This window comes from Passer montanus, unplaced genomic scaffold (assembly GCF_014805655.1).
Source record: "Passer montanus isolate IOZ18808 unplaced genomic scaffold, ASM1480565v1 scaffold8, whole genome shotgun sequence".
Classification (NCBI taxonomy): domain Eukaryota; kingdom Metazoa; phylum Chordata; class Aves; order Passeriformes; family Passeridae; genus Passer; species Passer montanus.
In genome coordinates, this window is record NW_024373256.1 from 8,908,059 (window position 1) to 8,969,440 (window position 61,382).

Genomic DNA, 61,382 nt, shown 5'->3' on the forward strand with positions numbered 1-61,382 from the left:
GGGAGCTGTCTCTAATCTGTGCAGGCTCTGGGCTGCAGTGAGGTTCCAAAGTCATCTTAGACCATAATGAGATTGGCTTTTTTGGTGGGTTTTCTTTATCAGTGAGAAAACAATTTATTTCAGTAGCATCTCAAACTTACCCCTCAGCATTACTCCTTTTGTGCAGAATAGCAACCTTATTCTTTTTGAGAAGTGTAGCAGCACAGGAACTGCATCCCATTCCACTCCACAACCAACTTTCCCCTCAGTAACAGGAAGAAACAAAGGCTTAGTATAACACAGCAGCTTAGTTTATTTGGAGACATGTTTAACTTGGAAGAGATTCAGTAGGTCTGGGGGAAGGTACAAGAGAACCATTTGCTGGTGGAATTGGTGATTGGTACAAATAGCACTTCAGCACTTTTGCTTTTCTCAGTAGACCAAGATCCTTTCCTGAACACAGTCATGTTTACCAGTGTGTCAAATCCACCTTACACGTTCTTCCACACACGATTCCTTTTCCAATGCCTTGCCTTCTTTCTGAAGTGATAAATAGCCAGGATTTCCAGAAGAGATACCGGGTGCTTCCATCAATGTCCCTCTCTGCTGACAGTGACTGATAGCTGAAAATCAACTCTGAAATGATGCCAGTTACTCCATATAGTCACCTAAAGATACTTGTCTGATGCTCTGCTGATTTTATATATGGGGATTGTATCATGTGTTGTGCACAGGATCATGGCAGTTAAAAAGCCCCTAGTTGTTCCTGGGATATTCAGTGATTTAGTCTGGTTTTTAAAAATAAGGGTCAAGATTTTTACACTTAATTCCTTCCTAAGTTTAATTTAATTGCAGCCATTAACTTTGACATCAGCCGTAAGGGCTCTGCTGTGTTCTAGATAGGCAACACTAAACCAGTGTTGAACACAGTTGAGAATCTGACCTTACAGTCTAAAAAATCCAGGACTTTATTGCTAAGCAGCATCACTGACCCACTTCAGAAGGAACCAATTGTGCACTGCAGGCAAGCTCTTCAAACCCACCCAAATAAACACAGAAATTTGCTAATTAAAAACAAAAACTGGCATACAGAAAACCTTCCAGCTGAGCCAAGCTAGAACTTCTGAAAACGAAGTTCACTCTCATTAACACTGCTGGAGTTCAAGTCCTTTTGGGGCACTGGCTGCCAGTGCTCAACTGCAAGAATATTGCACATTCCCACTTGCTGTTTTTCTTCTTGGTTTAATTAAAGGAGATTGCTTTGTAGCCTGGTCATGAATGTTGCTTCCCAGGATTGTCTAACTCTGCTTCTTGCTAATGAAATTTGTTCATGGAAACCTACACTGCACTCACTTGGCTTTATTGCCAGGTGGATTCTGCAGGGATCACCCCTCTCATCAGCACAGCCTGGGTTAAACACTCCTGTGCAGAAGTTACCTCAGGAATTAAATGTGCAAAGTCCTTCAGGACCCTTTATTAGTGGCATTCACAGCTGATCCTCCTAAGGTTTGAAGTTTGGTGCTCCACTACAGCTTTTTCCCTGACTCCCATTTGCCTTCATTAATGACACTGAATATCTGCCCCTTGCCTTTAGATACTGACAATTCCTGATGTCTTAACTGGTACCAGCAAGAGCCTGTGGAATTTTACAGGAGCCAGTGGGTGTTTCTTTCCCTCCAGTGTGCATTTCTCCCCTAAAAGCAGTTTCCCCACAACTGTAAATGTACACAGGTGCCCTGCAGAGTCCAACCCACACCAGGTACAGATTGTGACAGCTCCAGAGCTCAATGTGGTGTTGTATGTCTCAAAGGATACAATAATCATACATGAGAGTCAGCCTTTGTTCTCTTTCCTGCATCTTTGGTCAAAGTGATTAAAGTGCTTCATGTCTCAGTGGAAACCTTTTGTGTTTTTTCCTCTTTGATCCTTAAAACTTAAGGTACTTAGTGACGTCGGTTCTTTTTCTCAAGTGAGTCTGCAATACTGAAATTATTCTGGAAATGCAAGTGTTTTTCATCAAATCAGTCAGTGCTAGGGATTAGGTTTTATGTGTATAAGGATAGTCTGAGTTACTTTAGATGGTGTCTATTGCCTTCAACCTTAATAAGATACTTTTTCTCTCTAAAAAAATAACTGTTTATCCTTTTGGGGTAACTGCTGTTAATTTTTTCTCCTTTCCTATACTGTAGTTCCTTGGTATATAAGCACACACTTCACTTAGCTGGCTTCACAAAATGGAAGTTCCTTTTGCAAAAGGTTATTTTAGGAACTTTTTGCTATCTTTTGTTATTTCTAAGCCTGAGATTGTCACACTAGATCCAGGTACGTTTATTTTACTATTTACACCTATCACAGTACATTTATATGGAATACCATCACACAGACAAACCAGCTACTGACAGCTAATATAAAGATATTAGATTCCACAAGCTTAATCTGCATAGAGACCAGAAACACACTTAATGGTGAAACACAGACAAGTATTTCTGCATTTCCCTTAATTTTAAACCCACTTTATATAGAATGTGATCTTCCTGCCACAAATACCTACTTCTGTATTTGTATATTTGTCTTGTGGCCAATTTGTCTTGGGTGCCTTGTGTCTTCCTATGCTTTTTTATGGATAGTTTCTATTTCTTGTGGTCACAAAATATACAATTAATACCTGTTTTAAGCATGGTTTCAATTAGTTAAATTTTGTATTGTGTTCTTCTCCCAGCAATCTGTCAGTGCTGTGTAATTTCCTGCTGCATGTAGCTTGTAAAAATGGAGAAAACCCTGGGTGAATATTTCTCTTACTTCATGGGAGCTGGAGATCTAAAACAGAAGTGACACAACCTTGGACTGCATCATCAACTTGCAGATTACTGTAGCTGTGCTTTGCTAAAGCTTTGCCAGGGATTTATTTCCCCTGGTGCAAGCAATATTAATTTGACTTGAGTAACTCAGATATCATATGGGATATAAAAACTTGTAGCTACTTGCAGCATTCTTGTCACTGATCTCATTCTTTAGAAAGAATTTGAAATGAAACTCCACAGCAAAGTAGTTGAACATCACACAAGTTTGGTGTTTTGTATGCAACATCAGTTATCCTACAGTTGCTTCCTCTGTCAGTTGTGCCATATATAGCATTGCTACTTGTGGCTTTTGTTCTGAAAAGTAGCCAAAATTGGAGAATTTGGCGAATTTTGAGTGCAGTTTGTCACAGGGGGGGAAGTGTACAACATATTCTTCTGAAGTTATCACCTATTAAAATTGCTGGTTTACACCATACTGGATTAAATATAGCCCCTTTTCATTCACCTGTATCACGGGGGTGCTTTTTGTTGACTCTACTGCTGATCTCCTCTGGTCCCTGGACAGCCACTAAATAGATTTCTTTTGTTTTTAGGCATGCGTGTAGAGTGATCCATGCAACAGTGAAGAACCTGCCATTGTCCAGTCCATAGATTACACTTTGCAGCTGCTCTTGCCTCCCTCAGCAGGATGCTGCTGGTTCCCCTCACCATCCAGTTCCACTCAATGGAAACACTGAAAAGACAAGCAGGGTGGGAAGCCCAGGGCTCTCTCTACATGATGTTGCACTGTGTGGCCCCACAACAATCTTTAATAATTGCCAACCCTGCCTTGGCAATGGTGGGCTTGCTTGGAGGAGGTTCTGCCTTCTTTTCTGCTGGGCTGCCTGCAATGTTCAAAACAGGACACCATTAGAACCAAGAGCTGCTCAAACTCTTCCTTCCTACTCCTGCCTTAAAGGGTGCAAACCTTTCCTGCCCTCTCTCCACCACCCTGAATTTTTTAGCTCCTGTTTGAACAATACATTTTGGTGGTGACTGAGCTGATGCCTGGTTTGAAACTGCTCAGAAAGTCTTATCTCTGCAGGGAAGGGTGTTAAGAGGAGCTAAAGAATCCATACATCTCAAAGGGAGGGGAAACTTGCATCTGGTTCAAGGCAGGTGTCCCTTTTCACAGCCATGGGTCCTTTCACAAAGTCGTTTTAACTCCCAACAAGGAAAGGAGCTCTGAAGAACAAAAGTATTGCTAGAATTTATTCCCTCATTGGCTTGGATGTTGTAATTAAGGGAACAAGATAAAGGTAGGTTTTCATTTTTCAGGGTGAAAAGAATATTTTTATCTTTAAAACTGCATTTAAAAGCAATGAGAAAGTAAACAAACAAGGAAGATGAGTCATGCTCCCTGTGACTAAGGGGGTATAAATAATTAGTGATGCATCTTAAAATGTCTCTTCTCAACCTTGTACTTGAACTTCAAGGTCATTCCAGTCCCTCTGGGAACTCTTGAACAAGATCTTGGTCTGTGCAAAAGGGCAGAATGTTTGGTACAAACCTCTTCAGCTGGTGGACCTTTCTAAGAAGGGCACTGCTCTCACTTGGCTCTGCCTGAGAGCTCATCTTGAGACAGGGCAAAATCAATCTGTGAACTCCTAGAGCTCCTGCTGTGGCTGTGACTGTTCTGTTTGAAAGGTGCAGCTAAAAGCTTCCGAGGCATCAGGAAATCCACTTTGTCTCTCAGAAACCAGTGTGTTTCCATCCTGCCTACAAGTGATCTGGGTTGGGGTGGTTCAAAAGCCTATTTCTGATGGTAATATGTAAGAAATGTGGGTCAGCTGTGGAAGTTTGCAGTTTTTTCCTCTAGTTTCCATCTTGACTGCAATAAAACAGGTGAACTTTGTTTCAGATATTCCAGCATAGACCTGGAGAGGTTTTTTTCCATTATTTTTGCAGAAACAGATAGAAAAATTATTAATAGAAATCTCCCTGCTTAGAAAGCAGCTTGTGGCACTGTGTATACAAATATACTTTGCGTATTTAAAACATACAGAGCATTTCTGAAGTGACCATAGGTGACTGAAATTCAGTTTTAAGGGGTAATTTGGTACCTGAAGTCTAAGTGGCCAGCAGTTGCTGACACCCTGAGCTGTTTCTAGGTGATCTAGTTGTTTCTAGCTAGCTTCACCTAGCTTTTGCCAGAGGCTGCCCTGTGAAAATGCTCTTATAATCAGTTGTCTTTGGAGTTTTTCCTTTTGCTCTTGCTTTTTTTCTTAATGATTAGGAACTCACTGGTAGGAGACTGTGTGGCTTTGTCGATGGGTTTTAACTTGGTGCGAAGGAACTCAGCCATCTCTCTGTCTTCTTCTTTTTCCCTGGTGGAAGGAAGCAAAATAGATGTTAGAGGAATGACAATTTTATCTGTAAATGGGACAGCAGAAGATAGAGCAGCCAGGATCAAATCACTAGTAAACAATTAATTTCTTTGCTATTTTCGGAAACATTTAATTTTGCCACTTATTAAAAAGCAAAATATTTGCCTAAATGAAAGCTGCTGCTGAGGCTTTTGTGATTTGCACAGGGGGCTCAGTGAGAGCTCTGGGTTCAGTTCTAGCTCAGGTTCCCTGTCAGCTGCTGCCTCTGCCCAGCTCTCTTTGATCAGCTGCAGGACTGGCAAGAGCTTTGCCAAATCCTCTCCCTGCTTGCCCAGAATTTCAATGTGTTGGAGGAGATATTGTCATTTTGGATAAATGGATTGAGTCTTTACTGCTGAAAGAGGGGGAAGTAAGAGCAAAACTGACTCTGTGGAGTGTTGATCTCAAACAAAAGATTGGATTTGGGTGCTGGAAGTGAACTCTGGAGGAAGCCTACAACTTTCTTGGCAACTTTGGGCTAAGGCATGGAGGAGAAACCCTTCAGAACCTGCCCATGGCTTTGGTAGGGCTGTGCTGCTGACTGCTTTTTAGCTGGGGTTTGGGGTTTTTTTGTTGTTTGAGTTGTTTTGCTATGACAAGATGGGAATAGTAGTAATCAACCTGACAACATGAATAATTTAAAAAGGAGGATTTTAGATGTCTACAAATATGCCCCTTGTAGAATTCCATTTCATGTCTACTTTTTATCCCAAGAGAATTCTCTGGTAGCAGCATAAATCCTTTTCTTTTAAATGGTAAATGCCCAGACTGTTTCTGGTAGGAAAATAAGAGACCAAAGCTCACTGTTATTCATGAGATGACTGAATCATTAATGGGATAAAGAGCCACAGAATTAGAGTAATCTAATTTTAATGGTTTTCCTATGGAAAGGAGAGGAGGCTTTTAACTTGGTAAGTTGTTTTGAAGGACCAATTCTCTCCAATTAATGTTGATTTAAATTTTGTCACTTAATCTATTGTATTATTAGGCTTGTGGAATGCCACTAAGTAAGTCCAGTTGCTCTTGGCTCTCACCGTAATCTCTCCACCTCTGCATCATCTACAAGAAAATCTCTTTTTTGTACCAGTCGATGAATCTTCTGAATCAGTTCATCCTCTCTTTGCTTCTCCATCTTTGTTTTTTCTTTTTCTGGTCAAAAAGAGAGAAAAGAGTGTGTTACTTTGGACTCTGGGGAGGTGAGGGGGTGGTGTAGGACATTGCAGATGTCTGAGGATCAGCTGCTGATTGAAGTCAATGGTTTTCCAGGCTGAGTCACCAAAACCCCAGCAAGCTGGGTCACTGCCTCTTTGCTCTCCTCACTTGCTGCTGTTGACTCTGATCAGCTTTTAATGGTCTGAAGGCTCTGTGGGGTTTGCTAAGCCTGCTTTTAATCCTCAATGACTCTGCAAGACATTGCTTGGAATTATTTTCAGAGCTTTGGCAAGAAAATAGTTCCAGATGCTTTGTTAAAATCCAACGTACAAACTCCATTTGACCTCAGGGGAAAGGAGATCACACCAAAAGGAACTATTTCTCTGTGTTTCAAGACAGCTTTGGCTGTTGAAAACAGCACTGTTTTTTCTACTCTGACAAGGCAGGTGGGCTGCAAATCCCCACCAAAAGCATAAATTGTAAAACATGGAAAAATAAATCCAAGTTTATTTTCCCCGAACTTCAAAAATCTGAGTAATTCATATATGTCCTTGTTAATTGGCCAGTCTGGAATGGCTAGGTTGTCTGTAAACAACAATTTTTGTGGCATGAAAGAAATCTGTCACAAACTAAAAGTCATAAATGTTAGGGATTACAGAGCTGTCCTTTCAGGCTATAAAGCAAATGTATTTCACAGAATATTTAAGACAGAACTCTTCAAATCTCGCAAGTGCAGCAGAGATGAGAAAGCCAGAGGCAAATACAAGCTCATGTATTTCTCTGAGAAGCTGAAAATTTTGAGCAGCTCTGAAGACACTTTGTATTAAATCAAGATTTTGGGCTTTGGGCAGCAGAACTGTGTTCAGAGACCTGCACAGCTCAGTGCAGTGAGAGCTGGGGGAGGGAGCTGCAGTCTGATGCATCTGAGCTGTGTTATGTCTGCTGATTCAAGTTACAAGACACTTTTAATAGCTAAATTAATCAGACACTTGAAAACAATTGTTTTTAGTACAGATTAAAAAAAAAGAATGCTTAGAGGTGGCTGCTTTTTCCTGCTTTGTCTGTTATGGCTAAGGAGCAAGGACTCTCCTCACTTCTGAAGATAGAAGCTACTTTCTACTTCCTTTCATTCTATCCTTTTCCTAAATTGAGATGTGCTCCCCCATTATATCCTTCAGGAAACTTTCAACTAAAAATATTAATATATGTGGCAAAATACTGCATATTCTGTGTACTAAAAGACTGATTCCACATCTACTGAAATTGGCTAAACTGTGAAACCAAAGAGCAGCTCTCTATGCAAACCTGTGTTCTTACAGGAAAATGATGGTGGAGATCCTGTAATTAATTAATCCTGTAATTAATTAATCCTGTAATTAATCCATTTCTGGAAAGTGTTTTTCTAGGTTAGGCACAGCTCTTGTGACCCTGCCTGGAGCTGCTGCTGCTGGAACTTCACCTCTTGGATTCTTAAGTTTGCTGAGATTTGTGAAGTTCCAAGGAGAAACTGCTGTCTGTGGGTCTCTGCTTGAGGCCTTGAGACAGGAAAATCACTTCTAAAAGATAAAAAAACCCCAAACAGCAGAAACACCAAAAGAATGAAAGCTGATTAACCCTATCTGTTAGTTCAAAGGACAGGAAAGCTTGCAGATCAGAAATGTGAGGCAAGGGGCATCATTCACAGATACTTTCAAGGATTTGTAATCATTTCCATTTGATGAATAATGAACCAACAGTGTTATTATTAAAAAATTTAAATGTGACCTCTATAAGAAGTATAAGGAAAGTAAGAAATATTATTAATCTCTTTCTGTTAGGTGCAAAATGTGGCAAAGTTCTTCGACAGCTAAAAGTGGGTGGTTTCAGAGTAGATCTCTTTCCTATGTCACAAATGCCCTTCTCTCTCCTTTCTGAGGACAAAATTGTCCTTCAAAGTTGCACAAAAAAATGTGAGGAGGAAAAATGAGGATAACCAAAGGATAGTCAAAACTTGGACTTAATAGTTAAGCAGGAGCAGTTAAGCAAATTATTTCTGCAGGGTGCTGGAGGCAGTGCAGGAATGTGTGCTGTGAATGGCTGCTGCAGTTACTGTTTTGCAGGATCTGTCTCTTTTCCCCTTAAACAGAGTAGGGCTGTTGTGGATCATCTAAAATGGCAAGGCTGTAGGATCACTTATGGCAGCTGGAATTCTGAGCCAAGGACTGCAGAGCTGCCCACAGCTCTGTCCCTCCTTCAAACACTGAATTTGCAGAGATTTATGCACATTTAAAACACAAAACAGAGTTTTGGGCCTTGCTCTTTGTGGAAACCTGTTCTTCTTGATCCTAGAAGGTAGATTTAACTACAGGTATGATAATGGATTGGTGTAGCAAGGAAAAAATCAATCACATTCACAGTGATGGTTATAAATCCTCTCCCTCTTTTATCTCTGGTATCTCAGCACTTGTCTTTTCTACCTGACAATCTCTGTGCCACTTGGTTCCCTTGAGATTGCCAAGGGAGTGCAAGAAATAAGGAATGTGCTCCTTGTTTGAGTGATATCTGCAGGGTTGCTGCCATGGGAGCAGTGAAATACAGCATGAAAAGAAATTCAGGGACAGAGATTAGAGATGGGCAGGAAAATGGGAATTAAAAATGAGGAGTAGAGAAAAGAGATATGAAACTCCACCTTGTGGGGAGGAGATTCTGATTGTTGGGTGGGTGATGCATGGGTGGGGATGGTGTCAGCACAGGTTTTATCCTAAAACTGGGTGGAGAGAGCCATTACCTGGGATTGCTACCAAACTCTGCAGCTCCTGCTTAAGGTTCATAATGTCTTTGCACAGCTGGATGTCATCCATCCTGCAGAAAGAGAAAAAGCATGGTCAGACATGCAAACCCCACTCTGTGTTGATGGACTGGACAGATCTCAGCTGAGTTCATGGCCCTGGCCTTGCCTGGGACCTGTCAGCCTGAAAGGGGATCCTGACACCCTTGGCTCAGCAAGTTGAACAGAAAGCAAAGGGTATTTAACCCTAAATGCCCACTGAGCCCTTGGTTACTTGTCTTACTGGCTCTAATTTGTGCCTAGGTTCATACCTGTCACTGTGGATAATTTCAGATTTTATTTTCTTGAACATCAGAGAACTTTCTGGAGTGGGCACCTGTCTCCATAATGGTCCTGGGAAAAGACAGGAGGGGCACATTGCACTCACTGCAGCAAGAGTTTTCACTGGGGAGAGAGGAAGAGCAGCAGAGAGCCTGGGAAGGGACAGCAGAGGGTGACAGATTATTTGGCAAAGCCAGGGCAAGGTTCATATTTTACCACCAGCTTTCTTTGTGACTCTACTAATAATTCACTCTAACACCAGAGATCTGGAAACTGACATAATCTGGCATTTATCTGTTTCTGATGTTTTTTGTCTTGGGTGAATGTCCTCCATGGTTGATGTTAAATGCTTCAAATCCTTGATATGTACAGAAGTCCATTAATGTTAAGACACAGAAGACAGCTTAAATAAAGAAAAGTAACATTAGCAGAAACTGCACCTTCAGTTCTCATTGAAACTGCTGCTTCTCCTGAGAGCTGCCACTGAATCATTCCCTGGAAGGCAGCAGCCTCCAGCATTACCTTCCTGGCACAGCTTTATCCAGTGCCTCAGCCACGGGGGCAGCCAAGGCTCAGGGGCTGGCTCCAAGGGCAGCATCTGGGGCTTTCATTTTGAGATCACCCCCCGAAGAGCACAAAACCCAGCCTGTGTGATTAATTGCACATTCTCAGCTTGGATCTCAGCAACACTCTCCTTGCCCAGGGATCTCTGAGCTCTGTTTGTCACAGTCCTGGGCCTGAGGGGTGGATTGGCTGCTGCCTGAGCACCTGGAGCAGCCCAAGTGCCATCAGAGCAGGGCTGTCACCCTGTGGCATTTCAGGAGAGCAGGGCTGAGGGATTGAGTGTGTGTGAGGGGAGCCCCCAAAGGACAATGCAGCCAAATTATTGCATTAAGTGAGAAGTGGAAAAAGTAGGTGTTTCTGGCACAAAAAAGACTTTAATCACAACCCAAGAGCTTTTATTCTCCTCTCTGCCTCTGCCAGGCATGCAGGTCTCTGCAGGGAGCTGTCCTTCAGCTGCTTTGCTCTTGTTAGTAAAACAAGTTGATCCTTCTGTTATTTGCTGCTTGGGTTAACTCCATCTTGCCTGTTCTGCTACTTTCACTGTGCTATGACAGCTATTCCTGATGCCTTTTTACCCCTCTCCTCCCAAAATACAACTATGAAATACCTCTCCTAATAATCTTTATTGCTGACCTCTTTTCCTTCTTGTGTACCCCTGCCACTTCCACTGGGATCTGCTCTTTCACTGCCCATCTGTCTTGTAAGACTTGGTTTTATTGGGAAGATCAGCATGTTTGCCCTAGGATAGAGCATGGCCCTTTGCTCTGTGTTTAGGACACTTGGAGGCAGAGATGTTTTTACTGATGAATGTTCTTACTTAGGCTCCTCATATTATTCACTCTCCTCACAAGCAAAGCCTGCTTTACTCTTGAGATCCATCACACTAAATGGCACTGGAATTACTTTTATCAATTAATCTTAAATGCTGTCCTCCCAGGAGAGTATTCAAAACGTGCTGTGATGTGAGCAAGCCTCACAGCTCCTTATCCATTCCATGTTCATGCACTTTGGGTGTCATGTTGGTACATTTGCCTGAGATGACCATGCCTAACAGAGATGACAGTTTCTTGGCAAGAAATGTTCAATATTGAACTGCTCTAATCAAGTGATATCAGGCCACACTCTCAACTAGTAAAGAGAACAGTGAGTTTCTACAAAAGAGATCTCTGATAGACAGAGAGGATTTTTTTTTCCTGATTCAGAAGATTTGGCTTCATTCTGAGAAGCTCTGAAATACACTAATTAAAATACTTCACTATATCAGTTTGGCTCCCTGCCCTCACTGAGGAAATCCAAAAAGCTAATGGCAGTGCTCTTCTCTGAGGATTTTCAGCAATTTAAAATACCATCAGCAGTATATTCCAAGTGAGCAAGATCATTCATGTTCAGTAGTCCCTACAGTCCTTGTGCCTAACTTGTGGCTGAGTTGGTACTGGCCACATGTTGCAACTTTAGTTGCACTTTCTCCCCATTATTTTGGCTGGTTTTCAGTCTGACTGCAGAGCATGTAGCTGGTACTCCATGTATATTTTTATTGTCTCTTTTTCCTGAGACCTAAACTTTGCTCCTGCCTTGTAACACACAGCAGAGAAGTAAATCTGTGGCCAAAGCACTTTAGGTCTGTAACAGCTCTGTGACCACATGAATTCCAAAAATCATAAGTCAGATGACCTCTCCAGAGCCCCAGTTCTGCAGGCTGGTGCATTGTGCTGATGGACAAAAACTGAACCTACCATCTGCACCAATCCCCTTAAGCACATGGAACATCTTTCCTCCCATCTGTGCCAAACAGCCTCTGTGTTCCATCCACTCCACAGTGCTGATTAGGAAAAAAGTAATAAAAAAAGAGGTTAAATGATGAAAGGGAGGGCTGAAGGACATATGGGACCATGCCAAAGCTTCATCTATCTGACTTAATGAAAGCAGGATCTATGGTTCCTGGTAACTATAAAGCACATCCCACATCTGCTAGCAAATAATACTGAAGGCAGGGCAACAGGAGCTGCCCTGGGCAAGAGTTGTCTTGCTACCCTTGAAGGAAAGGGAAGAAGAGGAACTCCTGGAAAGGAAATCTCTTGGAAGGCCATTCAGTCTGCACTGGCACTATGAACCTTCCTTTCTTTTCCCCCTTATGCTGTGGATGTTGGAAGTGAGTAGTTACAGGAGTCCCAGAAGAAGTTAATGCTGCTTCTGAAAAAAAACCAAAAAATCCCAGTGTGTTTCTCATTTGGAAGCTGGATGGTCAGCAGGGTTTGACTGAGAGCATCTTGGTATTACTGTCAGACCTCTTTAGGAAGTAAAAAGTACTTCTGGAAGTCTTAAGGAAAACAGCAATCTGCAGAGTAGGAAGAAAAAATTCCTTTGGGTCCCCTAACCTACAGAGGTTCTCTCTCTTCTCTGGAAGAATTGGTACATTCCAGTCCCTGTGAAAACACTTTTCACATTGTACAAAAAACACCAGTGAAGCAAACAGCAGTTACAACATGGCAGTGTTTCCTCCAGGGCTGAGCTTTAAATGTCTGCCCAGGTACCCTAAGCATATGAGTTATGAGTATGATAAAACATTTCTCTGGTTAGGAGCCCAAATCCATTCCTGAAGTAATTGCAATAGGATTGAACTGGGGATGGATCCTCAGTGTGCACTTCAGTATGTGCAAAAAAGTAATTGCAATAATTCAATTGCAATTGAACTGGGGATGGATCCTCAGTGTGCTTTTGTGCATTTCTGACATGCTGGCTGCACTTCTGCTTTTCTCTTTCTTGCTGGCTTATTGCAGAACCCCCTCTGCATGCTTGGAGATATCACACAAGCACAAATCAGTCTTTTCTCTCATGGTATTTCAAGCTATATCATCACAACCTACAAGAAACAACAGAAAGAAACAACAAAAAACCAAACCTCATCATGAATAAACAGCGGGAGCAGAAGATTTTCTAAACATGGCACAAAATGACAGGAAAATAAGTGGGTCAGGGAGCCTGCAGTGCCCTGGCACAGTGACTCAGCCCCATTCCATGTTCCTGTGGTCCAGCTACCAGGGGAGAGTGCCCTGAGCACTGTCATTGCCATGCCATGCTCCAGTGGGTGACAGCATGAGTCACCTCTGCTGTCACCATCTGCACTGAGGGGAGCAGGGCAGGCAGAGCCCTCCCAGTCAGAGGCTCTGCAAGAAAATGGCAGGCAGGGCTTCTAAAAAAGAGACATTCTGTACCAGACACAAAAGAATTGTTTTGTTTTGTTTCAGTAGAAATTATTCTTCAGCAGCTGGTTTTTTCTCTCTTCTTCTCAGCCAAGGAAGAAATCTGAATTCCCCAGGGTAAGACCTAGGTGCCACCTAGAGACATGCATAGGAAAAAAGGAAAAATTCTAGTGGGAGCTCATAGAAAAATCACTTAACACCCCCCTTAATGGCCAACCCAAAAAAAGAGATGGCCAACAAGACTGACAAATACTTCATATTTGAGTGTAAGAACTATTAGTAATACCAACATAAGCATCAAATATCATTTTCATTGATTTCAGGATGAGCAGAGCAGTTCAGTGGGTCCAGAGAGATTCTGCCTTTGCTGAATGACTTTCAAAGCTAGAAATAGATCTGTGCTCCCTCTAGCATGTCTATAAGAGGAGGTCTGAGATTTTCTTTGTTTTCTGTTATTGGATTAAAGTGCTTGAAGTTAAAAAAGGAAAGTAGACCAGGTTTGCTGGTTTCCTCCCCTCTCTTCCAGGAGGGTTTGCAGGCACTTGGATTATTTTTAGTTCTATTTTAATACATTCCTGCCCCAGGAGTAAAGTGCTTGTAATTGTTGGAGTTTCTGAAGACTTTGGTAGTGCCAGTGTAGGAGCTGCCCTGAGAATCAGGTGTCATGCTAAGTCACAAGCTGACATCATTATGAGGTCTCCATGTAGGGATAAAAAGATCATCTCCTTGGTGGTGTCTCCAGTGAGCAGCCTGAATCCAGCCAAGAGCAACCAGCAGTGATGGAGAAATCTGGGGGATTGAAGGAAAGAGAGGTGTAGAAATAAAGAGAATTGGTACAGAGATGGGGATGGTGTCAAGCTGCAGACTCGAGGGACTTGAGGGGAGGCTGCCTTTGGGTACTGCAGGTGTTCATGGCTTTGCCAAAGCTGTGGGGAATCTGCAATGGTGAAAGGGTTCTTGGGACTGCAAGAGCACTATAAATTCATAGAATCACTGAACTGTTAAGATTAATGTCTTTAAGATAATGGAGTTCAACAGTTACCTGCACCATGTCCCCAGGTGCCACATGCACATGGCTTTTGAACACTTCCAGGATGGTGACTCCACCACTGCCCTGGGCAGCCTGTTCCAATGCCTGATCACCCTTTCAGTCAAAACATTTTTCCTTATATCCAATCTAATCCTTCCCTGTGCAATTGGAGTTCATTTCCTCTTGCCTTGTTGCTTGTTATGTGGGAGAAGAGACCGACCTCCACCTGATGCTCCTCTTCTCCATTTGACTCCTTTTTGTCCCTGTCAGCTTGGCTTGGTTACTTAAATCTTCTAATTATAAATCTGTGAGATCACAGGCACCATTTAATGAATGCAGAACACGTTGTTTGAGTCATTGTGGTGTGTGCTTGTCACGGTGTTATTTAGCTGAGCACCTGGTGCTGCTGGGGCTGCAGGACACAGAGCTGGCAATTGAGGGAGCAGATTGCTGACCAGCCTGCTTGGCAGGACAGCTCCCAAATCCCAGCTCCTGGCATTAACTTGCACTGCTAAAGAAGGGTGGCTTTCCTTGTTGAAAGAGCTCTCTGCTGGAGGAACAGTGCACAGAAGCTGCTGAACCACAAGTTGCACAGTAATGTAATTCAGCTATTGTTTCAGAGAATTGAAGATGGCATTTGAAATTCTCAGTCCCAGAAGGGTCATATTTAAGGTATATTTCACATAAATTCAGAACAGTGTCTGGAGAGGCTGGCTGTTTTTCATTTTCACTGACATTGCCCAATTCTCTTGAGCTTGGCCATCTCCTCTGCAGTTACAAAGTTCTACTATGAATCAATAGTAACAAGAGGAGTTTTCCTGAAATTGCCCCACTGGAGGAGAATATTTCTCCATGTGGCTAAAATTGACTAAGTTAACTTGTCTAAATATGTAGAGACAGCAGAGAAGTCAGATTTCAATTCACAAGTATCAACCCTTTGCATACAGAAGATTCTAACAAAAGCACAGAGCCTGGTTCATTTGAACTGCTCTGGTAGCTCTATTTTTGGATATTAGGCACAGGAAGCAGGAGACTCTAGGTCTGGCTGTGCATTGTCTCCAGCAGAATCAATGATACATTTCCTTCTTCATTTGCCTTCATGTTTGACCTTTTCTTATTTTTAAAAACAGAAAAGCAACTATTTGTTATCACAGCTGAAAAGAATATAAAGGTTTCTGGTATAAAATTAAACACTGACAGTCCCTTCCAGGGCTTTTCAATTCACTGGTCACTCTGCTATTTATAGCAGCAGTGAGAAGGACCAGTGAAATAGCACAGGGCAAGAGGGACACTTTATTGCAGAGCATCCTTGCCTGGAGGAAGCTCAGGTCCAAAAGGAGGGCCAGGATCTGTGAGTGCCTCGTGTGCCTGATGGGCTGGGGGGGTCTCAGGGGACAACCCCCTGTGCCTTCCCCTCATGCAAACCAGAGCACAGGTAGCCAAGAGCTGGGAAGTGTTTTTATCCCAAAGAACAGTTTGGGATAAAAGGTTAATCTGGAAACACAGTGCTAAATTTCTGCATTAAAAATTACAAGGTCAACGTTCAAAGCTGCTTCCTCTTCTAATAACAGCATTTTGTGACAAACACAGCACATATTCAATGTAGAAAATGCTGTTCAAAGAAAATTCTCTATTAAAGAACTGTTTTTCTAGCTATCCAACAGAGAAAATAATGAAAATTATTTCTAAGACAAAAACACCTCAATTACCAAGTTTGCAATTGATTAAATACTTTAATAGGTTTATCATTATACACCACAAAAATATTGCTTTTCCTTTCAGAGTATTTTAATGTACCATTTTTACATCCACACATTGAAAGGATAATGTGTTTTCCTCTGGGACTGATGGTTTGGTGCCCAACAGGGCAAAGGAGATGAGTCTGCAGAGAGACCAAACTGAACTAAGGCATTTTCCTTCCTCTGGGAGAGCTGATCTCTGCACTTTCAGCTTAAAGTGCACAGTGCAGAACTTTGCAGTTCTGTCCTGAACTCACATTCTTGAGGCTTCCAGGCTTGCATGCTAAGCTGGGAGGCTTGGCAGAGCTGGACCTTAGCAGGCACCTGACATCCTTGGGGCTCCCAGACCCTTGGCAGTCCCCTAGAAATGCTGTCCCCAATCTCAGAGACCCCGAGCTTTGACCATCTGACAGCTTTCATTACAAGAGCACCCTGTGCCATTTCCCAGCTTGCAGCTTCCTGGGTATTTCCTCAAGAACTCTGGTTATTTGCAATGTGCTTGGGAGGCAAAGCTCAGAGTGACACAGCCACAGCTTCACCCTGCCATGCAGAAGAGCCTGTGCCACACCAGGCTGTACCAGTGGCACAGCATTGGTGTCCCTCTTACAGCTGGGTTTGGTGCTTTTCCTACTGGTGCCTGATCTTCTGAAGCTGCCAGCCTGACATTTATATTCATTGAATAATGTGTATCATCACACAACTGCCTTCTCCTCCTCTACAGCCTCCCCAAGCCCATCCTATGTTCCAAGAGCAAGATACAATCAGGAAGAAAAAAAAATTGAAGGAAATCACAATAAGTGAAACTGTATTGTTAAGATTTCAGAACTCTGAAGGAGAAAAGATTTATTGCTCTTTTCCATGAAAAGACTGATCTTATCAGAAAACATTGACAACAACAACAGCTCTATTCATGAGCAAAAATCTGGGTTTGTGGTGTTACTTATTTACACTGCAGTAACAGCAAGGTGCAAAACTCAGAGAAAAGTACCAGATGCTGAACACATAAGAAAACAGTCCTAAGGGAATTCCTGCTTAGCCTGAGATGACAGAAAACAGATAACATCCAGTACAAAGGAAAAAAGGAGCAGCAAAAGAATCAAAAGTACCCAAGAAAGCAAAAGACAGAACGCCTGCTTAGCAATAATATAAGCAGTGAGTTACCACTGCTGTTCACACCTCTGACAGCCTGGTTTATCTCCTTCCACTCACTCTCCCTCCCTCTCACCCTTCCCCAGGGTGATGCTCAGTGTGAGGCTCTGTTGCCACACAAGGCATGAAGCCACTGAGAAATCAGAGTTGGTGTCACATTAATGACAAGAATTAATTCCTACATAACACTTTTAAGAGTGTTAAAGTATTTAGTTCAAAAAAGAATTAAAATTGTGAGACACTTTTAAGAGTGTTAAAGTATTTAGTTCAAAAAAGAATTAAAATTTAAAATGAACTCTGTTCATACAAAGATAGCAATTATTGCTGCCTTTTCTCACCTGAGGAAAGGAACACCATGAACACATTTTTCTGTTGCTTTGCAGCATTACTTTCTGAGTTCACCCCTGCTGCCTTTTCTCACCTGAGGAATAGAACACTCCATGAACACATTTTTCTGTTGCTTTGCAGCATTACTTTCTGAGTTCACCCAGTTATAAGACTGTTTGTTTCATATTCCCACTTTGTGTCTACTAGATTTACTGCACTCTTTTTAAATTAAAACATGGGATTTTTAAGCTGGGTTATTTAAGGTTCTCATCACCAAGGGAATTAAGCTCTCACTTCAGCAGTTCTTGTGTACTTTGGTGCTGTTTCCCTTTGCAGGGGTTGCATTAAGGCAGGCAATCAGCAGAGAGACCTCTCTGTATTTCAGCAGTTCTTGTGTCCTTTGGTGTTGTTTCCCTTTGCAGGCAATCAGCAGAGAGACCTCTCTGTATTTAAAATACCAATGTGCTGTGCATACTGCAGCTGGCACAAAGGTGAGACTCCTACCTGACCTCTGTGATGTCCTGCTGCTTTTGGAAGGAATATGGACTTTACATTTTCCCCATGAATTTGCCCTGAGTTTGAGATTCTACCACTACACCAACACCCTCCAGAAGGATCACTACTGCCTGTCCCACCCCAGCTGCTCCCAGCAAGGAATACATCAATAGCACAGCAGGACAACAGAGATCCATGGGGGTTTGCAAACCAGGAGAAGAATAAAGGTTAAAAAAGACAAGTAAAGAAAAAGTAAGCCTGATTGAAAGGAAAAAAAACCAAAAAGTAAACTAAGGATAAATTATGTACTCTGATCAGCTAATGAAGCAGTGGGACTGCAAAGTCAAGTTGCAGCAAACTTTTCTACACAAAAGGTCTGGATTTCAACCAAGCAAAAAAATAGTGTAAAATGGTCTAAAATCCTGAACAGAACTGTGAAGAATTTGGATGATTATGAGATGTTATGAGTACTCTGGAGAAGAGGGAGTCATCTACTAATGAGTAGTGAGAGTGTACAATGACCAATTTTAGTTCTGAGCCAGTGTGGAGGTGAATTTGGCCTCTTCACAGTACTAGTTTAGTGATGTAATAACCACACAGACATTAAGCAAATACACCATTGTATTTATAGCATTTTTACAGATTTAAAAAAAAAGTTTAATGAGTTTAATGAGTAAAATGTTTTCAGTAATTGCCTAAAGCAACCTAATAGGGCTTTATGTTTAATATCTTCTATTCCCTACACATTAAAAAACTGCCATTCAATATCACCTACATGGCAGAAATAACCATCCCAAAACAGCTATCACAGGTGGAAGCAACTTCCACAGTTTTAGTTCAAGGTCATCCAATAAAGTTGGCTTCAAGCTTTGCTTTCCATCTGGAAAAGCAGCAGTATCAGGCACAGGCAGATTTCCCACAGACTGTTTCATGATGACAGTGGATGCTGTTTTATAAGAATTCCATGCCTTTCCACAGGAACAGGCAGCAACTGTTGGTGAGATGATCTCACCTTTACTAATAATAATTACTGGGTCCTAACATGTTAATGTGTTTTAAAATGCATGAATTTTGCACTACAAATTATTCTGAGTTCAGTTTTTATCTGCTCTGTATCACCTAGAGGTCTGAGGGTTTGCTGCCTGTCCCTGTCAGTTAAACATCCATCATCCATTTTTACAACCATGTCTTTCAGCACAGTAGATTTCCATGCCCCCAGCAATCCTAAACTGCCTCTGAAGGCAGACACATCCACAGCAGCAACACATTAAATGTGTGTCACACAGGATGCTGCCCGAGCAGCTCCCTCAGCTTCTGGGTCTGTTATCTCACCAGGAAAGAAAAAATAAAGGAAGTAGGACAGGAGGATTAGAAAGGAAGAGAGAGTGTGCCTGTTCTGATGTGGTGTATTTGCTTTCCTCAACAGCACAGACAGATTGAACATGCACAGCTTGACCCAAAACTCTTTTTATACAGAATGTTTTCAGGAAGGAGCTGAGAGAAGCCTGAGAAGCGAAGGAGGGGGATGCTGGCAGGCTGTAAACTGATGCTTTTCTGTACATATTGTCTCCTTCAGATCTATATATGCTGAGCTCTCAGCTATTCCAAAAACAAACCAAGAAGAGCTGGAGATAGCATATGATGGCTTCAAGGTATATTTTCATTTCCTGGGCTGGCTGGAGACAGTCACAACAGCTCCTGGCATAATTTTATGAAATTTCATAGTATCAGTATCATTGAAGGAGAGATGCTACAAACAGCCACAATTCCTACATAACCTGGACATATCCTGAGGATTTCCATCCTGGGCACCAAGCAGGGCAGGGTCCTGAGACAAAAACAGGATTTGATAATGCAATTACAGACCAAATCACAATGCATCTCCTCTGCTGTGGCTGAGGTTGCCTGAGCTAAAATATGATTGTACAATATAAATTGTGGCATTACCTAATTGAGGAAGGCTTGATTTTATAATCTGAAAATTGTCTCCTTATAAACTTCAGGTCATTCGTCATAGCAAGCAGGTATTCAGCTAGAAGTGATGTGGATTTCCTGGGTATGAAGAGCACAGCTGCTTTCAGCTGCCCTCTTTGTTCTCAAGGAGGAAACAAAAATAAGGAGGAAAGCAAAGGACACATTTACAAAGGTTAATCAAATCAAATTTACCTGACTTGCAATTGGCACAATGGTTTGGGAAACATCATGACCTGTTAGTCCATTGCTTCAGCTCATTTTGCTTTCTTTATTTCTTTGTAGTGATAAAAAGAAAAACAATAATTATCAGAAAACTGGCCACTTATAAAGTATACACTACAGGATGGACTATTTCACTGTAGTATATAGCAAACAGACAAGAGTTCATCTGCTTTCCTTGCTTTTCAAAACAAAAAATTTCAGGGGACAGGCTAAGAATAAGCTGTCACACATCTAATTTTACTGAGTTTTATGCAGCAGAATTTAAAAAGCTATGTTTTGCAACAAAAATTATTACAAATTTGAAAATCAGAGATGTCAGTTAAGAGTTTCTGTAGTGTATATTTTTGCTTCACTTCAGAGTTCCAGAAAGTTTAAATGTACCTTTGTGTGACAACACTTCATCTTTAAATGCTTTAGGTTTTAATTACTGAAATGAGGCCTTACATTATATTTAGTGCACCAGTAAGGAATTTCCACTTCTCTCTGCAAGGCAGAGAAAAAGAATGTACAAAGGACTGCAAAGTAGTACAAAAGAGTGGAAAATCACATGTATTGAAACTGTACAGATATTTTCTTTACTTAATTTTTTTTTTTTTTGCTGTTTCATTTTTAAACAAGGCAAAACCTGTTTCCACTGCTCTCACAGATGGTTTTTTTCTCTATTTTGGAGAAGTTGTTGTTTTGGTTTTTTTTTTAATATAGTGATAGGCAGGCTACAGCAATATCTGTGCTTGTCTGAGAGTGAATCCCTGGTCTGTCACTAAAATCCAGCATGTGCTGCTCTGTGGGACTGGGGACAGCACATCATTGGTGGGCCTGGTACAGAGAGGCAGAGAAATTGCAGCAAGTTCATAAAGATATCATCTGAATTTTAAAGTAATTAAAGTAATTTTGGTGGGTGCCAGTACACCAGTCTGCGGGTCCCCTCCAAGCCAAACTGTTCTGTGATTCCAGGCACTGCAGAGTTTGTGCTCTGCAAACCAGGGCTGCCAGAAACAGCCTCACCCTCCTGAGAGCTCACACAAGGAAGAGTTTCCCTTGGTCACACACAGAAGTGTGAAAAATGCAAAATCCACGTCCACTGAGCAGCTGGACCTTGCTAGGCTTCTTTTTCAGTTGGGTTTGTTGGGGGTTTTTAATGGCTGATAAACTAACCCAGAGCAGTTCTCTGCCTGATGTCCTTATTTCATGGCTACATTTGCATCCTCTTCAAGGAAAGCAGCAAATTCAATTAGCAGCCTGAGAGCATATTCCCTCCATGGGTTAGACCTGGCAGAGGAAGAGCTTGCTGTGCTTTCCATCAGCAGCAGGCCTAGCTTGCAGTGTGTTGTTTTCTTGTTCTTGAGTGAGTATTTTTAAATGCAGGGAAGAGCTGTGGCACCTGCTGGTGTGTGCAAGCAGAGCTGACAGGCTGAGTGTGCCTGTGACAGAGGGAGCACCCTGAGGGCTGGGGACACTGGGCACAGCTTCAGAGCCCTGCTTTCTTTAAGCACAGCTACAGTGTACTTTTCCTGCTTTAGGATCTGGCTACAAGGGAATAAAAAGATCAGACAGACAGACAGCAACAAGAAAGAACCATTACTTTAAAAAATGTAGTTGGAAATGTGAGCTGTGCCTGGATGTGCAAGTGATACAGAATCCTTTCACTGTGTTCATGCTTTCACAAGAACTATTAAAAAAATACCAATTTAACCCAAGAGAATTTATATTCTGTTGCTAACAGCATGAAAGGCAAAGAAAGGAATACAAACATACCACACAGTTTCTCTAATACTACGTGTGTGTTTTATCCTTTTGCCCTAATTAAAGGAAAGGCTAGAGCAGATGCAAGAGCTAAAGAGAAGTGGCTCTCATTAAGGCTGGTCTGGCACTCTGTGGTCTGAGTGTGGGTGTAGAGCTGCTCGTTAGCAGTGTTCAAAGCTGAGTCTGCCTAAACCTGGCTGAGGAGGCTCAGCTTCATGTGGTTGGTTGTATAGGTCATTCCCAGGAGAATCTAGCCCTGTCAGAAGAAATCAGTTACTAAAATTCATGACCTACATACAGACTTCTGGTCTTTGGATATGGGCTATTCATTATTTCAGAAATGGAATGAAAAGAAAATATATATGGCTATACATATAGTCTTCCACAATATGTCTATGAATTAGAGTCCATGTAATTTGCTAAGTGAAACAGATACAAAACTTGGACCACTGAGATAGCTATGACTTGTACTGTTAATCTCAGCAACAGGTCATTAAAATACATTTGTCATTAAAAGATGTTTGTCATTGAAGACAAATGCAGCCAAGCCCTTCTGTCAGTGTACACTACCCAGCATGAGAGGCAGTAAAGAGCAGGTGCTGCTGTGTTACTTGGGTTTCACCACCAACAAGCTTCTCTCTGGCCATGTCATTCAGTGGCATTCACAAACTGAATTTAACTGCCTCAAGGATTAATGAGCAGAGTCAGAATATTCTGCCACACAGCAGGGAGCAGCTGGGCTGGAAAGCTGTGTGAATATCCCTGGAAAAGTGGTCATTAGGTCTGCTGCAGCTGGAAGAATGAGAGGGTCTGTGACTGTGGCTCTCCATGGCTTAGAAAAGACAGAAACTGGGGATATTGTCACCTGCCAGCTCTGCCAGGACCTTGCCAACCTCCTGGAGGCTGTGCAGGGAGAGGCTGGGAGAGCTCCTGGGCAGCTCCAGGCAGGGTGTGAGCATGAGATCTAGCCCAGGAGGAGAGCAGTGCACAGTGTGAGCACCAGGTCTGTTCATTTTCAACAAGCAAGCTCTCCTGTGTTAAATCCCTTCCTCAAACACCTGCCAGGCAATACAGAGTAAAGAGTGTGAGCATGGGGGGAAATTAAAAGAACAGACTGGATACCAGAGCAAACAGAACAATCGCTCTCATTCACTGGGCAGTTATTTCAGTGCTTTGTTTGATATAGAAAATGTCAGGAGAAGTGCAGGGTTCGATGATGAGGCTTCTTCCAGATTAAATTTATGTACAAACCAATAACCAGGGAGTGACTTGACTACCAGGAGCAGGAGTGACAAAACCTTTCCTGTTCACTTTATTTGTACCACAAAGGCATTACTAAAGGTCAGTGCCACTATAACCAGTCCTCATTCCAAAGGTGTCTAAGCAGTGATTCTGGGCAGAAGTCTTCTGGGATAACACTCAAAGGCAGATATCTGTGGTGTTTGCAGAGGGGTGAGGCCTCCAGCCTCTGGCAATGCCAGTCAGGGCACTAAAATTAACCTGCAGTGTAAGGGTCCAAGCACCAGTCCCCTGTAGTTGAACAGGAGCAGAAAGCCAGTGAGTTTTTCAGCCTACTGAAGCTTCACTAATGCCAAGGGTCTGAGCTCAGCAGGTTTCAGAGCTACTGAAGTTCTTGGCCTGTCAGCAAAGCATTTGTTTCTGACATCAGATACTCACAGACTGAGGACACTTCAAAATAATTCACTTCTTAGGAATAAGTTCTGATCTTCTAAATTTGATGATTTAGGAATATTAACCCCATTGCCTTCACCATCAGAATTGGGTTAATATTCACAAACCTTCAGTGAGGCTCCTATGCCTGACCTTTTTGGCAATTTTGAAAATCCCTCTTGGAATATTGCTATTTAATTTGATATATCAGAAAGTGTTTTGTGTTCATAACTTAATGGCTTCCATTCAACAAATGTCAAATCTTGGCTGCTATTAGTGCAGAACACAGTGTGCTCTCTTGTGACATGAGCTGTCTAAGACCACTGATGAAGTAGGAATAGAGCCTGAACTAGGTTAGACTGTGGAAGCTTCAAATCCCCTACCTGTTGATATTTTGTTCAGAAAAATATCCTTCCCACAAAGGACTGAAATCAGGTAGGAAAAGATGCTGCACAGACAAGTACTTTGCTAAAGTTTCCTTTTGTACGTAAGAGATCCATTTTATGTATTCTGCAAATTGTGCTGAATAAAAAAAGGTGCTGAATAAAAAAGCAGTAATTTCCTTTGCAACTACAAAAATCATTTCCCAGCGGCATTTTGTAAGTGCTCACCTAACTGGGATGCTCTTTATCTTTCTCCCTTTTAAAATGTCAAGCAGATAAAAGTCTTCTAAATACCATTCTTTCCTATTTTGATTAATTTTGCATAGTGTTTTCCCAGAAGGATTGGTACTTACATAAACCTGAGTTCTGATTCTCTTCTGACTAAGACTTCCCGAAGTCTCTGGATCTTTGCCATCTCAAGCTCAATTTCCTCAGGCATCATTGTTGTTTCAGCCATTGAAATGATGTCAAGTTGATCTGTGTGTGGAAGCAGAGAAAATGAATTAAGCCAGTCAGACTGTCTTAATGGTGTTTTTCAGGAATGTAAATTAAATCACAGAGCTACCTAACTATGGAGTAATTAATTCAAGCAGTAAAAAATACTCTACTGAATGCTGCGCTGACTGGTTTCTCTATTGTTTTGCTTATTACTTGCAATGTAACAGTTTAGAAGTGAAATACTCCCTAAGCCAAAGTGACAATATTTTGTTAGTCAGGCTCAATCATCCCTCTGAGGAATCCCAACCCCATCCACAGCCACAGCCACCATTCCTGAACTGATATCACCACAATCTGACTGCTACAAAACCCTCTCAGAGCAATTCTTGCAGCTCTGGAGAGTCCTACCCATAACAAAAACCCATGAACGTTCCCCACCTCCAACCCCTCTAACTATCCTTGCTGCTCCACCCTGGGAGCCAAAGCCCAGCCCCACCAAGAGGAGCCAAGGATGGGCTCAGGAATGATGCAGGACCTCGTCCTGCACGGGGCTGAGTGGCTCTCACAAGGGCACAGAAATGGGTTCAGGAGGCAAAAAGCACTTTGCAGTAATAACTTGGCAGCTGGTAAGGCCAGGGTGCTCCTGTGATTATTTCTCCATAATTGATGTATTACCTCTGTAACCCAGAGAGAAACAGGGCTATGGACTGTACTCCCTGAACGCAGAGCAACCAATTTATATGAGATGGGTTTGGGAAAAAAGCTGCTTGGCCTCTGGAAAACCCCATTCCAAGGGTTCATCATACTTGGCCTTCATGTTAAACAAGAATTTGGACACTGAAAAATAGGTTGGCTGCGTATCTTGGTACCTAAATGGAGATATATTCCTGAAAAAAGGCCTGTTTCAGCTGTATTGATTTGAAAAGGGGAAAATAGAGATGTCAAAACGTACTCAGGATAATTGTGCAGAAAAGAGCAGACAAAAAGCATCAGAAAAGAAACTTCAATTAAAATAAGAGGAGACAAATTCTGAAGTCCCTCATGACAGACTAAGCACAGCTGAGAAGAATTTCTGACAAAATGTTGGAGTAGGAATGAAACTACAAAATCTCAGCAAACAGCCTCTGTGTGAACTTAGTTCACAGTTCTCCCAAAATTGAGGCAAAGGAAAAACATTCTGTACTATATAAACAAAATATATGTCCCTTGTATTTAAAAATAGATAAAATATTTTTAAAGTTATCCCACTAGTATTATCTGCAAGTTTTTACTTCCTTTCTTAATGAAGAAAGTGGGGAGACAAATATAAAACATCACTTTTTTTTCAAGATAACAGAATCTTGAGGGAAAAAAAAGTGAGACAGATTTTGAAATGTCTGTCATGAGAGAACAGCCATGTTTCAGTAGCTGTTTTTAAACTCAAATTGCAAAACTGGTCTGTAAAGTAAGGCTGTCTTGTGTGTCTGAACACACAAATGCTGCCTGTACAAGATGGATTTCCCTATCAGAAATCATTGTGTTTGTTGGAGTATATTTAGTTGATGTGTAGCCTAAATGTCATGAGGTTCTCACAGGCCCACCTCTCATTTTCACTGCTTGCCAGAAACATAAGCAGGAGATGGGAAGTTATTCTGATGCTACCACGAATTAAAGCCAATAATACTGATAAATCAGAACATAAACCATAAATAAACTACACATACATATTATAAAAATAGCTCTCAAGAGCTCAGAAAACAGGAAAAAAAAAAAAAAAGTAACTCATTTACTTGCACTCTGCAGCTGTAGCTGTAAGTGCCCTGGTGTCACTCCCTGTGTGAGGTCAGCCTCCACCCTGTGATTTCAACAATTCAGGAACAAACAAGCTTTATGCCCCAGTGATGTGCTTAACCCAGCACAGGAATCAGCGTGACAGGCAGAAGTCTGCTCTGACCCCTCGCAGAACAGTCAGAGATTCTCCTTCACATCCCACTCAACGTGTCCTTGAACCAGAGAAAACATTTTTGAAAGCGACCCAAAATTATGCAGTGTTTCCAAAAGACTCAAACACGCAAGCAAGGCAGCAGAAGTTTGAAAGTGGAGGGAAATAAACACAGAAACCACCAGATATCAGTTCACAGCTTGTCTGCAAGCTGGGAGCTGTGGCTGGAACCCTGGAATGGAGCAGAGGTGTGACCTGGAGGGCCAGGGCAGGATTGCCACCCCAGCCCCCAGTGCTCCCCACAGACACCAACCCCTGGCTCAGCTCCTCTTCTAACACCATGGATATATTATCCATGGATAACTGGCCCACCTGGCAGCAGCTGTGCTGAAGGAGAATTAATTATTTTTCATGAAATGGTTTGAGCTCCTGGGATGTGAACCACTGGGGAAGATTATGTTAACATTATTGAGCCTTTAAGTAAAGCTCTGTCCCAGTGAACAATGACACCTCTAGTGCTCTGGAACATGATTCAAAACAGCTTCACACAGAAGTCTCTTACATTTTCAAAAAAGAAAGAGTGAACATTTTATTTTATTTAAAGCAGGTATGTAGTAGTCAACTATTTTTTATCATATATTGAGCTTTTTCTTGGTAATGAAGCAAAATTCATAAAGCAAAAGTGGAGACAACACTGAGACTAGTCACAGCCAGTGACAGGATTAAACTATTTTGTCTGTTCTGCAATCTGCAGGATAATTTTCAGTGACAAAGAAACAAGTAAAATGATATTACTATATGCACAAAAAGATAGCATGAAAATAATTACTATAGGAAAATAAAATTATCAAGCTAATGCACATAGTGAGAGGGACTGAAGAGGTAAACCTGAAGTTATTAATGCATAACTTTGCTTCAATTTAAACACAGACTGGTATAGTTAAACTGGGTATTAACTTAATGATCACACTTCATCCTCAGTGTGCCAGCCAGAAATAGAACAGTAGCCAGCTGTGTTTAAAAGCAACAAAAACCCAAATTGCCTATTAAGTCAATAAGTGCAAAGAAAACGTTAAAAGAAGCCTGAATTCACAAAGAGAAATGGGAGAACACCTCACACCTGGTGTCAATAGTTTCAGAGCAACGGGGAAGGGATGCTGTGATTAATTACCAGGGAAGGTCCTGCTGCTGTCACTGGTGCCACGCTGGTGGTGGCCCCGAGGGACAGGCTCCTGAGCTCTGCAGCCATCAGTGCTTTAATTGTCACTTGGTGTCAGAACCCAGGAAGCTCCTCTGACTGTCCTGGAGGACTGAGACCCTGGCAGGGGGCTCAGAGACCGTGGCACAGAGTCAAAAACACCTGTGCCTTTGGTTTTAACCCATGGAAAAAATGACCAGCTTTGTATGAAGATGTACAAACCACGAGAGTTTAAGCAGAATGATAGTTAATTTGTCACAGGGTGAAAAATGTAGAATTTTGGGGTCTTTAGAATGGGGGTTCAGGAGGCAAGATGGAGGGATTTGGGCATGACCTGTCCTCCTTCTCCTTCTCCTTCTCCTTCTTAGCCTCCATCTTCTGTGTGATGGTGGCACCTTTAGATTGGTTTAGAGTAGAGACAGACTGTCTAATGTAGGTGATAGGTACTGGAAAATTATTGTAATGTAGTTTTTAGTATAAAAAGATAACACAGCCCCAAGGGCAGGCAGTGTGCCATGAACCGACCTGCCAGACAGACCTCAGCAGGTCAGAAAAAGAATGTTATAGAAAAGAGAAAATAAACAACCTTGAAAAGCAGAACTGACGGATCTCGGCTTCTTCTTTGGTCATGGGGCTGGGAAAAAGACTCTTTAATACCTCAGGAGCCATTTCAGCAACATTAAACCTGAGAATTTGGAGTTGTTATCGTCACTGTAAACCGGAGAAGGTGAGGCCTGGCAGTGACACACGGGGTCCCAAATCTCTGCTGTGGAAACAAAGGATGCCACTGTCACTGCTGAGCCAGGAACAGCTCAGGACCTGCAGCCGGGCAGGAAGGCGCAGGGAGGAGCTGCAAGTGTGGGATCCACAGGGCCTGCTCCACCAGGGCCTTCTGGATCCTCTTCTTCATGGCTCTGCTGCTGCTGGAACCCTGCCACGCCTTCCAGAGCCACCTCAGTCCCTCAGCAGGAGGAGAGCTCAGCACGGGGCAATGGCCCAGCTCTCCACCACTGCTCTTCTTCACCCTTGCCATGGGTGAGCCATCCCAAATGAGACTGCTCAACCATGGCTGCTGGAGCTCCTCAGGGTGGTGGCACAGAGCAGCTGTGAGACTTCTCTGATGTGGGAACCACCCACAGCAAACCGAATCTTCAGCCCACCCGATAATGGTGCTCCTGTTAAAAATTATTTTAAGTCATTATTTTAAGTCATTATTTTAAGTCATTGCTCTGGACTGGACTTAAATTGAGCAGTTTGAGGCCTACTTCTACTCCCTTAAATTGTCCAATAATAAGCTAATCCTCAGTAAGAAAATGTTAATGGATAAGTTTTGCTCCAAATCTGGATCAGAACTTTTGGGGCTTTTTCAAAGAATTCAGTGAAATTCTCAAGCTAATCCTGTTTCACTGAAGTATATTAAGTGCTAATAGAGCAGTGTGCAGCAAGTAAACTCTTAATGCTACTTCATATACAAAAATCAAGACTCTCAAGACCACTATTAGTTGACGAGACAAAGCAGAAGTAAGCAGGAGGCACAGGTCAGAAATGGATGAACAGAGAACCAGCTATTGCCACTTAAAAACAGCATGCTTGGTGGAAATTGAAATAGTTGCAAAATGCAGAAAAATTAATTTGTTATATTTCAAAATATTCCAGATAAAAATATGCTCATGTGAAAAGAATCAGATTATTCCTGTAGTTGGTCACTAATATGTCATGAATGGAGGCTAGCCTTGCAGACAGCCTTTTTACAGCCCTTCTTTTGTTGGCTCAGAGTTGATTTTTTTTTCCTGTTTGATTTAATCCTTCTGGTGCAGGATGCAGTGGCCAATAACTAACCTGTACAGGAAAAACTACATTTAATTCCTTATTTGTAATCTAGCCTGCTGCAGCATTCTATTACTGTGAATCCTAACAATTACAAAATTTGGCATATGCGTGGCACATTGTATTTATTCAATCTTTTATGATGGAATTACCATATAAATACAATACAAACAGCTGCAATGTGTTTTGTTCCCAGATTGCCTGAGAGGCAATTGCAGTCTTGTGCAATTTCAAATGGGGGAAAGGGAGAAAAGAGGCAGTACCAGTGTGGCAGTGAGCAGGCTGCAGTGGCAGTGGGCACATCCCACACTCCTGCTGCTTTCACTGCCTGACTCTGAAAGGGAGAAAAAAGGGGCAGTACCAGTGTGACAGTGGCAGTGGGCACATCCCACACTCCTGCTGCTTTCACTGCCTGACTCTCTTGCTTTGGACACCAGCAGCAGTCTGGCTTTGGGAAACATCCCAGGAATGTCCCCATCCTGCTGCAGAATACAGCTCACAGGCCATTCCAGGGGTCCTTTCTGAAATGCTGTAACCTCCTCTTTTCCCTCAAGACAATCTCTTCCCTCTGCTTGTCAATTTGTTCTCCTATTTCTTCTCTAACACCAAGAACAGGTTGGTGATGGCACCAAGTTCAGTAAATTTGGGATGCTGCTGCTGGTTCATCAGGCTCAGTGAGCAGCTAATAGGCTGCTATTGTCTTTACAGACAACAGGAGTGTGCAGAGGCTGAGGAGCAAAAAGCTGATGTGCTGCTCCAGTCACAGTCAGATGGCAAAAGTTCTCAGAATCACTTTGCTTCCACTGCTGTCAATGCCACTGAATGCTGGAGACAACACACCTGAGTTTTGCTTCTAGCAGGAAGCTGATTTTTTCATTATTATTATTGTGCCTATTATAATTTTTGAATCCTTACTGATACTTCTCCATGAATGAGCAACACATTTAAATTTAACACATTTAAATTTTGTGTCTCTGGCACATAGAGCCATGAACAGCACTTTGGGCTGGCACAGGGAGCACAGCTCCTTCACAGGTGGCCAGGTGTGCTTTGTCCCTGCAAGCAGTGGTAGCCAAAACTTTCTGACAAAGCTGTGTCTGCTGTAAAATGCCAGAGAAGTGGCATTCAGAGTATTTGGGGCATAACACATTTGATTTGGTACATTTACTATAAAGTCAGAAAGAATTCTGTGCAAAGACCTCTGTTTCCTTTCAGTGCATGAGGATCCAGAACAGCCTTGCACTTCTGAAAATGTTAAATTTCTAAAAAAAATCAGAAGTTTCAACTGCAATGCAGCTCCCAGATGCACAGGGGGTAACTTTAGAGCCCTGAGATGTTGGCTTAAACCAGGCATCAAGGCTTCAAATATTTTTGCCAGACAGCAGGGCACCCAGAAATCCCAAAGGTGTTTTTTTCATATGCTCCATGTCTCAGCATGAACCTCTGGGCTGGCTGAGTCCCCTTACAGCTTGGCTTTGCAACAGGCAGCTGTGAAAGCTGGCAGCTCTAGGGATCCCCTTTGGCAGGAAGGATCCAGAGATGCCTCCTGAAAGCTGATCAAACACCAGGACCTCTGGGAGTGTCATGCCATCCGATATCCCTGCTTCACAACTGCCTTTTGGAGAAGGAGAAAAAGAAGTGGGGGATTTATCTGATTTGTGGGGAGTTGTGGTGCATCTTTGCTTCCAGCAGAGCTGAAGCATAGAGCACTGGCCACCTCAGCCCTGTGCTGTGTAAAGATCATTTATGTTCTGGGACAAACTGCTGGACTTGATCAGTTCCTTGCACCTGGTGCATTCTGCAGCTCCTCAGAGAGCAGGCAGAGATCAGAATTTCATGTCTGCAGAGAGACACGCAAGAGATCAGAATTTCATGTCTGCAGAGAGACACATATGACTGATTTTTTTCTCTATTCATCCAACTCTGCTCATTCAAAACCCACCACAGATCATTCTGTTTGCCATATAATTTCCTCCCCAAGAACTATCAAATCATCTGCTGTGACTGGTGATGGCTCTGTCCATCAGCCAGCTGTGGTCTGCATGTGATAGCACAATTATAACATTGGGATTTATTTTGTCCAGGTCATGAATACTTTTTTTGTTCTTTAATTACCACATATTTACAGCCTAGACATCTTCAAACATAAGTTTCTACTTCCAAGTATTTCACTCACACTCTACCATATGACCCCATTATAAAATTAGGTGAGCAGAGAATATAAAAAGCACTGTGTGTGCAATTGCCCACTGCACTTGCAGAATCACTGCCCTTTCTGCTCCACATCTAAGAGCCTCTGGTTAAAAAGATTCTTTTAGTTGCTTATCCTGTATGCTCTTGTTCTTATCTCCAACTTTGACCTTTTATTTTTTTATTATTTACCTTTGCAAGAAAGCCTGTTGGCAGCAGTCTATTCTTTCCCATTCCAGCCTTTTGTATACTTGGTCTCACTGAGATTTCTCTTGAAATACAAATGCCAGATTCACAGTGTTGAATGTTAACTCCTTCCTGTAACTCTGAAAGCCCTTTTGCTTCCTGTGGTGTTACACTCAAAGAACTGAACACAGTGCCTCCTGTCACATCTGATGGAAGTGCCTGCAGTTCCCACTGCCCAGAGAAGATTCTCAGCTGCTTTCCATCTTTTAGGCTGTACTTCTGTGGAAAAAGTTGCATTGCACTGAATACAGCTGGTTTAAAAAGTGAACCTGAAAGAGATCCTGCTTTGAGTTTTCTCACTGAACTACATATCCCCCAGCAGAAATAGACAGTCAGTGGTAAAAGTGTTTGCTAATTAAGAATGGTCTTCTTGACTAGTGTTTCCTGCCTAGAAGTTTTACAGTTAAATGATGGTTCTAACTTTCTAATTTAGGGGCAATTTTCTGCCCTTGCTCCCTATTTAAATATACATATCAGCACAAATCCATAATGATAAGATCTATAAAGATCTTGCCTCTTAAAAAAAGCATCAATTAAAGTCTTGTTTGTTATCCTGTAAAATTTATGAGCAGTAATTATTCTTGGCTTTGTTTTTTGTCAGTTTATGACAGTTTCAGATTCCCAAGTGGGAAATTATGCAACCCTTTAATCTTACACTTCCCCCAGGAAAAAAATGTCTCTAGTCTTAAGAAACTACTCTGTGCATAGAAAGCCTCATCTTGGTTGTAATGATATCCTGAAAAAAACAGCTCATTTGGCAATAGCTGTTCATCCTGCCCTGACAATAGGATCCTGTGAATCATCACCAGGCTGGAGTTCTTGTAGAAATTTTTAAAGTCATGCATAGGTCTCGATGTGATTTTCAGACTTAATGAACCTCAAAACCTATACTGCTATCCTATATTTGGATGATAAATTCCATTTGTTCTATCTTGCACTCCAGCTTTCAGCTCTCAGCACTCTCCTGACCTCTGGTGCTGTCAGCTTGTGGTGCTCACCTGCTCGTGGTGATGGGGACAGGTCCTGGGAACAGGCTCAGGTATCTGCAGGCACAGCAGGGCAGATTCAGGAAGCAGAGAAGATTAATTTTGTAGTTAAGGAGTAATCCTACTCATTAAGGTAGGATTTAGCTGTTTGAGGTCCAGTGTCCTCTGTAGCCAGACACTGCCCCTACACAGATTGCAGACTCCATGCAGGAAGTCACAAGGATCCATCCCATCAAATTAAACCATCCCTTCACCAGAGTGCCCCATCTCTGCTTTTATGTTCTTCCCTCTGGATCTGAGGGTGCCTGTGTGTGCAAGGAACTGACTCAGTACACTGGGACAATTTGCTCCTTAATTATCTGCAACTAGAGTCAGTTCTAGCTGTAAATCTGTGTTTGATTTGCTGGTTTGTAGCAATATCAGTATGATTTTCATGGCGGTGTTTTCTACTCCTGGGAGTTCTGCTAGCCTTCTCTATTTTTATAGTCTTTGATTTGTGACTCACAGTACTCTGGATACTCTGGGAGGACTTTTCCTCAGTAGTACCCTCTCTTGCAGTAGTTTAAGAGCTAATACAAAACCACATTTACAGACCAGGAAACAGGGTTTCAGTGCTCACAGAAATAAATTACCAAGAAGTCAGAACTTAATATTGAACTAAAGTTTCTTTGAAAAGATAAGAAAAAAAGCAGCTTCTTATTAAAATCTTTGCATAAACAATGAATAAAAGCCCCAGGCCTGATTTGATTATGCCATAATATTGTCATAAATACAGATTTTATTTGTGTGATAGAAATTTGCAGGATGTAAATAAATTCAGGATATGCAGAAGGATGTCCACTGATACAAATTACCTAATGGCACTTACAGGTAGGATCTTGAAAACCCTTGGGGGGTTTGACACTCCAATTACAGGGCTCAACTTTGCTACTTTGAAGTCAATTCCAAGACTGTCTGGGCAATTTGCATGCCCCAGCCAATTTCCATTCACTCAGTGATAACAAGGTTGCACACATCTCTCCAGCTGGTTAGAGGGCAAACGCATAAAAATGAGGAAAACACAGCCATGAAAACAGCAAAGGGAGTTGGAATTAATATCTCTTTATAAAAACCTTTTTAAACTCAAGTCCTATCGAATTAACAATCCCCAGACACATTATTCACGGATTCACACACAATTCTCCACTCAGCTGAAACCAAATCCTCTGCATCTCTGAGGCAATTTTCAAATATCCAGATTCTAAATCTGGCAGATTTAACCTTTTTTTCCTTATGGTGGCTGTGATAAGGCCACAAGAGCTGATGCCTTCAGATGCAAGCTGGCCTGCAAATGACTGCTCAGTAGCCAGCTCAGGGTGATCTCAGCACAGTCCTGTCACACATTAGACACAAATATCGAGCAGCACAGTGTGGCTGTGCTAGAGCCTCAGAAATCCTGACAGAGTAAAAAAGATTTGCTCACATACAGAAATTTTTCAGAGCAATTCCAGCACATGGGAAGGGCATTGTCACCCTTGATTGGTGCCACCATTTCAGAGCCCAGCTTTCAGTGCCTCAACTGAGCCACAAACTCTCTCCAAGACAACTTCAGTCCATTTGCAAAGTAGCCTGTGGTATCTCACCCAACCATTTTTGTTGTGCAGAAAGAAGGATTAAGTGGGTTTGAGTGGGATTTAAAGAAAAGCTGTCCACATAATTAGGTCTGCAGAGAATTATGACAGACTTCACAAAGTACTATAATTGAATTGTGCAAGAACAGTTTCCAGACTTCCTACTGTTATTTCCAATTTTAAATAAACTCTCGTTTGGGTACCAGTACCACATTCCTTGTTGCCAGATGCTCTAACAACAGGATTTTTTACACATTTGGCTGGTGACTTCAGGTGAGGTGTGAAAGCAATTTCCCCCAGACCACATCACATGTCAGTCTGGAACTAAGGAACCTAATTTGTCTTGCTGTAACTGAAATGACAGAGTGGCATTTCCCCATCTCTTTCTAGGAGATGCACCACTGTGTATTTCATCAGGGATTCTCCTGCTGACCTAACCACATGGAAGGGTGCCCTCATTATCCCAGCAAGACTGAAACCAGACACTTCCCCTAATGTGCTCTTCTTCTGGTTTCCACTCTTCTCTCTGCCCCTACACACAGATAAACAAATAAATAAATCTCTGCATGTGAGACAAATCAGCTAACTTCTTCAGATACTGTTTCATATACCATATATACAGACTTAGAGAAGATTTTCTTAATTACATACCCAGTCTGGAATGGTTTCCATTTAAAATGCTGCCCAGAGAAATTCTCAGTACCAAGGCAGTATGTGAGCTCATACCTCATATATGAACTCACTCTGTTTTGAAAAAGTCAATACAAACACAAATACTTGGTGCAAAGTTTGAGGTCTCCTCTAGGAGAAGTCACCTTTCTAACGAGGCAGGTGTTAGAAAAAGGAAATTTTTTTCATTTGAGCCACAAATTTCATCTCAGCGCACCTCCACATTACAAAGCATGAGATCAAGATTTTTGACATATGCTGAACGCACACTTCACCAAGAATTAGTCACCACAAACCCAACAGACCAGAATCCTGTTTCTTAAGTTGAAACCCCCTATTTATGAATTAAATATAAGCCTAAGAAGAGCTAGAAACAAATTTGTCTTTCAGTGAAATATTGGGATGCCACCAGCATGAAATCTGTTGGCTTTTAAAATGAATTAAGCCAAATTGCTTCTTTTTTCCTTCTTCTTTTCCCCTCAGGTCACCTTTCCTATTTGATTCTCTGGCTTTACAATGAGATTTTCCTATTTCATTAGGTGTTTATCTCCCCTGTTGCTATATGAAAACTTGCAACCAGCAAAGAAAATAATATTGGCTCTATTCGGGAAGAGTTATCAGACAGAATGAATAGACAAAACACTCACTATAACCTGTCTCAGAGCACTGTTCATACAGTAAATTCCACAGGAATAAATAATGAATTCACCTTTTGTTTGCAGTTTTAAGCTCTGTGTACTAATTCTTACATTTAATGGGAAGTTATTTGTAAAAAGGAAAATATAAACTCCATTTAATTATTTCTGCAGAACTCATTATGCAAAGTTAATGACCTTCTGGATTAAGTAAGCCTTTTGTGATGAATCTCATTTTTACAAATATTTATCTGAATTGATTATCTTTGACCTAATTCGTGTTGGTGCAGGCTGGGGTATAAAACAATGCTCAAGCACTGCTATAAACAGTTCATGCTATTTTATTTGCATCTGTTTGCACATTTTTCAGTTCATTTGAAATATTGATTCATTTAGAAAGATACACATCTCAAAACAGCCATCTCCCATGCTGCCTGTTTCTTTATTTGACTCACCAGCAAACACCCATTTATCCTAACCAGCATGTGATAATGCTCTGGGTTAGCCCACAAAAATGCCATTGCTACCCATTCTTCTTGGACAGCATACAAAAAATCCCCCCTGTTATTAGGGGAGGATGTTCCACAGGACCTGGAAACTGATGAGAATCCTGATCATTTGTTCTAGCAGGCAGAAAATGGTTTCTAGCTTGGATATTTTGTCTTTCTACCACTCCAGAAAGAGGAAACCTGGGAAAAATATTAAAAGGATATTCCATGAGATGGGATCCTGTTTCCTGCTCCTTGCGTATTTTACTCCACTGCAAAGGGCAGTGGATGACCTCCTTATAAACAAACACACAGAGAAGTGTCTCTTCTCCCTCGTGCACAGTGAATACAAACATGCCACAAGGACAATATTTTCTTTGCTGTAAATACCTATATATGTGGAGGACTCACAGGAGACAGTTTTTTCTTGCTTGCAACAGTGATGTAACACCTTCCCAGCATGAAAACAGTTACATCAGATTTACTCTGTTGTGGCTAACCACATACTTTCAAAACAATAAAATGAAGTGCTATGATTTTCTCCACTACAAGAATACTTTTACAAAGATGTTTTATATCCAGACTATTCTACATAAAATGTAAACTCCATTTAAAAAAAACAAAAACCTACTGAGGAAAAATCTCACATCGGCTACTACAAAATGACTGCAACTTAATAAAACCAGGAAGATGCCTGAAAAAATGCTTTGCCTGGCTAAGAGTGATGTTGGAAGAGCTCCTGTACATGCTCTTTTGTTTCTGATAGGGAATTATCCTGAAATTTCAGCTGCCTTGCAGGATATCTCTGCTGAACAGACTTGGACCACACAAGCTGAGAATGCTTTTTATGCTTTGGGTGTGGTGTGTCCAGCCTGAGACCCTGCAGCTCTGCATGCACAAACCCTGGAGCAGGAGAGCTGTGGCTGGAGCCAGAGCTGTACTTTTTCCTCTGGATGAACACAGATGAGGCAGAAAGCTGCAGTAAAGAGAGGAGGAATCAAGGGGAGGGATGAATTAAGCTCAGTCATTCATTCTAGCACATTGTGCCTGTGTGAAAGACAAGACTGAACATAGAGGAAAATGCTGCTGGAGCCAGTGCAAGAGCTGGCACCCATCCTGAGCAGGGAGTAAATGGAAATAGTTCCATAACATGTAAACCTGGAAATAGGCCTTAATATTTCCCTCCTCCCCAAATGATTGTCCTAGTACCACTGTTACATCCCTCTTGAATACTTTTTTCATTTTATCAACAAAGAAATACAGGACCACACTGGTGACTGGCTGCCTGCAGGTACCCCAGTGCCTCTCACACCACAAGCACCAGTCACTTGTCCTCACTCCAGTGACCTCCAGTGCCTCAGAGGCAGAGAAAATAACAGCCAGAAATCAAACTGCATTAGTTACCTCTTTCTAGAGGTCTGATTTGTCAGAGCAGGCACTAGCTTTCCTAGTAGCTCTCCAATTATTTAAAGAGAATGCAAAAAAGTCAGGAGTTGCAATCCCAGAGTAGCCAGCTCTTGGTATCTGCTCATTAATACCTTCACTCTGGGTGGGGGTGTGCAGGACAGAGGAGCAGACCAAGGGCACAAAATAATATTTTATTTTTCAAAATAACCTGTGTGAGATGAAAACTTGCTTAACATTTAAATAAACCATGATGCTGACAAGGCAGTTGCTATTGGATTTCCATACTCCTTTCACCTTTTCCCATGATGCTGTGAATTGAAAATACAACCTTGTTCACTTTAAGCAGCAGTTTGTCCTTCAGAGAAGGAGGAGAAAATACAGCTGCGTGCAGCTGGTGGGGAGCTTTGCACAGTGGCTGTGATCTGACAGCTCTTTCTATGAAAAAATGGATCCAAAGCAGGACACAAAAAATGAGGGAAAATTGCCTTTGAAGGTCGACCCAGAAGCCCTCATTGTCAGTTTTATTCAGTGGCACTGGGCTGGAGCTCTATCTGTGAGGAGCTATTTCAGTCTGGCTCAGGAAAGCTGCCAGGAAGGCTCTGGAAGGGGTTTCTGTGCCCAGCCCTGCATGAGCCTGAGCACTACCAGGAGGCTGGAAATAGAAACTGGAACAGTTCCTTGCTGTGGCAGGTACCTTCTCTGGTGTGGAGCTCCACTGAAATCATTGCACATTCCATCTGCAGCAAGGCTGAGCTGAAGCCACACTCCAAGGAAAGCAATTCATGCTACATCACTTCATTTTATGTCATGGAGATTTAAAAAGCAGTATTAGGAAACACACATTACTTGTTCATTTACTTCTGTCATTTTGCTCAGTGGTCAAAGGAAACAGCCTGTGGATTTCCATTTTATTCCTCACCACAGTCAGATTCTGATCCTGTAATACTAACAAAAAGCTTCAGCATTCACGTTTCAAATGCTGTGACAGTGCCAGCTACAGCTAATATTCAAGGATTTAAAACTTATTTAGTTTGGTATTTTTTAAAGACTTTTTCTATGCTTATTAATTTTTTTTTCATTCTTAAACACAAAGTCAACAAAATGTTCATTCTCAACGAGTCTTGTAAAACCTCTTTAGGAATAAATACATGAGCATCAGTTGACAAAGCAGCATATGTGCAAGTGAAATAATAGTAAAATGGCCACAGGCATTTCAAGATTTCACACCTTCAGGACATTCTCCTATGAAATTATCTGACTGCATACCAGAGAGTTTGTTTCTCTGTCTCTCCCTCCTCTGTGATGTGATTCTCTAATAACAGTGATCTAAACATCTTAGCTGGTAGGTAATTTTAGGCAACCTTAAAACCACTGGGTAATTATTATAGACATACAGTCCAATCCAGTAAAGACCAAAACTGATTTTGGTATAAAGAATTCCTTCAGACAGCAGAGAAACTGGTTCACATAACAGATTCCTACTCCAGCAAGTAAATAAATATTGAGAAAATGCTCCTCAGAAGCCAAGGAAAAAAAGGTGTTTCTCATTTGATGGGACAAGTAATTTCTCAGGGGGATGAATGCTGCTGTTCTTAAGGCCACGGGCATACAATGTGTACAGTCTGACAGCAGAGTGGGAGGTCAGAAAATCATACTGGGTTCTTGTTCTTCAGTGTATGAGGCACACAATATCTGCAGGGAGCCACAGGCAAAAGCTGGGTCCTTTCTTAAAGATCAAACAGCCAGAGCCAGAAGAGCCAAAACCATCCGGTTCTTTCTCACTGAATTCTGAGGTGAAACAGCACAAGGCTCTTCAACTCACACAGATGATGACAGCTGGCAAAAAAATGTTTTGTGCTTGCCTTTCATCTGTGGATGTGGAGTCATTCTCTAGCAAGCTCTGTTGTCACCAAGTAAATTGCTTTTGCATACTGACTTTTGATTCACCTTTCTTTAAATACACTAATACTTTCTTCCTCACAACTGGCACTGGGCAGCTACAAGTTTGAGCTGATTGAGGTCTCAGAGGCAAAGAAATGAAGGCAATTTAAGCAGAGCTTATCTATATCTGAGACAAATTGATACCTGGCTGTCACCTTCTCTTTGCATACCAGAAAGAAAGAAATTTCATAATCACAGGAGGTTTCACCCCTTGCCAAGGCAGAGACAAATGGATCCTGATTTTACTGGCTTTCAAACCACCATGGCTTGCCCTTCACTATCACATCCCACACAGTGTCTGTGCCACAGACAACATCAGCCTGAAGGAAAATGTGTGCCTCAGAACCTGCCAAACTGCAGGAACTTCAATCCCCTCCCAGGCACAGCGCCCAGAGGAAGCTGTATGGGAATCCATGGCAGGGGATGAGGAGAGAAACTACAGATTGGATTAGGAATGTGGGAACAGAAATGCATAACTGAATTTCTGTGGCTTTCTCTTGTGTGAAAAAGGATAATTTGAGGAGCAGCCGCTGGCTGCAGGGGCTCCAATGTATTTCCTAATGATTCACTGCTCAGACAGGGAGATTGAAGTGCCACTACCCTGCCAGTGCAAATGGCTCTCCAGGAAGCAAATGCTCACCCCTGCTTGCCACAGGGACAGGGGAGGGCAGAGAGACCAACCCCATGGGGCAGCCTGACACAGATTCCCAGGAGACACAGACTCATGGAAGTGCCACAGCCCCCAGATTCTGCCCCAGAATTTTCTGAAGAGAATCAAGGTGAACAGGGCTCTAGGAGATGAAGGCACAGAGCCTGGTCCAGTTTTGCTTTTACTGAAATCAGTGAGGAAATTTCCATTCCTGGCAATGGAGTCAGCACTGTGTTTTCCATTTTCAGCCAAGAAAGTGTCACTCAGGCTTCTCCATCCTTTCCCAGGGAGATCAGGTCACTGTCCTGCTCTTTTGGCTTCAACTCCATTATTCTAAAACTCACTTTGGACTGAAAGGACAGAAGTGGTAGAAATGACTGTTGATTCCTTTCTTAGTTTGAGTTGTTTTGTACAAAAGATGAACAAATCTGTTAAATCACTTTATAGTGAGATCTTTTGTTCTAATTTTACCAGTATATGAGAAAACCCAAATGTGTGTCATTAGGCTTTTGCAGTGAGCAACTTGTGCCACTGTAAATCATTCATCCTCATTCACTAAAAAACTCTCAAAATTATTTTCTCAGATATTTTTCCTTTTATGAGCTGACAAAATGTTGATAATTCATGTTTCATTGCTGATCCTGAAGGGCAGCTAACATAATTTATCCAAGGGTGCTCCTCCTGATTTCTCATAGTTTGCCCTCCAAGCATTCATTTTTCATCTCGGAGTTTTGAATCCATTTAGACTGTGCCTTTTAAGTAGGCAGACAGCAGAACATGTTTCATGGAAATAAATCAGCATTATTTATTGTCTCTGAGTCTATTTCATTAAGTAAGATTTCTATGAAAATGGAACATATTTGGCTACAGAAGAAAAGCCCTCTGGGAATAAGAATTAAAGAGTGCTGAGTTCCAAACTTTCTTGTGCTCAGTAACTACAAGAAAACTCTAGAAACCTCACCCAGGATACACAGTACTTTGCAGTGCATGCCCAATCCCAAATATAAGTTTTGATTCCTGTTTTGTAACCACCCTTGAGGCAGACATACACACACATTCTCACAAGTGGTTTCTTTGATGAAAACATGCCATGCAACTAAGACATCAGTTATCAAACACAGTAAAAAAAAATTACACAGACTGAGTCCATAATCCCACAGGCTACCAACAGCAAGGATGATTTGTGTAGTTCAAAGTGTCCTACTTTCCAAATCTAACGCATTTTTTCTGTAAAATATGTTTAAAGGAAATGAGAAAATTCATGAGCAGCAGTCTCAAATATGACAATTTAAGTTCATCTATGACTTTTTCAGCAATCATTGCCTACACTGGTTTGCCTATAAACACTGCATTACATGTTAAGTGTTCATTTCCTGCTTGGCAGAGTTGGGCACAGTTTTGGAAGCCATTAACCCTCAGATTTACGCGTGTTTCAGGTGAGAGAAATGTCTTTGCTGAGACACGTGAGTGGATGTGCAGCAGTAAGACCTTGATCCATAATAACCACCATGTTTTTGCAAAATAGCCAGAATTCCATCAGAATTCCATCTATGCAGAATCTCACAGAAGGGGTCGGGTTGGCAGGGAACACAGTGCTCATCTCCCATTCCCCGCTCAGGCACACAGCACAAAAAAAATGAAGGAAGGGCAAAACTCATGAAATATGGCAGGGAAACTATGGGAGCAAGGGTGGCCCATTGACTGATGTATTTCTGTAGCCCTGAGACACCCACAAAAAGTATCACCTGGAAAAATCTGCTTTAAGAGTCCCAGTTCCCCCCACTGCTGACCAATATTTTAGTAGGAATTCACTCTGAGGCACTAAAATATTTCCAGTTCTCCCTTTTCCTTCTTTCTCTGTCTCAGTACTGCCTGCAGCAACCAGCTGTGGGAGGTGGAATTAGAAAAATGAGACAATGTGTGTAATGGCATAAACTGGATTAGCCTCACTCTGTCAGTCATTCTCTGGGCTCTTTTGAAGCAAATAAAAACCCAAGTTACAGCCTTCCTTCATGAACTACAAGGGAAGCAGCAATGACCTGGTGGAAGAGATTAAATGGAACATTTTAGGTACACACTGCTAGCCAAAATCACCATTGACTTAGAAAAACCCTAAGCTGTGTAGGGGAATTTTAGAGCCATCTGGCTGCCATCAAAGCAGGTGAGTTTTACAACTGTTCTACAGAAAACAGCCTCCATCCTTTCTAGAAAACCCTTTCTGATTTTCAGTGTGGGAGTTCTGTCTTGGTTCCACAGATCAGACACGGCTGCTTCTCCTCTTGAAGTACAATACATATGTTAACATTAAAAATAATGAATAAGGTAAAAATCTAGAACCTGCAGCATCCTTTGAATCAGTTTTCTTTGTTCATGACAATGTTTTGTCTGATATTTTCTAAAAAGGTCTAGGGTTCACTATTAATGTTTTATTTCCATTTTTTGGTCACTTTCTTTTCAAAAATTTTACACAGTTGTGGGTTTGGGTTTTTTTAAATGGAGACATGGAAAGAATATTAATTACATTCTCCATTTGAAGCCCATGTTCAGACCTTCACAAAGCCAGCATTCCAGCTGTTTCTATAAAAAGAAGCATAACTGTGTATATTCTTCAGTTAGCCTCTTTCCCACCTATTTAATAGATGGCCTGAATAAGCCTAATTTGTTTTGTGTCTTTTATTGCCTGTAATAGATACAATTAACAATTATGGGGAATTTACAGTGACATAAGGGCATGACTGTTCACTGCATGAACAGCAGTGGTGTTTGGGTCATATAAATTCTTTTTGTACCTCTGAAACTTTTTTTTTTCTATTTTAAATCAGAGTGGTAACATGATGAGCTTGGGGAGCAGTGTTATGAGAGTATGATGGGCAGGGTCACACTGCATCCCTGACTGACTGGGGAGGTGCTGCAGTAACAGGAAGTTTTTATGCAAAGCACCAACATGGGTTTGTGCTTGTCTGTGCAATATGTGGGGCATTATGAAAGAAAGCCCAAAGGTATTTGTTTGATTATTTAATTATCAGATGACAGAAACAAAATATTAAATAACCTTTGTTTTCAGTGCTCAGCAGCAGAGGATGAAAATACAAACAATAGTCTTTCTGGCAAACAAGCTTAGAAAGATTTTGAAGACAAACTAAGTGAATGTGGTGAAATAAATTTTCACATGTACCATCCCAGGATCTCAGTGACCCTGGGACCTGTTCTATCTTCCTGCTGTTGGGAAAAAATAGAGTGATCTCAAAACTAGATCCACCCCACTGGTGCTGTTCTGAAGTGCTCTTGCCTGGACAGAACCTGTGCTACAACACTCACAGCAAGAAGGGAGAGCAAGAAAAGCCATCTGTGAAGGTTTCATGCTACTGAATCTCATGATGGGAATCTCCAGCTTCCGTAGTACTGAGCTGTAACAGGGTCCTTTCCCCTATTCTCTACATCACATTCCAGAACAGTCAGAAAGGTGGATCTCTGCAATACAGGAGTGTGGCAGCTCACTCCAATGCTGAGTTACCTTTCAAATGAAAACAGTAAACAAGTTTAATGGTGCACTTAACTGCATCAAAACATAACCTTTGCTGTTTTCTGGCATTTCTGCTTCCTTATGCTGATTCAAGCTGGAGGATTCGTGGTAAATTTTGCATTTAGCTCCAGCCCTCATACAAACTGCAGGAGGACAGAAAAGCTCAGCAGAAATGTATCTGAGAAGTGCAGTGTCCAAAAGGACGGCGAAGAACTGCTTTGTGTCCCTGTGGCTCTTTGCCTGGTGTGCAGGCAGTTATTTAATCAGGGCATTACGAGCCTCTGCCAACGGCAAGACAGATGATTCTAAATGAAGCTGTGCACTCAGTAATAAGGACTGACCAAAGTGCTCCAGTGCTCTGCTTCAGAGCAGGCTCCCCAAGACTATGCTGTAAAAATCATTTACTGGGAAGGCAGTAACCACGTTATTATCATACAAGCCTGACAATTCCTAAGCTTGTCTTTTATATGCATGCACTAGAAAACAGATGAGCTGCCCTGTACATAGTAAACCACCATTTTTAGTGTTCTCTAGTCCTTGGAAATTCCGTCTTGTATGTGAAGAGAAAGGCTTCAGGGACTTGTTAAAGAGACACGTTTAAGCAATTTGCTCCATATTTCGCTTGCACAGATCCTGACAGTCAGGTCACAGGGAATGAGACCCTCAGCTGCTCTGAACCAGCTTAACTCCAGCGGTGACCCGGCTGGCAGAGCCCATGGCAGGGTAGAAATGTGCCCGATGTACATTCCATGGCTCTGAAGTGACTCCATAACCAGTGCCCAGCAATGCTTTCAGTACCACGGACAGAGAAGCTGGCACAGAGCTCCCTTGGGTTTGACAAATTGAGGAGAAACAACCTGACCCCCACGGCGTCGGTTCTGCAATGGACACAATCAGGATGTACATTCCCTTGTGATAAGAGTGCATCCCATCACCAGGCACTGACAGGGAGCAGCACTCTGCTGTGCAGTGTGTACAGATACACAAGTTCTACCTCCAAAGACATCCTGATTTAATACAACAAATCCTCAGAGTAAAAAGGGCAAATTCATATGCTGTAATAAACTTCTGCTTTTGTTAATGATCTTAATAAACATTTCATATTTCAAACAATGTGCAAATATCAAGGGCTAATTGTTAACATCAGTAACAAAGGGGATGACAGTTTTTCAGCTCCTTCACAGACAGTCTGGCGACTACTGTCATCCTGCCATGCAATTTAGGATGACTGTAAGGAAGCATTACAGAAAATAGTAAGATCTATTTCTTTTAAATCAATGCAAAAGTGTGACCAGCAGTCAGTGTTAGTATTTAAATAGGAAAGATAGGCAGGAATCATCTAAACCAGTTACTATAAATAGCTTTTTCCACAGTATTTTAAAAAAGCTGAAGTCTAAGAGCAAACAAAAGAAATCAATTATTCGAATATATAATATAATAATTTTCTGCTTTTCAAAGAACAGATCATGGTCTCTAGATTAATTCCTATTCCTATCTGAATTGTTATACACAGAGAAATATTCTCATTAAACTGAAACTAGTGTGTAGAAGGGCAGCTCAGAGCAGAGCCAGGGTGCACACCTGGACATGGGGTCCTAGTCCTGCCAACAGCCCACTCTGATGCTGGGCACCAAGCTGTGATTTGGGTGGCAGCTCAATGCTGAGCACATATTTTTGAGCAGATCAGATCTCCCTCTCTGCCTGCACATTGCTCTCTTCCAAACAGACCACCTTTTGTTCAAAACTTGCAAGACATAACCTTTCCTGGCACCTCAGGATACCAGGTTTTATTACCATTATTATTACAAGTGCCGCACTGCACTCAGCTCCCGAGTGCTGGAACAAAACCAGACACAGTTATGAGAACAAGGAAAGGAAAACACATCTGTATCGTGCCACGGAACCTGCAAAACTGTTGCATGTGTCTGACTCAACCAACTCAGTCAACAGCGATTCAGTCTTCGAGTCCATTTTAGAAAGTGTGGAGTTTCTCAGTGCTGAATCCGTGCCAGGCACTGCAACAAAACCAACACTGCAACTGAAGCAGCAGTTGGAGAATTACACCCTGTCATCAGCATATGGTAGACAATAACATAGCCATGAGAAACTGAAGCTAGACGTGAAGTATCATTCCAGAACACAGCGCTCTCTGAAAAGTAAACACAGCAGATGCACTGGCTAAAATCTGCTACCAAGGTGCTGCAAAGCCATGCCATGTTTAAAATCATCCAGGTGAGACTTCACAATTCACATCAAAAGATGGGTGGGGAACCAAGGATATCAGCAACCCCAGCACCAGCCAAGTTGAAGATGTCACAACAGATAGCACACGAAGCTTATATTCCTGTGGCCAAACCAAACACTTGATGAAACTCAGAAAATATTTCTCTTGATACTGTCTAGTACAGTTTTTGTAACTAGCTTTTCAAGATCTCTTGCCTCAGTGGTTACCTGGAAAATTATAAGGGGTTTGCAAGCTTATTAGGTTGTAAAGAAGAGAGTTCTGCCAGTAGAAGAATAATAGCTGGTATCTTACAGACAACAAGGTCCCATGGATAATGTGAATTGGCAGTGATGTATCTTTTAACTATTCATTCCATCTGCACTTCGGACAGGTTATGTCAATTGCTGCTTCCTGGAAAATTATGATTTCAAGAAAGCTCTCCCAGCACAGAACATTTGTTGAGCTCATCAATACAGAGCAACCACTGGAGGTGTGAATTAAGCGCTGTATTGCTGCACCCTCTGCCTGAGATAACAGAATAAAGTGGTCGTCATCTGTGCTTTCCAAACGTCAAACACGTTAAAGACTACCAACATTTATGAAAACCTCTATGTTAAACCCCACCTGCTATACAACGGGGGAGCGCAAAGGTCCCGGCGATCCTCGCTCGGCCCCCGCTCACGGCTCCCGTGCCCGGGGCACGGCGGGGCTGGAGCCGCCCGGGCCGGGCTGCCCCGCGCCCGGCACAGCCGAGCACCGGCCCAGAGGGCAAAACGGTCACAGGGACCCTGCTCCCCGAGCGGCCCGAGCCGGCCTCGCCCGGCCGGCGGGACCCGGGACCGCCCGGCCCCGCCGCAGCCGGGGCTCCCCGCCGGCCGGACCCGCACCCGCGGCCCGCACTCACTTCTGCCCAGCGCCTCCGCCTTCCACTCCGTCTCCTCCACTGCCCCGTAGCGCCGCATGGGTCTCTCGGCCTCGGCGCTGGCCGAGATGGACCGGCGGAGCTCCATGGCGGGGCTCCGCTCAGCCCATGCAGCGGCGCGGGCGCTGCGCGGGGCTCGGCGCTCGGTGCGCGGCGCGGGGCCCGCGGGCGGGGGGCCTGCCCTGCCCTGCCCTGCCCTGCTGAGTTCCTCTTGCACGGCCGAACCACTCGAGCAGGCTAGAGTTCACAAATCTGCTGGCTGCCAGGGCACGGTGGAACTGTCCATTTTCCATCTTGTGGCAGGTGCAGCGCTGAAGCACATTTCTGACCTGAGCAGCTGGGGAATAATGGCAAAATCCACAGGCACTCACAGCTTTTGCAGTCTAACACATCTCAGGCTCCTGTGCATGCAGCCTTTGGCTTTCCTAAAAGTCCTGCACTGACTGGAATGACACTCATTCCAGCATCACGTTGCCAGAAGCCAGAGAACAGCACTCAAACAAGTGATGCAATTTTGTCTCTCATTTTTCATCAGCATGCAGCTTTGCTGCTTATGCAGCCTGCTGGGAATAAAGGAAATTACTTTGCAGGAAGCACAAGTGCGGTGATTATTACTGTTATTACTACTTTTGTTGTAGGGATTTTGTGTGGATTAAATCCCTGAACAGCATTTTACAGTTGGAGCCTACCTTTCCTAGTGAGATCACATTGCACTTTACTGTGAGTGGTACAACTTCTGACATAAAGACAATGAAGCAGGAGTTAGGCAGGTTGTCCAGTGCCCTACTGCAAATCAGGGGTTTAACACTTTTTTGCCTCACTTATCAAGAATCATGGGGTACTCTGGGTGAATACTGGGAAAGCTCACTTGTTTATCACCTACTTTTGCCTGCAGTCTTGTCCTTAATCATCAACACTTCAAAAACACCACCTCTGGATTCAGTGGTACACTTACTAATTGGGCTGGCACACATTGGTGCTATTGTGTGAGCAATTTTGTTTGAGGAGTGCTTCACATGCCGGAGGCCAGAAAACCCCCACATTGCTTTTAAAATTGTAACTGAGAATTTCTCTACTTGTCTTCCTGAGAACTGGAATTAGCCAACAAGATGAGCTAGACAGTTTTAGGACATCTTCAGGGCACTCTGATTTTTCTCTGTCAGCTGTGCTCCCCAGAGATGTGCCACGAATTGAGCTCCAGACGTGCTGGAACAGCTCTTGCTGGCTGTGCAGTGCCTCATCCTCGCTGGTTTTGGCCTTTAGAGACAGAGCCCAAACAGAGCTGTGAGTCAAGCAGAAAAGCTGGTGGCAGGACTCTGCACAGCTGATTTTGGGTGACAGTGCAGCTGCCTGCTGGGGTGGGCTGGACTGACTCACTGGTAGAAGTGAGGAACACGAGTGTGGGAGGAATGAGAGTCCATCTGGGATCTGGATGAGAGTGGGACTAAGGGAAACAGACTGATCAGGGAGAAGGGCCAATTGTTAGTGGATCTGAGGACTACTTAATTTCAAACCATCCTTTCACATTTTTTAGGTAATTACATCCCAACTGCATTGTTTAAGAGATGGGGGAGTTATCCTAGAAATAGGTGAATATTTAAAGCTCTGCTTTTGTTAGTATGGCTGAAAAACACCCACTAGGCAGAAACTCGTGTGCAAAGAATTTACTTACATAAAGCAAAGAATATATAAGGTGGTTTATTGTAATTACAAAGTTTTCACCTGCCCATTTTGAAAAGTCCCAAAATCCAGTATAGGTCCAGTTCTACAGAGGTTCTGCACAAAGACTTTTGCAAGAGTAGGGCCCAAGTATATATCAATTATTTGCTAATGTAATATCAGCATTTTTGTTAGTGTGACTCTGGAGCACTGCTGCCAGTGGAATTAAATTTCTCTCCTACTGATGATGTCTTTCAGTGGACCTAGCAATATAAATTATAAATGCATTTCTTTACTCATGAAGGCTGGTTTTCTTCTGCTGAAAGCACTGTTAATGCAGAAAATACAAACATTTGGGTCTTTTTTCACTGCTCATAACATAATGCCTGGTAGAGAAACAGAGGTGCACTTTGCTCTTGCAGTCATTTTCCCTGGCAGCTTCAGTTCCCATTTCTCACTAAATCCTGCCACCAGGAGCTAGAGCTGGGCAGGAACAGTTGGCAAATCCACTCTCTTATCTCTTGCTCTCTGGCCTCTGTCAGACATCACAGATTCCCCATGGCAGACATGACTTAGATGTATCTCAGCTGTTTGTTTTTTTTTTTAATAGAAGGTCAGAATACACAGCACAAATTTGGGAAATGCAGCAGCAAAGAGTCAGGGCATAAATGCCTGGTAGAAAAAATGGAAACAATCTCTGCACTTCAAAAGCTGCAGTTCTGACCAAAACAGAGATTTCAGAAACATACTTCATTAACTTTTTTATTTCCCATTTTACTTTTGTCTTAGTGAATTTTTTCTATGTTCAATGTCTTTTTAAGGTACAAATTTCACAGAAAAACCTGCTATAGCATTTGTCAGATACATTACTAATACCATGGGTAGTGAAGTTGCCTGTTTAAGAGTCTTATTTTTGGCATTTGGAGCTAAGTCCAGTGGTATGACTGAGCTGACTGCTGTGCAGGTGAGTCACTATGCAGGTGGCTTTTGCATCAGTGATGGGTGTCCATAGCTACAAAGGAAAAACAGATGTTTGATTTCAGTAAAAATAGATGTCGACATAAATTGGTCTGGGCTATTTTAGACTTGCAAACACAGCAGGCAACAAGTAATATTTCAGCCTGTATGTGGGCATGTCCATTTTGAAGTAATAAACATCCTGTGCAAATTTTGCAAACACAGCAGCACACAGCTCCAGGCACAGCTCCTTCAGGGCCTGAGCCTTTTCTCATTTCACATAGTCCAAAATGTAAAGGTGACTTTCTGTAAGCTTCTATTTTACCTATACAAGTTGGTATCTTACAGAGAAAACTCAAAACTGCCTGCAAGCTGTGAGGCACCCAAAGACACTGTGCCAGTGTCTTGCTGATTCCTTCCCTATGCAGTGTCCGTGCTCCATTACCCCTAAGAGGCAAGTTCACTTCTGTGAGCCATTTCACTACTCCCCTCCCTGGAACTGGAAGCTGTAAAGTCACTGCCCTGACTTCTGAAAGGGTTTCTTTACAATTTGAATTTCTCTCTATATTTGTACCTGTGTTCCATTAGCAAATTTTGCTAATTTCTACCCCAAAACAGTAAGCAAAACACTGTACGGGTAATTGCCATGATGTATCAGGTGAAGTTACGAGCACAAAATAATTAATCACTGTCTGGTGACCATCCTGAACTAGATACAGAACTTATACAAAATCCTTCAGTGTCATTGGCATGTCATGGCTAATCAGCTGCAGTTAACAGTCTTGTTACATTTTGGATGTAAAAATATGTGATGCACGAAATGGAAGCAGCTGAACACCCTTGGTAGGTGAGTAAAGGTGGGTTTTAATTCCCAGAGAGGTGTAAGCAATGGCAAAACAAGAACATCACAGGCCACCAGTCTCTCAGAGGTGTATTTCTCCAGGCCAGCATAGAAAAGGAAAAAGCAAACAAATAGAGGTGGAAAAAGGAATCATAAAAATTTGAATTTTCTTTCCCAAATATTTGAGCAATGAAAGGAAAGCTGCTATCCTGGCAAATCAAAGAAATAATGAGAGTTTTTTCTTATGTATGCACACACAAAGTGCGTGTTAGCTACAGTAAGGTACTAACTCCAGGGAAGAGTTGTAACTTCAATTTCTCTGCCACCAAGTTACACCCTGTAAAAGGACACACAATTCAGAATGAAGCTGACACTTCCTCCACAGCTAAAGGATCTTGTGTGCTGCAGAACTTCGTGTGCATGGTTTGAGTCCATATGGGCCAAACCCTGCATTTCTCACAGCCATCTGGGAGCTTGTGCATTTTGGTTCTGTTGTAACTGGATAAAGCACAGTGACAGAAATGGGGAACAGTTCTCATTCCCAGGCAGTTCTCAATGTCCCAAAATCTCTGGTGACTGAAGTACCTAACAGGCTACATACCCATGCTCCCTCCTGGTCTCTGATTCTGTCAGTCTTGAGGGGGTAAAATGGAAAGGGTGACTTATCAATATCCCATTTTTAAGGTCTTCTGGCAGAGGGGAGCATTAGCATAGGTGTCCCTGCTCCTCACTTACACACCCCTAGGTGTGTGCACACCCACCTGCTGTCATTTTCCCCCCTTTGTTTTACAGCCCCAATTCATGACTGGTTTTCCCTGAACACAGCAAACAAAACCACCCATTCTTCAGTTCCTGAAGCTCTCTCATGTACCCTCTGCTACAGCAGAGCTGTCCTTGACAGTGTCTTTTCTGACCCTACTTCACACCTCATTAGACTTTTCCAGGCCCAAGATTTCTTTCAGCAGAAAAAGGTGTCATTGCTACTAGTGTTGCATAGCAGGGAATGATACATTCTGCTATATTCTTTGCACTAAACTGTTCTTCTATCTGGATACAAGGTGCAAGATTTTCAGGCACAACCACAATAAATTAAAAAACTGAAAAAAAAAAAAAGAGGGTGGGGAAACAGTGTTTATTAGGGTGGATGATGTTGATAATTACATGCAACACATACAGACACATAATCTGCATTCTTTGTTCTTGTTTAACGTGGGTTACAGGAACTTCAGACATGGTGGCTTAGCAAGTGCATGTGAATTCTTAGTGCAACTTGGACATTAAGAGAGGACAGTCCTTGGCTGGTTTAGAACAGGAATATTAGGCAGAGATAGAAAAAATATTATCTGAGACATATGTGAAAGTCACTGGGATTAAAACAGCATTACTGTCTACATTTAGAGGTTGCACAGCAAAAAAGGGTTTGCAAATGAGCTTCAAGAACGATGTAGCAAAGGGCTAGCAGAGCTAAAGCTATTACAGTTTATCCAAGGTATAAACAAAAACTCTGCTTACCACTACATGCACACAGAAGGCTTTGCCTGCTCTACCTAGTCATTAAATCTTTTCAGAAAGGGAGTAACATTTTATTAGAATGTTAAGGCTAGATTGATGTGGGTAGGTAATAAAATTTCATAAGAACACATAAATAACTTCTTTGAGACACAGACTCCTCTGTCACTTGAAGTGTTTGGATAAATTCCTAGAAGATGGCATTGGAGTCAACATCACTGGTTTGATTCAGGAAGAACTCTTTGCTTTGCACTACCCAAGGATTCAGACTGAGTGATGCTTTTTCTCCCTGTTGGCCTTGAAGTCTGTGAAAGAGAATTTTTCTACTTGAACTCTTTCCATAAAGCTTCCTCCTCATTCTAAATATACAAGAAGTTACAGCAGGGAATGGAGGTGGTGTCTCTCTTCCAGTTGTGGAATATATTACTCCCTTCAGCCTCAAATCTCCTGAACCATTTCCTTCCCAAGAATATCCCACACAAACTTGACTGAGTAAAGTCCTTCAGTAAGGACCCCATTTCTAACCTCTGCTCTCTAGAAAAGTTGTTTATATGTTTTTCCTACCTAAATTCCTCCATTCCTCCTGCAAATATATTATCTAGAGAAATACTTATATCAAAATTTTGCATCTTTTTAATAGAAGTCCACTGGCTTCAGCATAAGACTTTAAAGATGGGAGTTCTGTCCTGAATTTATTCAGAAATGGCAGATGACTTAATATATGCAACTAAACTCTAAAGGGAGTTAATAATCCCTCCTTAGTTTTTATTCCACTACTGTGTTAAGGTCTGTGACATCAAATTGAGATTTTTGCTGCATGTGGTCCATGAAGATCCCAAAAGAACCTTACATATGATCTGGCTTTGTTTATACACATATGAGTTAAAGATAGACAGAGCCAAAGAACAGCATTTAATGTTTATTAAGCCTTTGCAAAAACACAGACAATTTCAGTCAACTTGAAATTCATTATTTTAGTAAAATTCAAGTATTTCTTGCACATCTCACTGGATTGGCACTAGCAGTAGAGGCAGCAGCACAAGCAGAAAGCACTGGCACTTACAGCAGAGAATTGGAAGGCTGAAGCTGCATAGATTTCAAAGGTTGTTCTATAAAGAGAATTCAACATATCAGATATGGTAACAGACTAGAGGCAGTTTCACCTTCGCTGCAGCAGGAACTGGTTATTTTATGCTGTGTTACTGGGTGGGTGCTTCTGGTGTGAAAAAGACAGAGGCCTTCTGGTGAATTTTCCAAGAAGGATGTATTTAGCATACTAGTAAGCACAGAAGGTTCATTTACATAAAAGATTTCAGTAGAAAAATAAATTTTGAAATTCTCATTTTATCAAATTCAGATTCCACATCTCCACAACCATCCAGAATAACATGGAGCTGGAACTGATATAAATGTCTGCTCATCCCATTTGCTCTTAGAGAGGATCCATGACATAAAAATATCACCTGACTGCAGGCCTAATAGCTATTGGCAGTGTGTTGCTCCTTCCTGAGCACCTCTGTGATGTAAAATTCTGTTCATCCTGCTGGTTGTGGAATCTGCATGTTCAGCTGGCAGTAAGATCAGTGCAATTCCTGGAAATAGTCATAAAGCCATTATGACTGTTTTTGAAAGGGTAGCAGAGAGATATTAGGATAAACCTTGCCCATCTTTTTTCTTCTTTCTTTTTTTTATTCCCCCAGGAAATTACTGAGTTGTTAGAAGAAGCAAACAAAACTTTACATATGTGTCAAATAGGGTTGGACCAGATGACCTGGGATGGACATAGAGATGTCCTTTCCAACCTCAGCCATTCTGTTATCCTGTGAAATTAATCTTCTAAGCCAAAAAGATATCAAGGAATAATGAAGGTTCTAACAACTAAGGGATTAAGTCCTCAGACTAAACTATGAGAGGAAGAAAATCTTTAGAATGTCCATAAATTTATCCACACTGAGAAATTGTCCCAATGCAGCTTCATTATTTTGCATTTTGTGGGTCTGAAATGTTTGTCAGACCAATCAGTGCTCACAATTAAAAGGGAAAAACCACTTTTTTTTATGTGAAAAGGGATTTGTGTTACTTAGCTGTCAAATGCCTTAAGAGAAATGGAGAAAGTGAAAGGATTATGCAGGATCTAAAGTCTACTGAAATATAAGAGCCACAGGCTTCCATTACATGAAAGAACTGTACTTCAAGTAATAAAAGATGGAAAGAAATTCTGAACTTCCCAGCAAAAGAAACCTGAAGACAAAACAGGATTTAGCTCAAATTCCCAAGCAAAAATCTGATAGCACAAAAGCAAGAGCAATAAAGCACAGCTTGTATAAGCTTCTAAGCCATTTAAAATGAAAGATGGATCTTTCCTTTATTAGTTAGTCCTGATGAAAAAAGGCATCAGCATTATACAGATCATGAGTTATAAATTCTTGATTCATCTAGAAATTCAGTTTCACCTACCATACCCATGAAGAAAGATTTTTTTCTCTGAGTTACAGCAAAATATCACATACTGCTTACAGTAAACCAACAGCATTTCACTCTTTCTGTAATTACATTATTTTCCAGTTTCCCTCTCCAAGTGAATGCTATTAATCATTAAACACTTAAGGCACAAGCAGAAATAAAAATAAATAGCATCTGTAAAATAAAAAAAAGTTAAATACTTAATTTTCACACCTTACCTGAAACTTTTAGCTCTTACTAAATAGAAGAGACTTTAGAATACAGTCTGATCCCAAGAATATCAACACAAAGAAACCACTACTTGCTCCTTTATCCTGAGGACTTCATACACACAAGAACAGCTGAACAGCTATAGCTGTCTGAAGCGTCTGTTCACTCATTTTTTTAAATAGACAAAATTCAGTAGTTCCTCTGTGCATTCCTACTCCTCCTGGGATGTCCAGCATCAGCTCAATTCACACTTTGTGATTCACGCAGCAACGTCCAGCAGGGGAATTCAACTCACCAAATATAAGAATCTACATGGAAGCTATTGACACAGCAGCCACTCATCTGAGCCTCCACGTCACAGAGGGACAGAAATGGGCCCTTCAGTGCACATTCCAACATGCAGGGTTAAACCAACTAGCCAAGCTGGAGATCTCCACGGCAAAGGTGTCAAAAGTCAATTAAAATTAATTCCACCTTGAGGCTGTAGGCAGGTGGGCTCTTCCACATCTGCCTGTGCAGCTGAAGATGGAATTGCAGAGACCTGTCCATCCTGAGAGGGAAGGCACCTCCTCCCCCTGCCTGCCAGCAGAACAGGCTGTGGAAGCAGCCCCTGCCTTCTACCTCCTCCCACTGCTGCTGTCCTCTGCTCATGGGGGCACTTTGCATCACTCCTGAGCACTGGGTCATGCTAAACTAGTTGATTTTACCTGAAACAGATTGGGCAGTGCTTGCATGATCCCTTTCCCTTTCTCAGCTAAGCAGCACTGGGCTCCTACAGTGACAAATAATTGTTAGCAATATATTAAGCAGTACAACTGCTGGCCAAAAGAATGGATATTTATAGCCCAAGCAGGCTTTGGGACACTATTTAGACAAGGCTGAGGAATTCAGACATTCCTCAAAGGGGTTTATTATTCTTGTAAGAGAGGGATGAGTCTTCTCTTTAGAATCAGACCCATTAAATCAGACACTCTTTCAAGCTTACCACTTTGTAACTTCAAGGCATAAAATCCCATTCTAGTATAGCAAGGGCTCCTTTACTGGTCTGGTTTCAGCTTACTGCAATCATAGAAATTTGCACAGTTCCTGTTTTGAGATACATATGCACATTTAAAAAATACCCATATCCAGACCTGATCCTCAAGCTGACAAAGCAAATCCATAATTAATTTTCACCTTCACCTAATCTCCTATGTATAATTACCCAGTGTCTTCTATGAATAGGAATGTTTAAAAGCCATTTGAGGAAAAAATGGAAGTTCCTGATATATATATAGCTGGATTCTCCCATTCTTGCTACCTTCCATGTTCTTTTACATCAAAATTTTAATTATATCTTCAGCATGATGAAATAGCTGAAAAGAGTAGAGGAGTCAAGACTCCCATGGCCCTGGAGGAGCAAAGGAAGCAGTGGCTGCACACAGAACCAAAGCTCCCTGCAGTGCTTGGGGGGTTCCACCATGCAGGAGCTGCTTGACTGACCCCAAGGGTCAATGGGCAGCACCCACCCCAAAGGGCTCTGACCAAAGCAATCTTTATCTCCCAGCTAAGATAAAACATGTACAAATATAGTCCAGGTTTGCATATTCTATGAAATAATACATTTCCTATATAAATTTTCATTTAGAATAAAACTTTGGCCCCATAGAAATGTGGGCTTTACAAACACAGCACTTTTGTTTCCTCTCAATTAAACAAATTCAATGCCACTTCTTAGATATGGAATCCATTACATTTTGTTCTGCAAAGTAATCTTGCATTGATAACAATTGTCAAGTCCAACAACTGATGATTTAATGTTCTATTCTCCTTTTTCTAGCAATTACAAGTTGCTTGAAAATTAAATTACAGTTAATATTTCTCCTCAGTGAGGCAGTCTGACATGATGTACAAATGCTTACATTGCCCTGTAAGTCAGTTGTTTCCAGATGAGATGCGCTGACAGCATGAAAATAATTAAATGTCAATATACAACTGGCCTATTTTATGAAAAATAAACAGGCACAAAGACAAACTGTTCCACTGCTTATACTAGCCACCAAATGTTGAGATAACTGCTTATTTTAAACACAACATGAGGCTGCAGTGTAATTTACTGACTTTCACAAACCCAGTTTAGCAATTTAGAATATGTTCAGAACTAAAGTTCTTATTTGTCTGATGATTCTTTGTCTGCATTGACCTTCTCTCCTTGGAGCCACATGAATGCTGACTTTGCTGTGCCATCTCCACTCTGTTGGGAAAAGCAAATGAAGGAAGCCCAGACAAAGCCACAGAGCCCAGTGTAAGCTGTTCTCAGGTGAACTGGGATCAGGATGAAGTTTGACAGCTGTGTGGGAAGGAGAGAGAGCTCAGTTAGTGCTCCAGGCATTTTACCCACCCAACACCTGCACTGCTCCTCCTGGGGTCAGACACAGCGTGGACAGGACAGGACCCCAGGTTCTACAGCAGGAAAGGCTCACAGAGTCACCCTGAGGACTCACCTGCACAAAAGGCCAGTACATCAGTCCAGTCTGAAAGGAAAACAAATCATTTGTTATTCTTATGGATTTCAACCACCGAGATTCATTTTTTCCACATTCAGTGATGACTGAAATGTATTTGAGTAAAGTTAATAAAAGCTGTTTAATTACAAAAGGAGTTGCTTAACCTAGAGGTTGCCATATTAAACTTCTAATGATCTTCATGAGCCTCTATGCTCTGAGTTTTTCAAACACCTCATTTTAACTAATTTTAAACACAAAACCCTAAGCACAGTTAATTCTTCACAGACATCTGACACCAGACACAATAAATGCATTTACCAGATGGGTGAACAAATGTTTGAGCATGTGAACATTTGTTTCAGCCATTAATGAAAAATACCACTGAACACTATTTATTTCACACTTGCAGTGCTCCTTCTACTTACTCATACACGTAAGGCATATTTAGAAAAATCAATGGATAATTTACTCATAGAACATAAGGCTGATGGAAACCTTATGTTTTGATAGGCTATAGTGGGCACTGCTTTTAGCATCATCTTCCATAGGAATAAAAATAATCCTTTTCCATCCCACCTATATAGTTCTACAATATGAAGAGAAATTCACATTGCAATCACATCTTCTCCTGTTACTTTTTTTCCCCTGCTAATCCATCCATAATTCTTCTTGCATCTGAGAAACCTTTAACATTCTCAGCTTGCTCAGCTCTGAGGTAGCATAGATAATTTTGTCTTGTGTATGCAGAAATGCAAATCAAAGCCAGCTGTTTGTAGCAAAGCCTTCTTAAAACAAGGGGGCTTGTTTCTGGAAGTGAGAAGATTGTCACTGAAAAGTACAGGATAAAATTTTTCTCAAATAAAGTGTCTCTGTAATTAATTATTTTAATACATGTACAAGTGTTGTCAGTAGTGTCACTAACTAAACACTGGTGTGTGGGTAGTTCTTAAGACAAAAGATAAAAAAACCTGGAATCAATGTTGTATTGTAGGGCTGTCACTCAAATAGATCTGGGTGCAACTGTTATGTAATATAAACACTGTACATTTCTTAAAGGCATAATTTCACCCATCTGGCAGCACTGCCCAACCCTAACTGCCTTTACTTCACGTGACTGCTGGCACTTAAAGCTTCCTACACATAATCAAATAATGGAGTGAAAGAAAAAAAGAGTAAAAAAGAGTGTTGGAGGAAGGAATATTATCTTTTTTGTTGTTGTTGTCTAGCTGTGACATAAGTAACTTGCTTGCCTCACCTTATATGTATTCCAAAATTTCTTTTTACAGTCTGAAAAGATGTCCTCTTTCCTCTGAAGGATGCTCATACCTGGTGGTAAAATATTTACAACAATCAGAGAAAGTGCAAAAAATGAATGTTCAGATTTTGCAGTGACATCCCAGACCCTTCTCAAAATACCTTACAACATATTTGAAAGAAAAGGTGATATTGTTACACAAATACCATTCTGACTGCCTAATAGTGGTACATGAAATCTCCTCATCTCTGGACTTGACTCCCAGCACGGGCACCCGAGATCAGCTGGGATTTACTGGGTGTGCAGGGGTTGTGGCATCTGTTTCTGTGCCACACCACACACCACTGGTGTAGCAGTGGAACAGAGAGGATAAAAGCAGCTTTTGCACCTTTGAGAGAGAGAATAAGGCATTTTGCACATAAGCAGAGGCTCCTTGGTCTGACTCTGGGATCTTTCTAGGTATTTCCATGCCTTGGGGTTATCGATCTCAATGGATACATTATTTTACTGCTACCCAATTCAGGGACTTTTACTAGCCCCTTTCAGGTCCTTCAGATCCTTCTGGTCCTTGGGCAATTCTCAGCTTAAGTTGTGACATAGTTAAGCTCTTGAATGGAAGTATCTGGTGTTTGATGTCGTTTCTTGCTTCATTTCTCTTCAATCACAAATTGAGTAATTTCCCTGTTGGAGTGATAGTATGCAGATCTCCCAGTCCCAGACAAAAAGAGGACCTGTCTTACTCTTCCACCACATTAAGTTTAAGTTAAATGAGAGCATTTAATTACATTAGTCTCACCTATTACTTTTCTTATTCCCTCACGTTTATTTCTGAAATAGATACTAGACTTATTTAAAGTGTCTTGTTACTTGTTAGCTTTTGAGATTAGCCATTAGTAGCATGCTTTATTTCTATAGACTCTCACAGTAGAAGCTGCTTCGCTGAACGAAGGCATTTCCTGACATTTACACCCGTGTTTTGGAAAATGAGACAGCTGATGCTGAGAACCGAGCACAGCAATTCAAACAGACATGGATGCTGCAATCCTCGTAAGGTGCTTTCCATTCTTTGCTGCTAATTAAAAGCTACGCGCCCGACCGAGCTCAGGGCAGGCCTCCTTTGCTCCAGCACCGCTCCTGGAAAGCTCTCAAGTGCCACAGGCGGCTCAGCGCCCGCGGGCACCCTCGGAGGGAGCTGCGGGGTCTGCAGAGCGCCCGGCCGCGGCCCCGCTCCGCGCCAGCGGCGCTCCGGGGCGCGGGAGCCGCTCGGGGCGGACAGGCAGGGGGTCCCCAGCCTCCCTTGGGTCCCGCTCTGTGTCCGAGGCAGGCGCGGGTCGCGGAGCGGGGCCGCTGCCGGGGCTCTCCGGCACTCACCCGTGTAGAAGGCGAGGACGGCGACGGGCGCGCCCAGCAGCTGATCGCAGAGCACCTTGCCCAGCACGGCGGGCGGGCGGCGGCCGGGCAGCGCCCGCTCCAGCGCCCGCAGCCACACGTAGCTGAAGTTGCCGTGGAAGGCCAGGGCCACCAGCGCCACGCGGCGCGTCTGCGCCCAGTCGGGCGGCTGTCCCCGCAGCAGCTGCTGCGCCGCGTCCCCGGCCGCGAAGAGCCCCCCGTAGAGCAGCACGTTGCACAGCCAGGGGAAGCGCCGCACGCCGCGCAGCAGCGCCCCGGCCATCGCCCGCCGCCGCTTCCGCCGCTGCCTCCTCCTCCTCCTCCTCCTCCTCCTCCTTCTCCTTCTCCTCCTCCTTCCCACGGGTATTCGGAGCGCCGCCTCGCCATCCCCGCGGCCCCGGAGCGCTCCCTGTGCCGGGGAGGGCCGGCTCCCCACGCCGCGCCCCGGCGGGTGGTGGATGGCCCCGGGGGATGGCAGGGCAGTCAGCTCGTGGGCTCGCTTCTCCAGTGCCTGTGCAGTCATCCCGGAGATGTAGGTGACCGTGTCACCTGCGCTCTGGCTTAAGTAGCACTATGGGGTCACTGTGCACTAGTGCCGCAGCTACTGAGTGACAAATGAAAACTAGGCACTGTTTCCTTATTATCTTTTTTGTAATTATTTCCTTGTTGCGTGCTTACATGAGCAGGTTCCTCTTTTCAGTTTTGCGCCTGTTTTGCAGTCTGAGCAGGGCCGATGCGCACCTGCTGAGCAGCAGCAGCCCCTGGGGTTCCTCTGCTTTGCCCTCTGCTGCTGAGACAGCTTGAGGAGAAAGCCAAATGGTGTGAGGTTATTGAAGAGACTGGTGTACACGGCTTTGTACACACAGAACCAGCGCCACAAAGCGGATCTGAAGTCCACGTAGTGAGGTGACACTGAGTAGTGACAGCACGTAGTGAAGCGTCCTGCAAGACCTTGGCCACGGAAGGGAAGGAGCGCATCCGGGAGCGCCCGGAGCTTCCCCTTGCTCCTGGCAACGGGCTCGGCTTGACTGAGGGAACCATCTCCAGGCAGGAGGTGGTAGTTCGCTCTGTGACCTGGATTAGTGCCTCTGAAACTATCACGAATTCTTCCGTGAACAACTGAAAATAGGCAGGGATGGCTTGTAGACCTAAGTAAATGTACTAACGTGCAGAGCGCGCTGTGCCAGGGCCCGGCGCTGCCCCTCCAGCCCTCACACCGGCACACCCCTGCGCAAACAACGCCAGCTGCCAACTGTGCTGTTAAACAGCAGCAGTGCACTAATAGGACGAGGGATATGTACCAAAAGTAACTCCAGCTTGGAAGAACACAAATAAAGCTCAGGAAAAGCCCAGGGTTTGGGTCTCCGGGGGCTGCTTCTCGGACGGGAGCCCACAGGCAGGTGCGCGCTGTCCGCCGCGGCTGTGCAGCGTTCCGCCGCGGGATCCGTACGCGGAGAAAAGGCTTTGATGACCCCGTAGGCGACAGCGGGGTGACAACCGAGAGGTTCGCGGAGGCTGGAGCCATGCAGCGCCCTGTCGGGGTCCGGCCTGCCACAACCCGCCGCGGCGGGGACTCGAACCCGGGTATTCGGAGATCCCCTCCAGAACCGGCACCCATCACTCGGATGGCGCTCCCTGCACATGCGCTAAGATCTGTCACTGACCCGGGCTCTCTCCGGGACTGTTCCATCAGCTGGCGTGGGGGGGAACGACCTCAGGCAGTGCGCGGAGCGAAGGGCCGACCCCGGCCCCGCCGCGCCGTGCGCAGTGTGCCCGCCGCGCATCCCCCCGCCGCTGCGGCGCGGTGGTGCGTGCGG

At 42.7% G+C, this 61,382-nt stretch overlaps 2 protein-coding genes across 4 annotated transcripts; both read right to left on the reverse strand.

Moving 5' to 3' along the window:
- Positions 1-268: 268 nt before the first annotated feature.
- BMERB1 (bMERB domain containing 1) lies at positions 269-46,967 on the reverse strand. Its single transcript, XM_039732311.1, has 6 exons — positions 46,779-46,967; positions 24,276-24,399; positions 9,105-9,178; positions 6,220-6,334; positions 5,064-5,146; positions 269-3,664 (listed from the first exon to the last, which is right to left on the reverse strand). The coding sequence occupies exons 1-6, from the start codon at positions 46,882-46,884 to the stop codon at positions 3,552-3,554; spliced, it is 615 nt and encodes a 204-aa protein (XP_039588245.1). The 5' UTR covers positions 46,885-46,967; the 3' UTR covers positions 269-3,551.
- A 1,614-nt stretch (positions 46,968-48,581) lies between these two features.
- On the reverse strand, positions 48,582-59,874 carry MPV17L (MPV17 mitochondrial inner membrane protein like). 3 transcript variants are annotated; one of them, XM_039732313.1, is made up of 4 exons: positions 59,548-59,874; positions 58,177-58,247; positions 56,919-56,948; positions 48,582-49,467 (listed from the first exon to the last, which is right to left on the reverse strand). In XM_039732313.1, the coding sequence occupies exons 1-4, from the start codon at positions 59,846-59,848 to the stop codon at positions 49,363-49,365; spliced, it is 507 nt and encodes a 168-aa protein (XP_039588247.1). In that variant the 5' UTR covers positions 59,849-59,874; the 3' UTR covers positions 48,582-49,362. The 3 variants fall into 3 exon arrangements, with proteins under 3 accessions (XP_039588247.1, XP_039588246.1, XP_039588248.1); XM_039732312.1 differs by lacking the exon at positions 48,582-49,467 and adding an exon at positions 52,667-56,764; XM_039732314.1 differs by lacking the exons at positions 48,582-49,467; positions 58,177-58,247 and adding an exon at positions 52,667-56,764.
- Positions 59,875-61,382: the final 1,508 nt, after the last annotated feature.

Bases quoted from the DNA above. Each gene is read 5' to 3' on its own strand.
- BMERB1 (XM_039732311.1), bottom strand. From the start codon at position 46,884: ATGGAGCTCCGCCGGTCCATCTCGGCCAGCGCCGAGGCCGAGAGACCC. The intron at 6,335-9,104 runs GTAATGGCTCTC...CTTTTTGACCAG, and splicing joins GAGTTTGGTAGCAATCCCAG to AAAAAGAAAAAACAAAGATG. The intron at 5,147-6,219 runs GTGAGAGCCAAG...TCCTTCCACCAG, and splicing joins GCAGAGGTGGAGAGATTACG to GGAAAAAGAAGAAGACAGAG.
- MPV17L (XM_039732312.1), bottom strand. From the start codon at position 59,848: ATGGCCGGGGCGCTGCTGCGCGGCGTGCGGCGCTTCCCCTGGCTGTGC. The intron at 58,248-59,547 runs GTGAGTGCCGGA...TTTTACCACCAG, and splicing joins CGTCCTCGCCTTCTACACGG to GTATGAGCATCCTTCAGAGG. The intron at 56,949-58,176 runs GTGAGGCAAGCA...TTTTCCTTTCAG, and splicing joins AATTTTGGAATACATATAAG to ACTGGACTGATGTACTGGCC.